The 62,513-nt window shown below is 40.0% G+C and overlaps 2 protein-coding genes across 5 annotated transcripts; one reads left to right on the top strand and one right to left on the bottom strand.

Moving 5' to 3' along the window:
- The first annotated feature begins 1,836 nt into the window (after positions 1–1,836).
- On the top strand, positions 1,837–22,366 carry fam13c (family with sequence similarity 13 member C). 3 transcript variants are annotated; one of them, XM_072667010.1, is made up of 14 exons: positions 1,837–1,922; positions 2,965–3,074; positions 4,630–4,681; positions 9,509–9,656; positions 14,484–14,673; positions 16,482–16,623; positions 17,193–17,274; positions 17,678–17,877; positions 17,973–18,056; positions 18,598–18,630; positions 18,896–18,991; positions 19,261–19,448; positions 20,189–20,290; positions 20,714–22,366. In XM_072667010.1, exons 2-14 carry the CDS (start codon positions 2,965–2,967, stop codon positions 20,835–20,837), a joined length of 1,551 nt encoding a protein of 516 aa, XP_072523111.1. In that variant the 5' UTR covers positions 1,837–1,922; the 3' UTR covers positions 20,838–22,366. The 3 variants fall into 3 exon arrangements, with proteins under 3 accessions (XP_072523111.1, XP_072523112.1, XP_072523113.1); XM_072667011.1 differs by lacking the exon at positions 18,598–18,630; XM_072667012.1 differs by lacking the exons at positions 1,837–1,922; positions 2,965–3,074; positions 4,630–4,681; positions 18,598–18,630 and having other exon boundaries at positions 8,669–9,656.
- On the bottom strand, positions 20,316–53,689 carry phyhiplb (phytanoyl-CoA 2-hydroxylase interacting protein-like b). 2 transcript variants are annotated; one of them, XM_072667013.1, is made up of 5 exons: positions 53,484–53,689; positions 28,206–28,402; positions 27,083–27,257; positions 26,340–26,457; positions 20,316–24,034 (listed from the first exon to the last, which is right to left on the bottom strand). In XM_072667013.1, exons 1-5 carry the CDS (start codon positions 53,587–53,589, stop codon positions 23,497–23,499), a joined length of 1,134 nt encoding a protein of 377 aa, XP_072523114.1. In that variant the 5' UTR covers positions 53,590–53,689; the 3' UTR covers positions 20,316–23,496. The 2 variants fall into 2 exon arrangements, with proteins under 2 accessions (XP_072523114.1, XP_072523115.1); XM_072667014.1 differs by lacking the exon at positions 53,484–53,689 and adding an exon at positions 35,675–35,818.
- Between the last annotated feature and the right edge of the window lie 8,824 nt (positions 53,690–62,513).

The raw sequence follows: 62,513 nt of genomic DNA on the forward strand, positions 1-62,513 counted from the left end.
TGCTGTCCCTGCTAAAAATCCTGTTAAAACCAACTTTTGCTGATTGCTGGTTTTAGCTGGTCATTAATGGCCAAAGTGGCTGAAAAACTAGTCAACCAGGTGAAAATATAATCTATGATGGTATGATCATGATCATGATCAATTAAATTAAGCTGGTAGACCAGTTTAGCCGGTCAGCTAGCATAGAATATGCTATATCTTGAGTGTGATGGTACGCACACTGCATCTGTCACAGTATAGCTGTGTACCAGCTTAAAAAAAATGGCAAAATTATCAAGCCGGTCATCAACCTGGTCATGCCGATGGACCAGTTTGGTCATGTAAGACCAGCTATATCATCAACCTTAAATGAAAACATACCTTATTCTGGTCAACCAGCTTGTAGCATGTAGTTCAACAAAGCAGATTGTATAGATATCGATACTGGTCAAATGTTTTCCTATGCAGAGTTCTCTGTCAATAAAAAGAAAGCTTTTATCACTAGTCTTTAGTCAAATAGTTCTATTCTTCTTTATAAACAAACTAACAACATTTATAACAATAGTTATCATGGGAGAGCAGCAAGGCAGTAAATACTGCTAATCAAAAAACAAGCCTTTATGTCCCTAAGCCTTCTGGAATATTGGCCTTTTGACAGACTGTTAGGGCTTTCTTTTCATAGTCGCACATCACACCAATATTTAAGCATAGTGTTGGCATAGTGATTTCTGTTCCGTAACAAAGAATTATTTACATCAGGCACCGGACGTTAGTTGTCAGAGGGATGTTGGACGTTGGATAGACATTGAATTTTAGTTGAAAATGAAAATCACTCTAATCCAAATATTTAAATCCAAGTTGGGCCTAAATGAGTAACCCAAACATTGAATTTTTGTTACTTAACACAGTTTGGTTTCTTTAAAACATAACATATACATGTCTAACAATGTCAGCATTTCATGTGTGGAAATGAACATTATGAAGTTTTGCAGATGTTGTGAGTTCACTGTACTAAATGTTGATATTTTACTTCAATATGACACTGGGACGTGATGTTTGGAAGATGTTGGATTTTGGTTAGTCAACACCACAGTTTAAAAGCAACTAAATATCAGTGTCAGCTGTCCTCGCTATTCTATAGCCTATAGCGCAGGCAATTCTACAGCAAACTGATGTTGGCATTAGACCTGATTCTGACATAGAATTTTGGTCACCTGATAAAAGATCAAAACCGAACGGTTAACTGAAATCGTTCCGGCCTTTGATCAAGATTGTTCAAATGTTTTATTAAAACAGTCATCAGAAGAGCTACAAATCTGAGCATTCTCCTCTACAACCAAAACTCTTTTATGGTGGCGTGAGGTCAGGGCGTTCTGTCTCCTGTGTGTTGTTGCTGATGAAGTGCTACTGTAAGTTAGCAGTGTGTGTAATGTAGTCTGCTGAGTGAGTGCTGGTTTGATCTGGTCTGACACCATGCACTCTTTAATGTTTTTGCCCAGAGGGAATCCTGCTAACAGTGGCACTATGCACTGTGGACAGTGCTCTATTGAGTCTAGGGCATGCACACACACATACACTTACACACGCACGTGTCCCACTGGCTTGCAGACTGTCTTCTTCTGCTCCCACAGCCTGCCAACGGGCACAGGTCAGTGGTACTAAATGTGAGCCTCAGTGCACCAAATCTGTCAAGACCTATCACACCAATCACATCAATATTCTCTCTCTCTCTCTCTCTCTCTCTCTCTCTCTCTCTCTCTCTCTCTCTGTCTTTCTCTGTTTTTCTCTCACTTTTCTGTGCATGTGAGACTGCACAGTCTCTTGCCTCAGTAAGCAAAGAAAGATTGAAAGGAATAGAATATTTGGGAATATTCTGCAAGGGTGTGCATATCTGCATGGATTGAGGAAAACTTTGGAGTCTGGATATATCCATCCTGCATAAGGTAAGACACTAACCTTGCACAAAAAAAAAAAAAAATGAACCTGATTGAGAGCTTCCGAGCTACTGATCCTAGTTTTTTTTTATTATTTGCCATTATTCCATTTTATTTCCAGTAGCAATATTTCTTTTTGGGAAATGTAGGTTATCTTAATTGCGGCCATAAGCTGCGTGCCTCAGATTCACTTAATGCCTAAGTGATGGAGGAACAATGGGGTGCTTTATAAAGGTTAAGCTCTGAACAGAATGCTAGCATGCTCTATACAGACTTAGTCAACACAATCTGCCCATGAGCTGCATACTATGCTAGGATGTGTTAAGCAGATGATAAGCAGATTCATACGGCTCAGTGAGCTTCCAGCTTTAAAGTCGGGTTTGCATGGTCCACGCTCATGCATGCATGTTTCAATGTGTGTGTGTGTGTGTGTGTGTGTGTGTGTATGAGATTTAGACATTTGAGTCACAGTATGTAGGAGTGTACCACTTGTTTTTTCTGCTGCCTCTGGTGTTGACATGAAAACATATCAGTGTGTCATGGCCAGATTGGAATTGGATAAATAATAATAAAAGTAATGCTTGCTATGTTCAAATCAATAATTAGTTTGAATAAAAATAAATATAAAAATATTTCAGTACCAGGACCAAAATCAAAGGTATTCAAAATAGTTTATCCTGGTTTTGTTGGAGTAACTGTCTACTTTCTACAGACTTTAGGGGATTGCTGTGAGGATTTGATTGCACTCAGTGACAAGAGTGTTAGTGAGGTCTGAATTTTGGATGATCAACACCCCACCTCATCCCAAACTCATCCCAAAAGTACTGGATTGAGCTCCATCATTTCAGAGAACACAGTTCCACTGCTCCACAGCTCATTGCTGGGGTGCTTTATACCCTTCTAAACTATGCCTGGCATTGTGCCAATAGGGTGCACAATTATAAAGGTTTTGGGTTTTCCAGCTTATAATACAAACATTTACTTACTCTGAACCATAGACCACGTAGTCGGCTTGACTTGACTCATGGTTTGTCTGGTTGTGTCGTGATAGATGGAGTCTGTTCCTGCAGCAAAGAGAGAAATGGAACTGCGCAGGTATATTGGAGCCCTGGAACCATGGAGATTTCACACTTCTCCTCCTCCTCCTCCTCCATGTTTAAGGTAGCACTCTGTCACTGCCAGTGAACAAGACTGAGACTGAAATTACACTCATACAGCCAGTAACAGTGCAGCACCTCGACTCTGGTATGAAGAGCTGAAGCTAAAAGCCAAAGATGGGATGGCTTATTCACTGAGGAGAATAGCAGTGTGTTTTGAGTGAAACAGACGTGCTTCTTCATAGCTAGGGGAACTGCTTTTTTAATCTGAGCAATGACCGAAACAACAAGGAAAGTAGGTTACAGCACAAGTACAGCACGGGAAAGCATTTAGCCAGCGGCTATGGAAGCTATAGACAGACTCAAATGTGAAAAGCCATTTTTCTACTTTCTGAACTGCTGAGTTGTTTTACCTCTGCAGTTCAGAAAGTAGAAAAATGGCTTTTCACATTTGAGTCTGTCTATAGCTTCCATAGCCGCTGGCTAAATGCTTCAATGTTTCAAGAGTCTAATAAAAAGTCTAGTCTGCTGGTCCCTGCATTAATAACCATAGGCTGTTAGTACTGTAATGTTCCTGAAAATAAGCAATACATGCAGTTCCTTGTTTACATGCACTTGTTAATTGAGACTGAATACAGAACACGAAACCTATCAGTCATAACATTAAAACCACCTGCTTAACCACTATTGTGTAGTGGTTAGGTGGTTTAACCCTGTTGCTTCCTGATCTGTTGAGACATAGACACAGACTTCTGAAGGTGTCCTGTCATGTCTGAGAGGTTAGCAGCAGACCCTTAAGTTGTGAGGTGAGGCCTCAAATATGTAACATTCTGGACACCTTTGCCCAAAATCTATTGATAAAAGTCTTCCCTCAGTAAGAGAACGTTTTTGTGCAATATCCCAGGAGTGATAATAACCTTCAATAACAATATTCTTCAGTTGCCTGTAAACTGAATTAAGCTACGCCTAGGCTGCAATCAAAGTAGGCTGCATTTCTCAGTTGCTAAGGCAGGCTGTTCCAAAGTGAAGGACCCTTCGCATACAGCCCAGAAATGCAACCTATGTTCGGAGCCCACTGAGCGAACTGATGTATCCGCCCCAGCCCTTGGTAAACCACAGTTCTCTGTGCACCTACTACCTGGATGAACCGCATGAAAGAGGACCTTTTCATTGATGACACCATGCAGCCTAGATAGACAGTTTCGTTTGTGTGACCAAGCCTACTAGGTAGCAGTTTTCATGGGACATTCCTACCGCATTCCTTTCTACTCCCTACCTTGGCTGCAGCCTAAGCTTTGGAGCGCATTTTATGACTGAGGGGGATATGACCCATTCCATTTATTATTCAGAATCAGCATGTTAAATTCCTTTCTCATCCAGCTTTACTGACATTGGTATTCAGTTTTCCATATTAAGTGTGTTATAAAATAAATAAATAAATAAATAAATAAATAAACACACATTTAAGTGTGTCTTTTTGAAAGGTGATATATTTGAAGCTTAGCGCTGTTTTCCTTATATCAACCTCATTTCTAAACATTTTCAAAAAACATGTTTTGACACAGCTTACTTGTCCTTTTCACCTTTGCTGTTTACGATTATGTATGTCTCCCCTACAGCTTCACATTCTTACTGGCTGAGGACAAAGATGATCCTCAGATACCATGCAAGGTAAAAAGCATACACACATCTCTGTCTTGCTACAATCAAATGTTATTAAACGTTGTTACTTAAATACGCTGATTTTTACTTAAATACGTTTTGCTAGGTCCTCCTCTGGCCTTTATTATGACCACACAAGCGACCTGAGAAAAATAAATAAAATGAACTGCTTTCCACACATTCTTAACTTGCTGTCCACTCACCTCCCATAGCCTCCACAAGCTCTTAACGAGTGGCGTGGCATCTTGCCAGTGCAGGTCACTTAGCCTTTACAGAGCCCTATAAGGAAAACCTGAGTTGCCCCCTGCCCTCCTGACTTAACCATACAGTGCCCTCCATAATGTTTGGGACAAAGATACATTTGTCCTTGATACCCTTCTCTGCTCCAGTTTAAATATGTAAATCAAATGAATCAGACATGATTAAAATACACATTCCAGACTATAATATTAGATGCATACATTCCTGCATACATTTTAGTTTCACTGTGTTAAAATTACAATACTTTTTACACAAACTCCTTCATTTCAAGGCATCAGAATGTTTGGGACAAAGCAATGAAAGCTACATTAAAGCAGTCATGTTTAGTATTCTGTTGCTTATCTCTTGCATGCAATTACTGCTTGTAGTCTGAGATTCATAGACATCACCAGGTGCTGAGTATCTTTTCTGGCTCCAAATCAGGGCCTTGTTCCCTTATGTTTTTTCTTTAGCATATGGATCGCATGCTCCGTTGAATTTGAATCAAATCCATTTATTTTTCTTTGAAAAACACCTGTGTTGCTTTAAAATGAAGCACTGTTACTGTAAAATGAAACAATGGGTCTATAGGCATTTAATGAAACTGGAGCAGATAAGATGTTCCTATACCCCTCAGAATTCATCATGCTAATGTCTTCAGCAATTACAAGTTAACCAGTACCTGTGTGCCCAAGCCATGACACCCCACCACCATGTTTCACCAATGAGGTGGTATGCTTTGGAGTGTGGGCAGTTTCTTTTTTTTGTCTCCACACTTTGCTCTAGCCATCCCTCTGATTCAGTTTAATCCTGATCACATCTGTCCACAAGAATCCTGCTGGCTCTTTAAAGGACTTTTTGTGCAGACTGTAATCTGGCCATTCTAGTTTTGTGGCTAACTGATAATGTGCACCTTGTAGCATCTGAGTGAAAAGAGTGTATATTTCAGAATAAACATCCAGCTGACAGTAATCCTGTGTTCAGGACAGCAATCCTGTGTTACTGAACTTCACTGATGAAGGGCCAGAGGATGGCAGAATTGACAAGGTCACACACACTGCAAAGGCTGTGGTGGAAGAATATTACCCATGTTTATAATATAAAAGTCTTGTAGTGGAAGTGGCATACAATATATGAGGTATAAAAGGTATGGTATAATAAATGTGCACCAACCCTAATTGCTAACTATGATATGATCATGCATTAGGAGAAACTGGGTAATAGTGTATAGCACTGGTTGTTTTTCTGTCATTAAGCTATTAGCTATTAAGGAATTAAGCTATTAGCTGAGCTATTAGACTCTGATTTGGAGCCAAAAAGATACAAAGTTTTGCTTTATTAATTACTATGCCATTACTTTATGACATATATCATTAACATCGCCACCATGTCCTTTCACCTGACCCTCATTTAGAAAAAAAAAGCGTATGGGCTGTATTTAGCACATATGCTAATTTCACATATACTAATACAGAATGCACTCAAAAAATAAATCTGCAATGAACACCAATAAACTGTTCAACAGTTTTGTCGTTTTCATGTGAAAACCTTGTATCTCCATTTTTGCAGTTTTTCATAGTTCCAAAATGTCTTCTACACTTGAATCTTTTACACTACTCCAACATCCCCAACACTCACATTACCTTTCCCTACACACCTACACTTACACTACTTAGACCTACACCCCATACTTAAACTACCTACGTCCCCTATACTTAACCTAACTACACGCCCTACTCTTACACTACCTACACCTCCACCCCACACATAAACTACCCACATTCCCTACAATTAAACTACCTACGTCCCCTATACTTAACCTAACCACACGCCCTACTCTTACACTACCTACACCTCCACCCCACACATAAACTACCCACATTCCCTACAATTAAAATACCTACGTCCCCTATACTTAACCTAACTACACGCCCTACTCTTACACTACCTACACCTCCACCCCACACATAAACTACCCACATCCACTACAATTAAACTACCTACTTCATCTATATTTACACTACCTACACCTCCACCCCACACATAAACTACCCACATTCCCTACAATTAAACTACCTACATCCCCTATACTTAACTTAACTACACACCCTACTCTTACACTACCTTCACCTTCACCCATACACAAAAACTACCCACATCCACTACAATTAAACTACCTACATCATCTATATTTACACTACCTATACCTTCACCCCACACATAAACTACCTACATCCTCTACAATTAAACTACACTTACACTACTTACGTTTACACTGATTAAACACTCCACAACACTTGCGCTGTTTACATTTACATCCTCTACACGTTTATTGACTACCCCTACTCGCTACACACATGCCCTTACCTTCACCTACATCCCCATAGACTCACATTACGTACACCTACACCTAGACTACTTACATTTACTTACGTCTACATCACTATACTCAAACACCTATACCCCTACACATAAACTACCTACATCCCCTACACTTAAACTACACTTACACTACTTACATTTACACTGATTAAACTGTTCCACATTTTGTCACTTTCACACAAAAACATTGTATCTCCATTTTTACAGTTTTTCATAGTTCTTTACATTATGTCAATATAGACCAATAGAAATGCTCCAAAGTGACTTATTTTGCTATTAACGCCCTTTACACTTACACTATCTACATCCCCTACCCTACCTATACCTACATCCCTTACAATTACATTACCTATACCTACACCCCTACACTTACACTACATACAACTACACCCCTATACGTAAACTACCTACACATCCTATACTTACACTACTGATATTTACACTCCCTACACTTTTATTATCTACATCCCCTACTCTTAGGCTACATACAATCTCTTACCTACACCTACATCACCATACACTGACATTAATAACTACACCCCAACACTTATCAATTAAAGGACACTACCTACACCTACATCCCTATACTTACACAACCTACAGCTATACCCCTACACTTATACTATCTACACCTACATCCCCTACTCTTACTCTATGTGCACCCCTACACGTACACTACTTATACCCCTACACTTACATTGCCAATACCCCCTAGACTTAAACTACTTGCACACTCTGTACTTACACTGTTTACATCTCATACACTTACACAATATTTAGTCATTTAGGCATGCAGCTTGAATTACACTTTTTGGTGACGTGGTAGTTATTATTTGTTCACTACATTAGACAGTTACAGTATAAATTAAGGTCAGATACTGGCGTCAAGTGTGTGTTGTGTCATACCTTTCCTAACTTGTGCGTGCACATACTTACCCACATACAAGCGTACACAATACTCTGCTGTAAGGAGCCAATGCTTGCATGTGTGGCAGTGTTGCAGGAGGATGCCTCCTGTGTGCATAAGCATGCACTCTCTACTTCAAAAAGATGGAGACAGATGGGGGGGGGGGGGTGCAGAGTTAAAGAGAAAGAGTAGGGGAGGAAGGAATAGAAAGGAGGATGAGTCATCTTCAGTGAAGCAAACAGAACATCAGCCTACTGCTCCTACAGCAGACCCAGTTAGTCCTAGAGAGAGTGAAAGAGAGAGAAAGTGACGGGTTGGGGGGGGGGGGGGGGAGTAGTTGGGGAATAAAGAGAGGATGACAGAGATACAGAGATGGTGCCAGTGAGAGAATGAGAGAGATAATAGAGATGTTGAGCGATAAAGCGATGAGAAAGAGAGTGAGGGAGAGAGAGAGAGAGAGAGAGAGAGAGAAAGGATCCACTGAAAGAGCAGAGAATTGGATCTGTATCTTACAACAGAACACTTTACAAACACAAAAACGTCTTCTCCATATATATATATATATGTGTGTGTGTGTGTGTGTGTGTGAATCTCTCTCGTCTACTGCAGCTGCTGCTGCTGGCAGCTGTACTGTCCGCCTCCTCCTGTGTTTTATGAATGGATGTGAGGGGAGGGGCATGATGACGTCAACGCGCACTCAGTGAGATTCTTCCCCCCTCCCATACTCCTCTACCCACCCCCGGATGCGGGAAAATCCTGAGAAAGCACCCTCCTTGCCTCCCTCCCTCCTTCCCCATCCTTCTTTACCCCACGCATCCATCCATCTTTCCATCCTCCACGCGCGCGTCCCACCCCGCCCCTTCATCATCCAACCGTCTTGCTGCAGCCAGTCTCAGCCGGCCTTCGCTCTGCTGACGCTTGTAGACACCCCCGCCCTACAACCCCCCGCCCAACACACACACACACACACACCCCTTTCTCTCACACTCTATCCCTCCCTTTTTTCTCTACCGTTTTTCCCACCACTCCAAGAGTGGCATGAATAATCCATGCGCGGGAAGGAGCTGCCGCAGCGAGGCGATCGGCGCACGTACACACACACGCACGCAGCCGCGCACACCCTCTCTCCCGGACGCACGCGCCTGCACGGCCGAAAGGCGCGCGCGTGCTGATCTGCAGCGGCATCCGGCTCTCCATCCGCTGTCCGGGAGACGGTGGTTGCTCGTCTCTCTCTCTCTCTGTCTCTACCTGTGTCTTTCCTTCCCTCTTTCTTGTCGTCTTCTGCCATGTTCTGCTTCTGCCTGCAGAGCTCGCTCCTAAAGCTCCAGGCTCTGGAGGAGGACTCCAGCCCTCCCCTGGGACGCTCGCCCGAAGACAGCCCACCTGGCCTGGGCTTTAGAGAGGAGATCCAGACCTCCTCACGCACCAGCCAGAGAGAGGACATCAGCCCGCAAGGTAACAGCAGCCACACTGTGACCACGGCTCACAGCAGGTGGAAGGCGTGGTGGGTCGCGCGCGTTTTGCACGGGGGGGATATTAAGGCATGCTGTTGCAAGGGTGCGATTAATTCACGTGGGATTCGAAAGCTAAACGTATAACTGCTGCAGTTGTGCATAAGCGAGGATTCACAGTGGTTTCAGTGGCTGAAGGCATGACTGTAACGTACCTTTGACGTCAGTGTGCGCTGATTCATGTGGCAAGCCAGCGTCTGAATGGATAAACGGATGCACAGCCTAACTGTATTTAATGTGTCGATTCATATGAGATTCAATAACCGAATGCATAAGTAAAGGTATATCTGCAGTGTAGCTGAGGATAATACTATGCCCTGGTTTTTATAGAATGGCTTACTGGATAAATGCACGCATACCTGTAACGTATGCGCTGATTCATGTGCGATTCAGTGAGTCGGTTAGCTGGAGCAGGTGAGTGAATGATGGGAGCTGAGAATGGGGTTTGTGGGACGTGGCTGAGACACTGGGGCTGGGTCTGGAGGGAAGGGGGAGGGACCGCTTTGCTTTTGTTTTGCTTGTGCTTTTTTGGCACCTCGCAGGCATCTATTAATAACGCAGGGAGTTTGGATAGAGATGCCCCCTGCCCACACCTCCTCCCAGCACGACTCTATCTCACACCGACACACACTTAGGTTTGTATTGCTGTCTTTGAGGGATGTTTGCACGGGTTATATGGATGACTTTGAGTAAAGACTGCTGTGCTCCACATCACCCAACACAACTTAGGCTTGAAACAAGTGGTAAATTAAAATGGGCATGGCATTTCCACAGGAGCGAAATACACTACAGCAGCACAGTTTACTTAACCTAAACTCAGTGACTTTTATTATATCAGAAGGATTATTATATCAGGCTATTCATAAATTACAGGAGTGAGCAATTAAAGGTGATAAAGTATGTCATTAAAAAGGCTGTTACAAGCCTGTTTACAACCCTGTTACTTACCTCAGAATAAAACATGCTGTGGTCTGCTTTATTTGACTGCTTTACAACACTGTAGGGCTCACAGAAGTCTCAGAATATAGCAAAGTTTTAACACTGTAACAGAAACACTAGCTAATTATTATTATTATTATTATTATTATTAATATTATTACTGCTAATTATTCCCTAGTCTAAGCAAATAGTAATGTTGTAAGCAAGCTGAAGAAATTGTAGCGGGTCAGATTTCAGTCTAACATCAACTCGGTTTCCCGGATTTCACTTTCCTGAGTCTGACCAATAAAAAGAACTGCTACTTTCTCCTCTGGTTCAGATTAGGTAGTCCAGTTTGTTTCTAAGGGAGTTGGTTCCGGACGTTGGAGAGAAGAGAAAATAAAAGGCTAGTATTAGCTTTAGTCTAGTTTTAGTTTAGGCAGATCCCTCTTTGTCTCCATTGCCTAGCTATGTTGCGAGCTGAGTTTAAGCTCACCTTCTGCGTATACTAGCATTGGAAAAGCCACGATCACAAGGCCTGGGTCCCATAGCAACCCGTATTCCTACAACTAGTAGAGTCTTAAGGTGATGTTCTGCTCTCCAGTATCAACAACACCATATTATCCTCGTGATTTGGCTTTACCACTTTGACTAGGGCTTTTGCCAGTATGTTGAGTGTATAACATTTTGGGGTTGTAAATATAGTGAGTCAGGATTGTTACTGAACAGTTTGGGGCTGGTTTTAAGCTCTGTTTTGGTTATCGTGTTTTTGTTTTTTGTAAGAGGAACAACAGTGTTTACATTTCAAAGTTTGTCTCTTCCATTAACTCATTATAAACTGTGCCAGGGTAGATACAGTTTGACATTGTAGGGCCATCCTAAAGTCTGGGTGGCTACTTAAAGGCTACAGGAGGCTTTTTGTCTTTATGTAATATATTTACATTCAGTGCATTACATCATCTCTGAACAAGAAGCACAAACAATTTTAGGTTTTTGATAAAAGTAAATAAATGTGGTGGATCCCCAGTAAGAGCTAAACACGTAGACACACACACCTCTGTGTTCAAACACATCTACATTCTGCTGGCATTTCTTTCTCTCACCTTTCCTGCTGTCTTTCTCTTCACATCAGTTTGAGAGTGAGTGGATGAAAGCTTTATTCGGTATGTTAGTTGTTTTTGCGTCAGACTGACCATGGTCCCCCCTCCCCTCCTCTACACTCCTCTATTTGTAGAACATAAACCAGTCATGGATCGCCCAGAGATTTTGTTTATCTTTTTCGGCAGTGGCAGGCGAGGTCAGCGAGTCTCTGATGACTCATAAGCATCTCTGTATGTGTGTTGTGTGGGAGTATTCATGTACATGTGTGTGTGTGTGTGTGTCATCAGGTAGTTATTATTCTCCACCACTCCACTTCCCCTGGAGCCAATCCCACCTGCTGCTTATCATTAAGCTGCTTCTGTCATTTCATTTGCTCTTGTACCTGCGGTTATGCTCTCAGTCCACTATGAGCCGATATTGGACCTGGCTTTCTTGGCTTCTGTAAAAACCTGTAGCATTTACATTTGAAACCTGACCATGACTGAGTAAATTAAAAGAACACATTCAGTCAGGCACTGTTGCTCATAGGTTTCTGCAATGGCTATCGTAGTGCTGGGAAAACGCATTACAAGACAGACCTCTGCCAGGATAGATCTGGCTATCTTTTCTAATACTGGGCCCATACTGTTTTATTTTTCCCTCTGAAGTCTACCTATGGCATTTTTTGTGCTGTTATATAACAGTCATATTTAAATATTTACATTATCATGTATTAACCTCTCTTTATCCCTTAGAATTAAACAGAATTAAACCTAACAATGTATTACTTATGTCACTTATTAAACAACAGAAGATAAGAAAAGAATAGAAAAAGGTGTTAAAAAGCACATATCAAGCACACGTTGCATGTCGAGCGTGTACATTTTTGAATCTTGAGTACTGTGTTATTCTGCTAAATATTAGCAGTTTGGTGGCAATGGAATGAATCTGTTCATTCATTTTTCCAGGGAGTTGACACTGACACTGTCAGACACACATCAGTGTCAAGTATAGGGAGATGCAGCCCATGTAGGCGATGGCAATGGGATGTACGTACATCATCTTAAGCATGCTTGCTAAATTGCAAACCAAAACTAATCCTTTAAAAATGACAGATACATAAAAATAACAAAAACATCAACCTTGGTTTGGACCCTGCTCTGGACTTTCCAGTGTGAAAAAGGATGTCTGGACACTGTTGCAGAAGACTGCAACAATCCATTGCTTTCTTACAACCAGCAACAGCCTTACCTTGTCCACTCCAGTAACTCAACCAACACTCCTTATCACTTCATTATAGATGGGCAGCTAAAGTGCTGTAGGCTAAAGGGGTAGTCATATGTAAATGTGATAATTATTGTGAGTTTTAATTCTGTACATTTGCATTAGTACAAACGCGCTCTGCTGAACTGCTTGCACATATAAATGTTAAGGGCAGCAAAACAAAAGCCAGACATTCTGTGTCTCTCACGCCACAAAAATGCAGTACGTGTCAATTCGTCCGAACTGCCAATTCTGTTATGTCAGCTAACAGTCGCCCACATTGGCTAACATCATGCTGAATGATTGGGGGGGAGAGGAAGGACCATTCTAACCACCCACAGACTCTTGTCCAAGAGGTGTAGAACTTCCCAAACATGCCAGGCCTAATGAAGGTTTAACGGGACTCTTTTACTAGCTTTTACCAGCTTAGACCAAAGGCAAACTGTTTTTCTGTTCAATTAGATGATGCAGAGTTAAGGTCCAGCTCTAATATGGGAACCTTAAGCAGTTAAAGTGATAATTAAATAGAGGACTGGCAATAGCAATGTCCTAAACTAGGGATGTCTTTTGATTTTCTGCCCCCAATACTTACCTCTTTTAATACTGAGTATCGCCATTGGTATTGGATCTGTATGGATCGGATCTTTGTTTTTCTGTAAATTTTACAGCCAGTTTATGTAAGTTTGGCCTTTAATTAATCCTGAAGTACAATATCTTTGTTTTTAGTAAACAGTTAATATAATGTGACTTCCTGGACTGATTTATTTTGAGTTGAGAAGCTGACGTATTTTTAAAATGACCACTTTATAATAGGTTTTTTTATTTTATAGTAAAGTTTTCCCAGAAAATCTGCTCTAGAATGCCCTACCCCACCTCACCTTTATGCACATATAGAGATAAGAAAGCTAGCATTTTCTCAGTGTTTATCTGTGTCTGCTATAGTTTTGTGGAATATTAATATTGTACGGATAATTAATATTCTAATTCTTTCTTGCATTACTGTTTGTCTTGCAACCCACCTGTATTCCCACCTGTATTCATTAAGTGAAAGAAGACTTAAGTGCATAACATGATACAAGGATGAAACTTGCAAAAGCCTACACTGTTAACTACTTAGGGGTACTCTTTACAATTACTAATAGTAGAATAAGCTAGCACTATAAGTAGGCACTGAAAACCCCACACCAATGTAAAACATATGCATTGATGCAGCTTCCTTACGACCCACTCAGCCCCTCATACTGGGCGACCCACACTCATTTTTAAAGCTAATTGTAGTTTGTTGATGGGAATATCATCTACACATGCAGAGAACTTGAAATGTGAGAACCTGTATTTTTAAGCTGTGATGACACCTGCCAGGGTTTCACACACTCTTCTTGATTTGTGAATGAAGACTGTAAGGCTCAGTCAGTGTGGTGCTCTAATCTTAGTCGAGCAGCGGTAGGTCTTCTCGCTATCACTATGTGACATTCTATATGTGTGTGTGTGTGTGTGTATGTGTGTGTAGACTCCAGGCAGGCCGAAGTGGACTGTATTGAGCCCCAGCAGAGTCCCGGACCCAGTCGACTCATTTACTCCATCACAGACGGGAACAGCCCCCTGCCTTCCCCCCGCTGTGCCAGCCTCAGCCTCAGCCAGAGATTCAACACAGACCCAGAGAGTGCACCATCACCTCCCTGCTTCCAGCAACTTATCATGTATGGTGATGCTCTCTCTCTCTCTCTCTCTTTCACCACACACACACACACACACACTAAGCTGCTGCTTGTGCACTTCTCAGGGATTTTATCAGGTACACCAAAACCATGTAGGTGCACTTTGTAGGTTTACAGTTTCTGACTGTAGCCCATCTGTTGCTGCACAATTTATCTGCCGCCTTCAACTCCCCTATTAATAAAAAGGGACCACCACAGGACCATCACTGACTTGTTTGGCTGGTTGATCATTCTTAGAAACTTGTGACATTGGCGTGGCACTAGGGTATTAGGGTACCACGTACAGCAGTGTATGTAGCAATATACAGTGCTGTGAAATAGTAAATACATCCCATGAAAAGACAGTTTTACATGTGCGGATAGTTGATCTTCATTTCAACAACAAAGAACAAGAGTTTGGACGATCCTTAGAAACTGATCTTTAATAGCCAGCTACTACCATTTACATTTGGGTTGTTAAGGCTGATAATTTTTAGGTAAAAGTAAACCAAAAAAACCCAGAAAATAAAGTATTTTACCTTGCACCCTGCACCTTTTAGTGGTTCCCTGCTCGAACTAGCTGAATCAGAATTTGGATTTTGGGTGGTTTTGAATTTTGGACCAATTACAGGAAAGTTCTTGTCACCTATTAAACAATAGAAGAAAGAAAAGAAGTAAAAATGAGCGACGGGAGCTGTTATAGTTGCTGCATGATAGTTGCTTTAATTTGAACGAAACAAAATGTAACAAAAACATGAAACTTGGTTTGGACCCTGCTCAGGACTTTCAGGTGTGTTCTGGAGTGTTGTACACTACGGTAACTCTGCTATACCCTCTCTGCAGTACCAGCACTAGCTGAATCAGGTGTGTTGGGAGCAGGGTAGACATTAAAATACGCAGGACAGGAGGTCCTTTGGAACCCAGTAGTGGGAATCACTACTTTATTGTTTCTGACGGCACTAACATTAGAATAATGTTACCATCCAATACCTAGTTTTATTAAATCAGTCCTTAATTAAAGTAAAACAGGTGAGCTGCCGGTGGAACTGGACAAATCCATTCAGAGGCTGATGTTCACTGAGAAAATACCAACCAAACGTGTTCTTCTAACCAACATGAGAACAACACATTATTTTGTCCTGTATTTGTCTTTACTTGGATTTTTCCTCATGTTATATAGTGTTTAAAGGACCCATTAACTGCTAAGATAAATATAAACAATTTTCATGGCTACCTAAGGCAAACGCACAGTCTGCACAGTAGTCTGATAATGAGATCTGTTACAAAAATTCATCCAAATATTTAGTTTTTATAGAAATGATCTCTAGATAGGATCTTTAGATCTTTAGATGCCTTCTACAGAAGCAAAAGCCAATTATGGATAACAATGGTTGCAATGCACTGAATGAAGAGTCAGAAAAGTAAGACTTGCCTTAGGATCGACCATTTGTCTGCTGTAAACCCCTCAGGTTTATTAACAGATCTGCAACTATGCTTTTGGTCTGGTTTGGATTTGTGGGATGCCTATACTGTAGAATAATATACACAACAAACACCCAACAAAACTGTAACACTGACCTAGAATCCTCTGAAACACACACACACACACACACACACACATGCTCTTACCTTGTGTTTCTCTGTGACCTACTTTAAAAAAGGCTATTCTTTTTCTTGGTAACTGACATTAGTTCCTCTGTTAGCTGACAAGTCTCAAACAGCTTTGAACCTCCATGGACTTTTTGTACTTTTATTAATTAAATGTATGTGTGTTTATGTGTACAGTAAGTGTTTTTTTCTCTCTCTCTCAGGCCTCGTGCTGTGGTCAGACCTGTGGCTGCTGACGATGCTAAAGAGGTGCTGTCTATTCCGCTACTCACCAAACACATCCAAACCCTCAAGAGGAAAATACGCAAGTTTGAAGAACGCTTCGAGCAAGAGATGAACTACAAGGTAATACAGAGCTGCTTTATATAAACTCATTCACATGAGTATAACCAGTGTGGATTCATTACTGTGGATTCATTAGTGTAATAAGAATAACTTTCTGCAATTCACAGAAACAAAGTACTGTACACAGTACAACCCCAGCAAGATCTTGAGCAAAATTGAACTGTGGGTTGTTTTGGTCAGACCCTCAGTATTGTTTAGTTTTGCAGAAGATATAACTTAAAAACAGCCTAACTTCAGGTGAAATGAACTTAACCTGAATGTTGGTCAGTCCATGTGCAGCAGCTTCCAGCATGTAAATTCCTCTCCTTGTCTTACTGCCCCCTCTGCTGGTCAGTACAATTACTGCACCTACATTGAATGCTGACCTTAAAATAATTGTGCATCAGTTGCATCAAAATATTACAGTGTTCACAAACCTTAAACGGCCTCATTCACTGCCTTATATAAGAAACCATTTTTAATAATATATATATATATATATATATATATATATATATATATATATATATATATATATATATATATATAATAGGTTTGTTTCTCAATGCTTTTTATTTTCTCTACTCCAGCCCTCCCACAATGACAAGTCAGCAAATCCAGAAATATTCAAGCTCATGAGTGAACTGGCCAGGTCTCGCAAGCAGCTCAAAGGTGGGTCTTTATATTGAAGCTATTCTGATGACATGCTGATCTACTGAGGGTGGAACATTTGCCATCAGCTCCTTTTAACAGTATTTTAAAGCCACAACTAGTTTATTGCCATTTTGTTGTGAGGGATGTCTAGAGAATGGTCTAGTGTGCGTATCTACAAAATGCACAAATACATGCCTGAACAACTGTCACATCAGTGTATGCGCACTGTCCAAAATAGACTGTGTGCTCCTTTTGTGTGTCATTTTCCCCAGCCCTGGTCCTAGAAGCCCAATGCTCTACACGTTTTTGCTGTTTTCCGAGCTCCCAACATGCATGATCCAACTAATCAGTGCAGGACTGTGGGCCAGAACTAGGAAACACTGTCCTAGATAAACGTCTTGTTTTATAACCTTGTTTTCAGATCTGAAACTGAAGCAGTCTGTTGAGGAGTCTCGAGGGCAGGAGAATGACGAGCCCACCGATGTATGCAGGTACTCTAATGGGCTGCAGGAGGCGACAGAGCTACAGCAGCACAAGCCCTCACTGGAGGAGACTGTGGACCTGCTGCTGAAGAGGCTGAGGGAGAAACGCCAAGCCCTGGGCCTACCAGACAACATGAAGGTGAGGCCATCTGTGGTTCCATGCTGTTTGTGCTGCCCAAACCAGAGGGGCCCATGGTATGTGAGATGATTAACCGTGACTTCTTCACTCCTCAGGAGATGACCCACAGGCAGATGGCCCTGGAGAAGCTCACGCTGCAGAAATGCCTCCTTTATTTTGAGAGCCTTCACGGACGCCCAGTAAGAGCTTGTTTACTATTTAAACGACTTGTTTTAGTAGTCTTTTCAATCCAACACCAAGTAATACCAAGGATAGTATACTGACTCTAGTTCCAGTACTGATCACTTTAAAAGGCTTGTTGTGCATGTAAAATAAAAAATATATTTTCATACAGTCATCAGAGAGTGACTTGAATGGAGCTATAATCTTATACAGAGGGGAACAAACAATTTGGTAGCAAGCCATAACAGTGTAGCTATACACACTCATCAACACACATCAATTACCCTAATCAAAAATTAACAAATAAAAAAACTAGAAATAAACTGTTACCATTAAGTAGCATTGAGATTAGCGTTGAAGTAATGGCCTTCTGTGTCATTGTTGCTTGTCTTATCATGCTGCCACGTCTCATTTTGTTTTTAGTGTCCATTTCATCAGCTTAGCTTTCCTCATCCTCTCCATTTTTCACTTTGTTTGTGGTCAGTTTCTTTGTGTAATTATTTCTCTCTGCCCTCATTTTTATTGTTGCTTTTCTTATGTTGTCACTCCTTTGTGAAGAAGCCGAAGGTACTGGTCGAATCAAATAACAAAGTGAGTCATTATGAGAGCCTGTTGTCATTAATATGCACCAGAATTTTATTTATTTATTTATTTATTGTTTGTTTGTTTGTTTGTTTGTCATGTCTGTGGGCCCCCTCAAAAGGAAAGACTCAATTTTGAAAAGGAAACAACTGGACCAGACATATTTATACTCTGGCACTGATCTTCCCATACCTATACAAAACAGCTAAAAGATTACTTGGTCCACGGCTCTTCTGGTGTGCTGATTTCTTGTACTGTGACTTTGCTATTGCAGGGCACCAAGCAGGAGAGGAACCTGGTGAAACCGCTATATGACCGATACCAGATGGTCAAGCACCTACTGTGTGCCATTCCTACAATTACCACTATAGTAAGTTCAACATTGACTGTGTTGTACTAGAGCAGTAATGCAAGAAACATCAATTATGCCTCTACAGCCCTGATTCACTACAGTCACTGTGACTAGTAGGCTAGTTAAGTGCTGCAACAATGAATCATTTTAATCAAGAGTGATCCTTAACAAGCATCTTATCTAACTCAAAGTCAAATAATAAAGATGCCAAGCATGTTAGCATCTTGGCCTGCTAATGAAGAGGTAAATGCAGTACAGCCTCTTGTTTCTTTATTTTTTGGGTTAAGGAGGAAGAGGAAGGGTCTGATGAAGACTACGTGCAACATACACCACCCCCACGGCAGCCCACACCAGAGTCAATGGATGAGGAGGATGACGAAGAGGACAGTGACCCGGCCTTCGTGTCCCCGCTGGATGAAGTGAAAGCAGTGCGGCACCCAGGCATCACAATGTCTAACCTCCACGCGGCTTCCAAGTAAGCCCCTACCTTGACCCCATTTAAGATGTGGTCGACTTATTATTTCTTATACCATAAGATAGAAGAAATAGAAGCCATACCTAGGAAACTGGTCAGGGCTGGTTTTACCATGGAAGAGTAGGCATTGAACACTCCCTCTACCAAGTAAGATCTTAATACTCCAAAGCATTTCCAAAGGAAAACTGAGCCCAGGGTGATTACTGCATGTGCCATTAGCTATCATAACAGAACACTGTCCCACCAATAAAGTTCTTAGAAGCTTGAAGAATGTTTTTAAACACGTTTGTTAGCACATGCAAGTCTTCAAAAAAGTATGGCTGTACATCACTCAATTAGGATAACCATCATTTTTCACATTTCATTGATCTGTTTGGGTTGTATTTACAGTTGTAAGTGTACATACTTTGTAGCTCTGTTACTGCTGGGTTTTATGAATGAGGCCCTGTATGTCATTCAGTTTTAGAAATACTATTTTAGATTACTGAACAATTACAGTTAGAGGATTTAGGAATACACTTTGCAAGATTTGTTGGATATAAGCCTTATGAGCCGTAATGAGACTTGTTTTTGCCAAGCCATCTCTTTAACACAAGACTGGGAATCTTTCCACTTATTGTTTAAATCCTGGGTCATTTCAGGCACCAAGGTCAAGTGCCGATTATAATCTGAGCAGTACTAATGGGAGATAAGGGGTTTACTGAGCCGTGTGGTTTAAATGGAGCTAAAATGTATTCCAGGTCTGAGCTGCTGGAGTGTCTACGAGAAACTCGAGCTGAAAAGAAGAGGCGACGGAAAGCTATCAGGGAGTTTGAGGAGCAGTTCTTCAGACAGATGGGCAGGTAGCACTCGAGTGACACACTGTACTGGAGTTAAACATGTTTTAATGAACACTCATGTTACGTTTGGCTTTTAAAACATGAACAAGAAGTGAAATGAAAAGAGACAAACATCCACAAGGAGATTCAGTACAGTTAGCTTAATGCACACCTAATCTGCAGTACACAAAAGAAACAGACAGGGAAAGAGTGAGAGAAGAAAAACCCTTAAATCACAAAAAATACAGTGATTCTGTACACGGCATTTTCATATGAATCGCAGAAAATAAAATACACTTCTCTTCTGTGTAGCTGATATCCACTGATGTACAAAACTAGTTTGATAAGGCAACACAAGGATTAATCTCACTGCTGAACTGGGCTCACATGGTCTCTATTAATCTTCCTCTCTTTTTCTGTTTTTTTTTTTTCATTAATTCACATAAGGACTGCACAAAAGGATGACCGGATTCCAATGGCGGAGGAATACCAAGAGTACAAAAGCCTCAAAGCCAAACTGCGATTGCTGGAGGTTCTGCTTAGCAAACAGGAAACCACAAAGACTATGTAAAATGTGCATTATATGTATATTTATATATATATATATATATATATATATATATATATATATATATATATATATATTACACACAGAGGACAGTATATATATATATATCTCCCTGTTTGCCTTTCAGTACAAACCCTGATGTTTGGACCAAAACATATAGTTTTTTTTTCATACATTTTACATGCTCGTGCCATAATAACACTACAATGCACTTTAATATTGATTCTATTTGAAGCTGCCCATACTTCCCAGACATAAATCGGAATTTACAAAAAAGCCTGCATGACATACCATGTAAATACAGGTGTCTGTTCTGTATTGTGCTGATACTTCATTCCAATCTCAGTGGATACTGACAGATAGAGAAAACTGAAAAAAGTTGTTTATCGAGGCTATGCTTACGAAAAATGGCACTTTACAGCATTTTTGAAGAGATTTTATTCTGTTGATTACCAAAGCCTGAATCAATATGCAAATCTTTTTCTTGGTTTCTTGTTCTGATCTGAGTTTGTGTCGTTCTGAGCTGATTAGCGACATGGCGGTCAGCATCTGATCCTCAGGGGGTCTGTGATGAGTGGCTTTAACTAAGTCTAATGCCCAAATTTCTCATGCTAAATGTGGAATCAAAATCCAGAGCACTTAGAATTACAATCATATGCAAACTCAGTAGCTCCCTGAAACAAACAGCGATATCAGTGGCGACCGATGTAGAACATGAACGGTACAGAATGTATCTGCACAATTTGCTGTCATGATAAAATAAAGAAGCAGGAATGAAAATGGCACGTAAAGAGAGATGAGTACCTTCTAGCATCCTTCTGATGGACAAGCTCAATTGTGAAGAAAGTGGAAGCTAATAGACAGAAGCAGGATTTTAACAAACAATTTGTTTCAGAAGATATAGAAGAGTTGTATGATGGCAGGACTCTACTCTACCATGAAGCACAATGGACCTCTTTTGTACGGCCCAATACCACAACAACACACAGGAACAAAAAGAAAAGCCTGTTGAAAGCTACCTGATCTGCCCCACCTGAACCTATGTAACAGTACTTATGCTAGAAGCAGGAGATATGCTCAATGTGGCAGAAATGGCACGTTCTGTAACATTACGTGCAGTTCTGCTCACTCTGAATGAAACTATCGACACGGCTCTCTCCTCCTCCACCGTTACAGTCGTGTTTAGTGTCTCTGCATGCCAGTCAACTTAAAAAGACAAAAAAAAAGAAGTTGTTGAACTGTTCTGCAGTCACATGTGGTTTGTTCTGTGTCATATTTGCTATGTTCCAGATTGGATTTGATGTACACAGCCACGATGATCAACTACTCTATTTGAATGTTAGCTTTTAGTGCACGTTCCTTTCTGCATTGGTTTATGCAGCAGATTTGTGTGAGTTTTTATTTATTTATTTATTTATTTATTTTGCTATACTGTGAATCCACACCTTGCCACAGAAATCCTCGGTATTGTGCACTTCTGGTTCCGTCCATTTTCTATACACCAGTAAAAAATAAATATTTTTCTATGTATACTCCTCTGCATTTTTATTTCACGTGTTAAACACAGCAAGTAGTGGTTTTTGGTTGGAATAAATAACATGAAACACTGCAGAACAGCGACTACGGAAGTGCTAACGTCTTTTCAGTATTAGTGCCATGCTGCGAGAAAGTCTGCCATACTGATTAGAATGATCCCGTAAGTGTGTATCATTAAAACACATCTATAATGCCTCGTTAAACTTGGCTACAATTGGTTGACTACAGCAGCTTGACCTTGTGGGCTACGTTACGTTGTCACCTTTGGCAAAAAAAAAAAAAGTTACATTGCAGCTTTATAACGTGAAGGAACCTCTGTTTGATGCGTCACAGCCAGTGGGGGAGTTTAAGGGATCGAAGGTCACATTTTAACTGACAATTTCATCTCACCTCCCAACAAACATTAAAATTAGGGAAGCAATATATTGAACCCAAAAAAGAAAAGAAACTGTGAGACGCATGTTTTAGTGCAGTGCTTTAAATTCCAGGTCCTGGAGTAACCCTGTCCTGCATATATTAACATTTTCCTTTATCCAACATATAGTTTTGGAAGTAGAGCGGGTGTTGTATGAGGGACCATAATGCAGTTGATCTATAGAGGGAGGACACTGAATTTAGACTGTAGAGGAAAATACATCTTTCCTGTAGTAGCATTTAGCTATCCAGTAATGGGGCATGTGTTCTCAGAATTTGTTACTAGTCTGATTATGGAAATGAATGCGAGGTAACCATGGAAATAGATGGCTGTAGTCCACTAATCCATACAACAGTAGTGTAGTCTGCTTCAGGCTATGCTATTTTTTTGTCATTTAGACTATGACAGTTGGACAGTAAGAGTAGACCAACCCTAATGTCTAATTCTGAGAGCATGTTGGAGTAAAAAGTGAATTTGAGATGTGACCCCCCCTTCCCCCAGTGGAAATTACACCTCTTGTCACAACAAAATGTACCTGGCAGGTATACTCCAGGACCAGGGTTTAGAATCACTGCTGAGGAGGAGCCTTCAGGCCAAAAAAAAAAAGAAGTTGGAGAAGAGACTGGAGGGAAAAAGAAGTAAGATGGGGGATGCAACATGTCAAACCACACACATCATTGGGAGCTGGAGGTCAAAGGTGAAGCAGGTTGGCTAGCGGCCCACACTGATGTTGCAGGTTTTGCAGCTGGGGTCCTTCTTGGCATTGACTGTGGACATACTCATGAGCTGGTGGCCACTGATCTCAGCCTCTGTGCCCAGACTCAGGTCCACTGGGTCTGTGTAGATGACCTCCAGGATGAGGTCCTGCGCATGCCGGAAGGTCAGGCGCCCATCCTCGTCCTGCACACATGTCAGGAAGGGGTTGTCAGCGATGTCCAGCAGGGGGAGCCTCTGCTTGCAGAACTCGTCTCCTGGCGAGCCACGCGGCGCAAGCACCAGGATGACGTAGTGGTAGGCCGTGTACATGCAGTAGAAGTCGGCGAAGTATAGGTTGGTGCCAGGGTTGAAGAGCACCTCGGCGGGCACCTGAAAGCGGTAGCGGCCGTACGGAGAGTCCTGTGGTGGCTTGCCTGTGTTGAATTCAGTGTTGCAGCTAAAAAAGATGCCCTCCAGCTTCCCACTGATGGGTGAGCCATGGCTTCCACTGTTGTCCTTCACTGATGGCAACATCTTGTTGTTTTGGGCCTCCCTGAAACAACAAGGAAACATATCCTATAATTATAAGTAACCCAAACTTAGCTTTTTTATTGCTTCAGCTGAAGGATCAGCTTTTAGCATCTTTCTTACACTGAGACCTGCCTTTTTATATTCTAGTGGCTAAAAGATTCCTCTAGTTCTATTAATGTGAAGATGCTTCCAAGAATCCTGTTTTTGCTTTAAATTGGACTATATTCATAAGTTCTAAATGTATATGTGCACTGAAAATTTGTGCAGATGCTTCCAGGTGATTCCATACATTCTTACTCACTTTGCCTATGTTGTCCCTTTCATATTGCTGAATACCCAATCTTGACCACCAGTCACCACTGATCTCCAGCCTTCTCAGAATTGTTAGTTCAGCAGATAACACATATAAATCATACACTGTAAGTCTGTCGTTTGCGATGTGAAGACTTTCGTCCTGTGGGATGATCATGTTTCACACCTTTAATTAAGAATACTAGTGTTTAATAACCGCCATAACTGAAAAGTCTCTGAATTACAGCCAGAGAACCAAGAGTCAAGAAACAGCTGTAGTCTTCCAATATTCAGCAAGTTCTTCAGATCCGCCCTGTCAGAAACCCTTCACTCACACTGGGAGCATCTAATTAGGTGCTGCCCAAAGATAATTAATTATTCGAATGTGTACAGGCGCTGAAAGCAATATTGATGTGTTCAGGCGCTGTGGTGTCAAACAGCATCTGATAAGTGAATAAAGCCAAGCTATAAATAGCAAAAATCTAAGTGAAAGATGATGAAGCATAGGATGATCAGTGAGTGGAGCTTAAGCTTGTGATGAAGAGATAGAAGCGAGGAAACGCAAGTGGGAAGGAAAAGAATGCAAACAGCCTATTCAAACATCTCTCTGTAGGGTTTGTTCTTGCCAACTGCCACTCACAGATCTCAGCAGGCATATGGGGCTCTCTCTCAAGGAAGGCAAATGGAGCTAATTGGATTCCAAGGTGCTTCTCCCATTTCATTTCGTCTCCATTTTACTTTTGTGGCTGATTTAATAGAGCTCTTTTGTCGGCTCCATTAACTTCAACTGCAGACGCAACTGCCCCCACAGATCTTTTCACTGATGGCTGTGTTCATGCAAGCGTATGAGAATAAGGATCCAGCAACCAATGGAAAGTCATTTGCCTTCATCTGCTGTGTGCAGTTTCATCGCCTGTCGAAAGTGAGCTTCTCATTTAATAGATGGCACAGTGCTTTACAGTGGAAGGGCATTAGGACTATGCAGGCTAGGCTGGGTGAGGAAGGGCATTAGGACTATGCAGGATAGGCTGGGTGTTTTCCAGATCAGTGGAATTACTGGTTATGCCACAAGGATTTAAGAAGGCCAACAGTTGTTGTACTCTGTCATTAATAATATATGGTGAGAGTTGTGGAGGGTCCTATGTAAAATTATGGGAAATTAAATAGGTACACCTTTTCTCTTTGCACAAATGTAGTTAATCAGCAAGGCTAACATCCTACTTATGTTTCTCACTGGAGTTAGAAGGCTAATTTATTTTAAGAGCTAGCGTGTGACAATCCCAGCCTGTGTTTTGGCCATGAAGTGTATAGACAGCTAACTGGTGCAGCATAATCCTTTACAGCAATGTGCAGCGACACTTGATAGCTTTTGTATACATATATTATATTTTACAATGCCCAATGTAAATGAAGCCTTCCAGCAGTAAATAGTCTCTCAGCTTCAACTAAACAATTCTTCCAGTGCACAGGTATGTAGCTGTGTAATGTTCAATAACTGGTAAGCTAACTCTTATATATATACACAAGCTGAAAAAGGCAGCTGTTCTTTATGCACCAGCAAACCAGACCAGCATAAAGCAGTTTAGACCAGTTCAGATGAACATGGAATTCATGCTAGTCTAAGCTGTTTGTTTCGGCCAGATGTTTGAATATTTCATGATGAATGGACCTATATAAATCTTCCAAATTACTTGAAATAAAATCCTTTCACTTTTGAAAAGACAAGGTTTTGCTCCAACTGCAATGGTATATGTAATGTAGTAGACAGAGGATTTGCCTCATGAGGACATGAAACAGTTTGGTGTTGACATGTCTATAATGCTGGTCCTTAAACATGTTTCATGACAAAAGGAAACCTAAGCTAAAGGGCCCCCTATTCAATCATATCTTGGTTCTATAAAAGTACTATAAAAGCTCCACCAGCACCCTTATCACAACAGTTATTACAATGATGAATCAATACATCACAATACACTGTAAACAGTCGGGTAGAAAAAGTTTCGTTGTGATGTGGTAAAAGCAGTGTAAGTACATGCCTTGTATGATCAAAGTACTCTTTGTGCTGGTTTCGGTAGAACACGGAGAAGTAGAGCATTCTGCCTGCGATGGCCTCCGCTTTTTCGAGCAGCTGCGTGAGATGGACTGTGGAGTAATCTGAACGGGGAAAGACAAAGAAAACGAGTAGAAGCACCACAATCAGCCTTAGATTGTGATACCACAGATCAGAGTGATGGTTACTACTCATTCTAAAGATAGCATTGTCAGTATGAAATTTTTATATGTGATTTTACATTTAAGGAAAAGATTTAAAAAGATTTTAAAATGTGGACTACAATCGAAATGTTTAGAATGATTTTCAATTATAAAACAACAAAAATGTATAAAACCAAAAAATGTAAACTACAGAGAATTACAGTACAATATTTATCATGTATTTACATTCTTGTTGTTTCAATATGCTCAAAATATTCAGTAAAATAGCTGCAATGACCATTTTATGTAGTCTGGTAATAAACCTATATTTCTTAAGTGTAAATACATTTTTAAAATGTATTAATTGGACAAGTGCTTCCTATCTTTTGAACAGTAGTGTGTGGTTTTAATTGTCAACAGTTTGTAGTAACTTAGCAACCAGCAGTCAGTCTAATATGGAAAGTCAGATAAGAAATACTGTGTTATTAGCAGATCCAGCAAAACAACAACTTAAGCAGCATACTAACCAATCAGATTCTGCAGCAGGAACCAAATGTTGTTTAACTACCAGAGAAAGGGGTCTTACCAGCCGTGCAGAACTCCACTATCTCACTCCACTCAGAGACGGCGTAGTCCCCGTCACCCTGTTTGGACGCGGTCTGCACTGCTACAGTGTATTCTGTGCGGGGGCTAAGGAACCAGTGTCCCCTCACTGTCATGGGCAGAGGCACAGCCTTCGCTACCAGCTTAGTGGGCACATCCTGGGGGAGCAGACAAGAGAACAGATGCACACTCTCAGTGCTTCTTACCAGTAGTGAGCAGTTGGCTGGTTTTCGCATAGTTCACCTGAGCAGGAAGCTTGCCAAACTGCACTGGACTTTAGGCCTTCAAGACTGGAATATTGTTGTGTTTTCCAGAGATGGGTTATCCGTCGTTACATTTAGTCAGTTACATTTAGTCAGTTACATTTAGTCAGTTACATTTCCATATTTAGAGCCTTATCATTTATTTGAGTCTAATTGATCATCAAAAAGTACATTTCTGTTTCTGTACTGATAGACTCTGGATAGACTTAGATGTTTCACTTAGAGTTAGAGTTGCTTTTTAGCTAAGCAGCTGATGGTTCATTTTTGAAAAGGAGCATCCATAAATGAGAGGTTCTTTGTAGGTTCTCTAGTAAAGACCTAGTCTGTATAAAGGGTTTGTATAAAACCATGACAATTCGAATACCTATTTCAATGTATAAATGGTTCTTCTCTTCTTTAAAAACCTTTACAAATGGTCCATGTATCATCAAAGAACCCTTCTCAGCACTAAATGGAATTGGAAATGGAAATTATTTTTAGAGTATTTTACTGTTAGTTCAGTCATTTGATCGGTAAAGTAGCGATATTTTTACTTCAACATGTAAAACCTTCAAGTCAGGTAAAAATAAAATTATACTAATTACAATCATTTTGAATCTTACAGCCAATTATATGATATATGCAACATCAAGATAAGTCAACATGAAGATATAACACATTATATTTGTGTGCATTTACTTGTTATGATTTAATCATGAAAATTCAATATGCCACGTTTAATCGCACCAGGTCCACACAAGGCCGTGAATCAGACTTTTCTAAACTTTTTACCCTAGTCCAAGTTGGTCTTAAGGTATCCCAAAGTGGAACATAGCACATGGAGTGAGGTAAATTTGTACACACCTTGTGTTTGAATTTGTTGGCGTTCTTGTTCTCTTTCTTGTTGAGGTCGATAAAGTAGTGTGTGATGCGCTCCTTTACCCTGGAGTCCATGTCCCAACAGATTTTGAAAGAATCGCATGTGATGTTACTGATTTTGATGTGCTGTGGAACAGGAAGCTCCTCCATCTCTGCGATTCCACTGTCCTGTGACTTATTTCCTGAGAGACCAGGAAAGAGAAAGAGAAAGAGAAAGAGAAAGAGAAAGAGAAAGTGAGAGAGAGACAGAGAGAGAGAGGCAGAGAGAGAGAGAGAGAGAAAGAGAGAGAAAGAGAGAGAGAGTAAACGGAGTGAGCTTCAGAATCATCTTTGTGGAGGATTCTGGGTAACATCAGTTAGTCAACATCCCAAATCCTGCAACAGCAAGCTGGGGCTTGAATATATCCTATTTGGCAGAGGGGGAACCTCAAGGCCTTCTAGACCTTATGAGAAGGCTGAAAGATTTCTAGTAACTAAAACGTATGCCTGTAGAGTTCTGGTAGTTTATCTCTTTAAATGTTGCAGTCATATTCTAATCAGGATATGTTCCTAGTACAATACAGTACAATACATACAGTGGCTTGCAAAAGTATTCACACAAAAAAGTATGAATTTTTTCACGTCACCTTACAACCGCAAACTTAAATGTATTTTACTGAGATTTTAAGGGATAGACCAGCACTTAGTAGCACATAATTGTGAAGTGGAATGACAATGTTACTCTGATACCCCTAAATAAAATCCAGTGCAATCAATTGCCTTCAGAAGCCATTTATTTAGTTCAGCTAGTTAATAGAGTCCAGCTGTGTGTAATTTGGTCTCAGGAAAAATACACCTGTTCTGTGAAGGCATTACTGGTTTGTTACAGAACACTAGTGAACAAACAGCACCATGAAGTCCAAAGAACACAGACAGGTCAAATGTCAATAAAATACATTTAAGGTTGTGGTTGTAAGGTGACAATGTGAGAATTTCAAGGGGTACGAATACTTTTCAAAGCCACTGTATACAGGTTAAATCCTGCCAAGCATGCCCCCCATTGGTTAAGAAGTCAGGACTGAAGTTCGGACTAATTTCAGTCAAATTCCAGGAAAATACAACACTGGCTGTAAAGACAAGAAGTAATTTAACCAGGTTTCAGAAAATTGTTAGAAATGGAAATAATTTCTATTTTTTTGTTTAAAGAGTAGCCCTAAAACTATAAACCATATATGTTGATCTCTGTTGCAAGCATTTATTTAATCTAGAAAAAAACATTATTCAACATTATCTGACTACCAGTAGGGACACTGACAGAAAATTCTATTATCTTAGAGGGTTTTTTGTGTCTGTTTTTTTTTTTTTTTTTGATTGTCCTTGTTTGCCACTTTTCTTTGACTTCCTCTGATTTTAGAGCTATACAATATAATTACACACACACACACACACACACACACACACACACACACACCTAGAAAAACATGTATCTGTCGTTAAAGTTGCACAAACACCTTGCATCTCCATTTTAATTTTTTTTTTACTTTTTGAATCTTCTTTTTATTGTAAGTACATGGACTACCTATAAAGGTTAAGAAGGGTTTTTCTTCTCCTGTAAATTTATGAAGATACTAAATTTATGAAGATGACATAAGCTTTTGTCCATAAGACTGCTTGAAGATAAACTAGGGCTCTTTTTGACCCTACGTGGTTCAGATTTATTGTATGATAATGGATCCATGACCATCATTGATGGATCGTATATTCATACAAACACTGTAATGGCCATGGAAATGTTTGTTTCCTCTATATAAAACTGGTTGCAGTTCATTCAGGAAACCCATTGCTTAAGCTGTTAATGAATCCACAGGAAAGGTCAGACTGATAAAGCTGTCAAAAGAATGAGTCTGTGTAAGAGAAAGCCTTTTATATAGGTCATCACGGTCACAAACGCAGACACTGCAGGATTTCAGGAAGCTGCAGCGATGGGGTCTGCTAATGTCAGTGATGCGTGAAAATGCTGGCCACTGTTCAACAGGATGTGGAGAGTTTAAGAGTATCAAAGACATATCCAGAGAACCAGGTCATCTTTAACACTTCTGTGTGGATGTATGGATTCTCTAGTGCTCAAACACTACCATGTATAATCAGATACAGCTTCTATTTTATCATTTGTCCACTTCTCATTTAAATGCCTGATCTTTTTAAAATTGTAGCTCCAGACCCAGCACTGCCTGTCGAATGTTCTGGAGTGATAAAGGTCCATCCACTGCAATAAGGACAAGTGATAGTGGTGTTTATGATCTAGACCTGATCATCCAACATCAGTACTAATGCTATCCTGGCTAAATGCAATCCAATGTCCCAACATCTAGTCTTTAGGCCTTACCAGAAGAGTAGAGGCTGTCATTGAAGCAAAGGTGATGGCCTATTAGTACCCTTGATTTATAACTAAATGAGCTTGTGTCTACATCATTTTGGACATGTAGTTGTTGTAAAGACTGTATGTAAAGATTTCTGTGAATATCCCGTTCAAAACTGATCATTCTTAAAGATGCAGATACACTGACTTAACCACATCCAAAGAGTTTAGCTACCTTTAGCACACCACACCACTCCACACTACTGTAGAGACACAGCCCTATTTCAACAGCTTAGTACAGTAATGAATGAGTGGACCTGAAAGAGACTGGCATCCTGGGGAACTCTCCACAAGTGTGCTAACTGCACAATCAGCTAAAATCAGCCAACACATACACACACACACACACACACACAGTTGAAAAGAAAGGAGTCCATTCAGAAGTGAGAAAAGCACAAGAAACATTCACCCAGGCTCAGCATATACACACAATCACGTCCGAAGTTCTTTGACTTGTGATAATAGAGGAGCCTTTTTAAAGGCTTAATACAAAGAACCATCTACAAGAAGTTTTCTTTGTAAACGAGGAACCATACATCCAGGCAAAGAATCATTTGAGATATTCAAATGGTTCTTTGAGTTCTTATGGTTCTATATAGAACATGCCCGTTAAAGAACCCTTGAACGACCTCCCTGAGTTTTTAATAATATTTTATATTAACTTTAAAAAATACCAGCTGGCTCCCATGAATTTAGAGGAGTCTGTCAGTCTGAGGTGGCTTTTAAGGATATATTGGCACCAAGACATTAGCAGCAGATCCTTTAAGTCCTGTAAGTTGTAAGATATCAGTTGTCCTTTCTTAAACCACAATCACTGACCACTGCATACTGGAACACTCCACTAGACCTTCTTGATATTTTGGAGGTGTTCTGACCCAATTGTTTAGCCATCACAGTTTAGTTCAGATCCTTATGCTTGCCCATTTTTCCTGCTTTTAACACATCACCTTCAAGAACGGACCTTCAAGAATGTTATGGCTGATTGGTATATATCACTGCTGCCATGCAAAACCCTTGTGTCTCCAAAATGGCAAAGAAAACAACCCTTAATGTCAATGTAAAAAGATTTTTTGGAGCATTTCAATGTAAAGAACAACTGGTTTCAACTGAATCAAATAATGCATAACGTGATAAGCAGCAATAAGGAGATATAAGGTTTTTGCATGCCAAAGATTTGTGGACACCTGCTTATCTAATGTTTCGTACAAAATGAAGGGTATTAAAAGGTTTTGCTGCAGTAATAATCTCTAAGTATTATTTCTGGATCACAAATGCCACTCCAAGTCATAGCAAATGTACTGGAGCTCCATTACTTCAAATAAGCTGTATACCCCCTTTAAAGGGCTGTACACTCCTCTGGCTCACATTTGGCATTGGGCGTGGTAACCTTTGCGCTCATGTGCTTTTGAACATGCTGGCAATTTCTACAGAGGTAATACAAACTGTATTTTTGAACCGGATGGTGTCCAAATGGAGTACAACCTTGTGTATTATGTGCAGTGTATATGAACTGAGCCATTCTAGAAAAACGATGAGGAGTATGAGACTATGAGTTATCTCTCAGTACTGTAGTGAGCCAGCCTAGTGGAGAACAACTGTTCTGCTGAACATCACCATAATGATCCACATTCTTACTCCATATTCTTACAGAACTAAAAACTAGCAAAGATCCCACACAAACTCTTTAAGATTACTCATTAAGTGCTGATTACTTTCAACACAAACTCCATGATGAAGATAAGTGTGGGCTTTTGGAAAATCTCTTTCTTCCTCTCTCTGTTTCTCTCTGTCTCTCTCTCTGTCTGTCTCTCTCTCTTTCTCTCGCTCTTTCTCTCTCTGTGTGTAATTACAGCTCAGTGGGTTGACCTGTCACTAGAAGGTCTAAAAAGCACCAAAGCTAAAATTAATTGCTGGTCTCATCTCAACACACACACCAGAGCAGAGTGAGCAGAGTAAAGTCAGCGTAAACACTGAGTTGACAAAGCCAGCAGCGCAGTGTGTGAAGTGAAAGAGCTCACTGAGGCTAGTTTCCATAGTAATGAAGAAGAACACATGGTTAAAAAAAGCCACCACTATAAAGTTGAGCCTGTTTGTATGTGTGTGTATTTTTGGTAAATGAGTGTGCAGGACCTTTTAGCACAATGGGCTTTGCTCAACAATGTCTTCCTAAGAATTTTTGTCCATTTGTTCTTGAAAAAAGTCCAAACAAATAGTCTACGCTGATTCATGATGTTTTAATACCACAGAATTCTTCCCAGCTTTGATCTTTTAATGACGGATTCCAACATCCTTATAAACAAATTAAACAAATCCCAAATAATTAAGCACTGGTGAATGTGAGAAATCTGTGGAAGCTGGTTTTAAGAAGACATTTCTTCTTAAGAACGGTTGTTGAATACAGCCTATTGTTTCTCTGCCAAAAGAATAATAATAAAAATTAAAAAAAAGGAACCCTTAACTTTAAGAGTGAGAATGGAAGAGTAACGGAATGTAAAGTATAGTGAAATGTCTAAAACAGGATCAACAGCATCATTTTTCTCTGAAATAAAAAAATCTGAGTAATCTGAGGCTTAATACACAAATGGATGTGATTACAGCAATCCTGTGAGCTTAACTAAGCTCCATTTGTAATGGAAGGCAGTGGAGCTGCAGGCTGCTGCAACTTCAGTTTCCTCGTCTGAAGGAAAATGACATTCATCTACAGCGACGAGTCAGAGCCTAATGCTTACTGCATAACATGAAGCTGATCTGTGTAGCACAAATCCCATAAAACTGTAACCAGCAATCCATGCAACACTGCAACATGTAGCTATACTTTAAAGAATTACCACCACTGTCTGTCACAGACTGACGGCTTGTTCTTTCTCTGAAGTGCCCATATCCTATACATTTATATTTAACCTTGTATCCCCAAAACATTAACTTTACAGATGGAGAAAACTGTATTAACATTTTTATGGAAGTCAAAGCACAAATATTTTGCTCATTTCAGAGCATTTCTAATGGTCCGTTCATCATGAAATATTGACACAATGTACAGAACAACTGTCAGATTCACCAAAAATGGAGATACATGGTATATTTGTGTGACAGCAGCAATTTTAAATGGGGCATTTGCATGCATGTATACATTTTGATACAGGCATGGGTCACGGCAGTTTGTGTAGCATAATAGATAATGCCGCCCTTTCCAATGCAGACTAGGATGCTGCACCATGCTACACCAACCTGCATCTACTACATCCACCTACCTGCATAACATACATCAAATGTAAATTGCTCTGGACAAGCCAAATGCCATAAATGTAACTATACCAAAAGCAGTTGTTTTTGGTTATTTGTAACATGACTTTTTTCTAACCTCTCTTTATTCCTTAAAAGGACACATAATTGCAATTTCTGACTGATACATGCAAAGGACATGCGAAGGACTTTTGTTCTGAGTAGCTGTCATGAATTGTTCGTCACATAAAAACTGCGCTAAAACATTGTTTCTTACTTCAGTGCGAGTAGGCGGGGCTAACCTGCTGTAGGCTGAATAGCTGTATATACTGTGTGTAAATGCAATGATTTGTGGACACTGGTATCAAAACTGGTTCCCATCACTCAGTTCCCATATATGGACTAGATGGACAGAGAGTGAACGGATTTGAAACTTGCATACTACATCAAACTCTTTAAAGTCTGCAGCTGTATCGCCCAGGGAATAAAGACTCAAACTAAATTTGGACTCTTCTCCATGTAAGGACATATGAACTATAACCAAGAGAACAACAAGGACGGATTTGTGGTTAAGGACACAGTCGTGGGATTATTAAGAATGTCCATCTGTGGTTATGACTAGTGCAGTTGTCCCGCAACTGTGTGACATATTCTGCAGTATCCAGGATGCTACAATTAATCTAAGCATATGAAGTGTTAAAAACATACATTGTTTGCGAGATCCTTTCCTCATAATTACTGTTGCACACATAAATATGCCTTGGTTCTTGATCTCTCTTCAGTTTTTCCTAGTGCAGATAAATTCTCCAAAGACTGCAGTTCTCTAAGGATGCTTTAAATAGAGTCTGGAGCTCATTTTCACACGCTTCTAATATCAGCTCGATTCATAGCCTGATTCTCAGCCTCGACTTGACTTCACAAAAGTCTGCATGACCTGGCAAAGCATGCAGAGCAAGAATTAGGAAACATGAATGTTAAAGAATGTTAAGACTTTTTTTACATTGCAAAGGTTCTTTTTCATATGGCATCATTGGTTTAATTAATATATGTCTTTATTTTTGGATCTATGCACTGATATGGGGATTGTGGGCTGAACAGAGAATACTGAAGCTTTAATTTACATGAACTCTATTAGTTATTATTATTATTATTGCTATTATTATTACTATTACTGCTAAGCATATCAGTGATTATATCAGTACATATATGAATAATGTGATGTTAAGGTGACTTTTAACCATTAGTAAGTAGTTTTGACCAGAGTGTTTGACAAGAGTCTCAATTCCTTCTAATGTGTCTTCATCCAGCTTATTTTCAGAGTTCTGCCATATGATAACATGGATACGATATAAAGTACAAATCCAGTACAAATCAATACAAATTGGGACAACAGAGAAATGCAGAGAAATGCTAGGTAAAGGTAAAGGGCAACAGCAATCTTTATAGTGGTATAAAATATTTACTCTTCATGATGAATGGACCAATCAAAATAACCCCAAAATAAACTCATGGTTACATGAAGTTACCATTCCGGACATATGGTGTGTTATGACCGTGATGGTACATTTTCTTAGCATCTGTTCCACTGGCACAACCTGCCGTTCTAAAAGCTGGAATACAGACTGTTGTATGCTACAGCCCTCACTGTATGCTACAGTGGTCAGTGCCTGAGGAAGAGAATGTGAATTCTTAGTATCTCCTCCATCTTTCTCACCTTGGTCACTCTCCTTTTTCACCCTGTGTAATCTTTGCCCCGCAAGAAACAAGCAGTGATGCAACAAGGCTAAGCCCAGGGCAGATTAGAACCCAACAAAAATAAGCCTGTTTCACCTACCAGCTCCACAATGCTTTCCTCTCATAGATCCACTATAAAGGTCCATCCTTGTGCAGTTTGAGTAGAGTCCACAACGGTCATGACCGAGTGTCCGGCTCCAACACTGACCCAACTGACCAGCGTGCAAGCCACAGGCGACTGGCTTAGAGAGGGCTTAGAGTTTGTTTGACAAGCCTGGCACTGTCCCATGGGGAGGAGCACGGATTATGTCATCAGTGAGAGAGAGACAGATGAGGCAGTGAGAGAGAGAAAGGGTGAGAGGGATAGAGAGAGAGAGAGAGAGAAAGGGATAGATGGAATAGAATTACTTTTTTTTTTTTTCAAAATGATAAGCTCCCGGCTACAAAATCCAAAAACAGCCTCCATTAGGAAAAGAAGACTTGTCATTCTGTATGCAGTTTTAACCCCCCCCCCCCAAGTTCTCCTCTTCTGCACGATCTGTCACTCTTTTGTGAAAGATTGCAACCAGTTTTACTCTTTTGGTTTTGCAGTTATTTATTTATTTATTTATTTATTCCTTTATTTGTCCTGCTGTCAAGGAAAAGAATAAAGACATCGCCTGCATGCCACAAATGTGCCAAATTCAAAGTATTTGTCAATTTGTCTATTTGTGCAGGTGTTACTGCACTGTAGAATACTGCACCGGCACTCCAGAATCCTCTAGATCTTGATTCTAGATCTTGATTTGCTTTTCTAGCAAATCCAAATCCAAATCCAAATCCAAAGGGTTTCTTCCTGATGTTTTGATCCATTGTTCCTGTTTATGAACCGAGGAAACAGCTACCTGGAATGCTCATCAGTTACCAGTTATTTTAATTTTCAGAGTGTTATGCAGCTGCTTAATGGAGCTCATGGTTGCTGATTAATGGAACAGTATTAAAGGAGTCAGAGTATTTATAAAGTTTTGAAATTTGCATTACCTGATCTTTCCTAATGATAACTGTGCAAGTGCCATAACCCTACAAAGCTCACTAAGGTCTGAGACCTTGGTAAAAGTTACCTGAGAGCTCCAGTCTCTTTTGTGTGCTCTATAGTTTGAAAGCACTCTAAAATTGTACAAAACAAAAATAATACATACAATCTTGCTTAAAATGTTAAAAAAGAATATTTCAACTTTTTTTTCCGAGATCTGTTTATCTTCTACTCATTTAACTATTTACACTAACACAAATTTGATTAAGGATGCCCACACTGTACGAGTGCTACATGTGCTTAGTATGTGGCACTATATACAGTACTACAGGGTCACATAGCCACCAGGTGGTTATGTCTATAAATATGTGCATGAAATTACTCGTTTATTTCATGTTGTGTGATGCAGTTTATTACGTAATTACGTAAATATTATTATGTAAAATATCCTGGATTTTGCATAAATTTAACATCAGTGTTTGTTTCTGTATTCTGTGCACAAGTGTTTACAGCTTTAAACATGTCTCTTTAAGTCCTGCCTTCTTGCCCGCCAAAGGATGGGTCAGTATATAAGCTTAAAACAAAAGGAAGCAAGTAGGAATGCCTTTCCACATAGTACATGGATTCTCTACAGATTTCTCATGTGACCACATCACAATAAACAACCAGAGCGCCTGAGGCCACTGACAAAGCCTGTCTTCATTCCCCTTCACTCTGTATGGGCCACTCCACTAAACTCTACAAGGCCCCTATTCAGTGTGGGCCTTCCCTCCAGTGAACTGCATCACGCCCTTCTCCACCCTGGTGCACTGGTGTGGGGGGGAAGGCCATGTTATTGTCCCATTCATCTGGGAGAGTAATTAACACATAACGTGACAAAGAGGGAGGCTTATACTGCAGGAGATGCTTAACAAAGCAAGAGCCCCACTGTCTATTACAATCCAGGCAATTCTTAACATGCCTTTATGTGGATGGACTGCCAATGCAGTGTCGTAAAGCAGCTCACTCGAACATCAGCAGCTTTTCAGAGGGTGACAAGATAGTACAAATGAGCTGAAGTCATCAAAGGGAATCTCTAGTTGTCAGGCAGCAATGACTTATGCTTAACTTATTTAACTGTCCAGTGTTCGTGAGCTTGTGCACACTCAGCTTTCTGTTCCTGGCTGACAGAAGTGGATCCTAACCTGGTCTTCTGCTCTTGTAGCCCAGCCATCCCAAGGTACAATGTGTGCATTCTGAGATGCTTTTCTGTTCACCACAGTTGTACAGTACAGTACAGTGAAGTTGTTATCAGTGAAGGAATTACCATAGCCTTTCAGTCAGCTTGAACTCAGTCTGACCATTCTTATTAGCAAGAACTGTGGCACAGAACTGCCACTTACTGGATTTAGCTTTTTTATTGCACCATTCTGAGTAAATTCTGTGCTCTAACTACTGTTGTGCCTGAAAATCCCAGGAGACCAGCAGTTCTACAAATATTTTAAGCAGCCCAACAATCATGCCACGCTCCAAATCAGTGAGATCACATTTTCCTGCTGGCCCGTAGCCGCATGATTTTTTGCACTGCACTGCTGCCACATAATTAAATAATTGCATTAATGAGTAGGTGTATAGGTGTTCCTAAAAAATAGTTTGACACAAGTGTCACAAACCACATAAGCAAAGCTATTTGAAATCGCTTACCAACTCAATGTGGTTTAAGGGGTAATAATGAATTAGGCAAGCAGTTTGAACATTTCTTAATGACACATAACCTTCCATTACTTGTTAGCAACAGTAGATTTGTAGTTCCAGTGCTAAACTAACAAATCAAACCTCAGACACTATTCATGTCTTGACTCTTTGGCTACATTTGGTATGAGGGAAACATGAGGGAAACACGCAGAACTACTCCTTTGAGCACTATCACTTGGATGATGCAGGGATTTGTGGGCTCAGCAGACCAAAAATGCACCGTACGTCTCCAGGGAGCCAGTGATGACACAGTCTGGTGGCAAGGGGGTTTGGCCTCCTCCCTGACTCATAAATCATTCATGCATCTGCTCCTTTGAACGACACGGCCACCCTTGTTTATGGAATGTCTCTCTACTGTGGGCTCCTGCTGAACGGGTAGAATAGCACTGGGCTTTTGCAGAGCACTCCGGTGCCTACAGCAGCACATGAAAGTTTCATCAGCCTCCAGTCCCTCAGCCCTATAAATAACACACGCTTCATTCTTTAATGTGCGGAATCAGTGGGAAAGGATGTTGAGAAGAATGTGATCCGCCTTCTTGGTGGATTCGGTGGGAAACGCGGCAGCAAGAACTGATCTTAAGAGGGGAATTACAGCAGGGTGATTCATAGAATGGGATTCACCCAAAGGAACAGTGAGCCCGATCACACACTCCTACACTATATTAGAGAACACAGTGCAGCACTGCAATTAATACTTATATGTTGGAAATCTTTGCAGAAACTTTGACTGTGAAGTCCTATTAGCCCCTATATGATGTTTAAAACTAATAAAATGTATTTGTACAAACTAAGCATAACACTTTATTTATGGTTAAACAAACAAAATCCATCTACTAGTAGGCTGTCATGTTTTCCCATGTTAAATGGCTGGATGCTTAATCATTGGCTTTTATTTTTATATATATATTACATAATTCAGTGGATGGGTAAACTTGTGAACTCATGATTAAATCGAGAATATCACAGTTATAGAAACTAATCTTTTCACTTATTGTGTTGAGGTGCTGCCTTGCCTAAGTACGTCACTGACAGTGAGTGATAGTGAGTGTAATCTGAACCAGGCAAACTCAAATGGTTTCAATAAAATCAATCAGTTTATGTTGAAAATGCAGGAAAGAATCATTACTTTCCTGCACAAACAAAGTCCAGGACAATCCAGGAAGGTGGGGGCACAGGGCACACACATTTACACATTTCATGTTAATATTGTTTGAAATAAATGTCATTCATTTATTATTTAATGACATATGTTTACATTAACTGAAGCAATTACATGTCACTGTATATACAAAATATATTTATATTGTTATTCATATACATCACATTATTAATTATTAATTATTATTATAAACTAACTATTTAAATAGGAATTATATAATTTACGGTCTAATAATTCTCATTATATTAATAATTCTGTATGACCGTGTATTTGGCTGGAGCTTTTGTTGTCTGATGTTGTGATATAACCATAACAGGAGAGCAGCTGTTCACCTTGGACAGAACAGGATATGAGCACATTACAAAAGCTGAAATTATGACTCCAGCTGCCCTTGAATTTAAACAGCAAAGTCACTACTTTTTTTGGTCAATGCAACACTGATTCTAGAGATGTGGAGCAGCTGTAATTAACACCTTCCTTAACGACTGCTTCAAATGCTCTTGAATATCATTACCATTATCATTGCTTTTGCATGCCCCAGAGACCCGGCTCATCCCGCCAAACAGCTGAGCCCGTCTGCTTCATTCTTCTGTCTCTTTAGACCCCCAGCACAATTGGGATTTGCTGAAGGTACAGGAAAATTTGCATTCTTTGTTGGCTTTTTCAAGCAGATGTTTTCCGTTTGATGTTAGCACCTCCTGAATAATAACAATAATAATAACACACAGTGATCATGATGGAGGGCTCTTACCCAGCAATATTACTGTTAAAAGAACATTACATAAGCCAGCCAGGAAATCATTCACATCCAGTTCCAGTAGTAAGGGTGGGGCTATAATCTAGAAACAGCAGTACTTTGAAATGAGGCATCTTAGCAATGGCTAGTGAAAATAAAAGTTGGCAGACAAATGTGGACCGGCCTGTCCGACTGTGTCATCCCGCCAAAAGGTTTTGAGAAGAGGCCAAAGACTGCAGGACTAGGACTGCAGGAGCATATGGCTAACACAGCAGGGCTGTCTCCCCAACCTGACATGGCCTACAAAGCACCTCACCACCTTACCTTCCAAACACTGAAATGTGGTGGTGAAAGGGTGAATGCGTTAACAGTATCTAATCTACTCACTCACCAAGTGGAAGTCATCAAATCAGAAGATAAAGCTCATCTAATAGAGATGTAGTATAGCAGTTGCAGCAGTTTGTAAGGCCTTGACCCCAGCACACAGAACTCACAATACTCAACCAACACATACATACACTCTAATGCTGCCATATCCAGAGATAGAACTGACCAGCCAATGAGTCAGTGAGAGCGAAGACAAGGTTCGAGAACAGAATGAGTGGAGAGGAAGATTCAACAGTATGAATAACTGAGAACATAGACTAGTGTGAAAGGGTTTGATCTAGAGCAGTATGAATAGGGGAAAATATTCTAAACCAGAATGGATGAAAGAGAACCATATAGATTAATGTGAAACATAAGGACATTTAGAACAGTTTATGTAATAACAGTATAACAGTATAAGTAATCTCCAGAACATGAATCGGAATTGGAGAGTACATTCTAGATTAGTGTGGAAGGATTCTCCTTGTTCTACAACAGTAGAAATATAATATAATATTGGAATCTATAATGTCCTAAGATTAGCAGCATATATATATATATATATATATATATATATATATATATATGTGGTAGGCCAAAAAATACACAGCACTTCTAGAGCATTCTAGAATAGTGTGAAAAAGGTGCATTTTAGAACAGCTTGAATGGAGAGAACATTGTGGAGCCACATGAATGGGGAAGAATATTCTAGATAATTGTAACACTGTAAGAACTACTAGTAATTCCCAACAATATTATAAAATATGGAACTTCAAACAAACATTTGGGACTGCTGTTGTTAGTTATTATTATTATAATGATAATTATTCTAATAACAACAACAATAATAATAATAATCCTTTATTATTATTATTATTAATAATAATAAATAATAACAATAACAATAATGTATACAATAATACAATAATAATAATTATTATTACAATACTACTACTACTAATAATGATAATAATAATAATAATAATAATAATAATAATAATAATATTTTTTTAGCACCTTTCATGTATAAACAGTTTGTATTCTGCTATATCTGAAGATGTTAACTTTTCAATACAGTAATATTATCTTGTTGAATAACTCTAGTCCGGTGTTTTAGGCTTTAGAACTACACCAACAGTATACAATTTTATTATTTAATCAGAACACACTTTTATCCAAAGCAACTTACAGTACAAAATGGACAAAAGTACTGGGACACCAGCTAAGTCATTATTTTGTTCAAAATCAAGGGTATTTAAAAGGGTCTATCCAGCTTATGTTGGAGTAAATGTCTGTAAATGTCAAATTATATTGGCTGATCACCACCCTGATCAACTCATCCCAAAAGTACTGGACGGAGCACCATTATTCCAGAGAACACAGTTTTACTGCTCCGCAGCTCGATGCTGGGGGGTTTTATACCTCTCTAGCCCACGCCTGGCATTATTCATGTTTATCTGCTCCAGATAGCAATATTTCTCTACAGGGTGTAGCAAAGTTGTGTGTGCACTTAAAGCAGCTGAATGTATTTATTAGAAGGGATGTCCACAAACATTTGGACATATAGTGCATAGAGGTGGTAAATAGCTATGAAATGGTTAGCTACAGTATCTAGTATCACAAACATCTACATGGTCACACATAGACCTTTTACATTATGTAGTACTGTCTACTCTAAAGCAAACAGTAATGCAGTGTCAGTAATGTACTTATTCAGCATCAACTTTCAGTATAAGATTACAAAAAACATTTAATAAAAGCTAAAGCTATATTCAAAGATATATTTTGAGCATGCTTCTCAAGCCAGACTGGTGGCTAGAATTGGGAAATATGAGCCGCTTTCCATGGATTCTTTGCTATAATTGTATGGCATTGCACAAGGTTAACCAGCATCGACAAAAATATCTGTTTTCAAAGGACATATTTATCAATGGTTTGTACTGAATGTCCTCGAGATTCCAGTGCACAGAACACTGCTTTCCCTGTTGTCTGCTGTGTTAGCTTTGTTTGTGTGCTACTCAGACGATACCAGGTGGGTAACTAGTAAATATGACTTACTGAAAGACACACCCACAACTGCATTTTTATTTTCTATATTAAAATCACAGAGATCGCATCAGGAATATTTTTGTTTAACTTTTGTGACAAACTTGAAGGTTAAAGATCACATTATAGCCTGAAATCATTCATGTGGAAAGCGATTAGTGCGGCAGAGCACTTACACACTGGGAAATGCTCCTGACCAGTGTTAGAAAATGCTCTCATGCGCTCAAAATTCCTTATGCAATACTATAACCTGAACTTTTTCTGGCCTCTTTCCCTCGGCTTGCACATGTCTGTCACATAAATATGCAGGGGCGTCAGCAGAAATACCTTTTCGGAAGGGCCTTTAAAAAAGTGAGTGGGCCATCTAGGTAGATGTTTTACAGACATGGCATCACTGCACTCCTTTTGGAAAATGCAGAACTTCCCAGATTTTATTTGCAGTTACAAATGCTTTGGTATTCCCATGTTTTGGTTGGTATTCACAAAAAGCAGAGAAAAAAAAATAATGGGCAAAATTATTGGCACCTTTTCAAAATGGCAAGAAATAACTAAACTGCCAAATATTTTGAGAGCAGGGTGTAGTAGGGTGCTGTGTCAGAAAACTTGGTCCCTGTCAGAGGTCGTGAGTCAGCAGAACAATGACCCAAAGCATACTTCAAAAAGCACCCAGAAATGGTTTAAGACAAAGCACTGGAGAGTTCTATACCACTCCTGACCTGCGGTGACACAAAACAACAGTAAAACTGTGAACATCTGTTTACATCAACATGAACCCAACCAGCAGTGTAACACTTCTCACTATAAGCACGAGTTGGCTCACAACAGGTACAACTTTGGCCAATGAAGACCACTACTCTGTATATATGACTGCGCAATGTGAGTCATATTTGTGTAACTAGAGTAATATGACTCTACATAGTGTGTGGTGCTGGTACGAGAGTAAGTCTACATGCTTCTTTCAGTTTAAAGAAATACCAATTCATGCATTTATGTGGCTTTAACCCAAAACCATCAGGAATCCTAGCTAAAACAGCTACCGCAAACGGTTATGGCCCTTTAAAACCAGGCAACTACAGTTGAAACCAGAAGTTTACATGCACTATATAAAAAGACACATGTGCATTTTTTTTTCACTGCCTGACATGAAACCATTTTAGGTCAATCAGGAATACCAAAATTATTTCTATTTGCTGAATGCCAGAATAAAGAGAGAGGGATTTTTTTTAGAGCAATTTATTATTTAAAATTATTAATCTATTACTTTCTTCAAAGTCTAAAGTTTACATACATTTCAGTATTTGGTATCATTCCCCTTAAACTGTATGACTTGGGTCAAACGTTTTAAATATCTTTCCACAAGCTTCTCACAATAGTTGGCAGGAATTTTGGCCCATTCCTCCTGACAGAACTGGTGTAACTGAGCCATGTTTGTAGGCCGCCTTGCTTGCACATGTCTTTTCAGCTTCGCCCATAGATTTTTTTTTATTAGGATTGAGATCAGGGCTTTGTGATGGCCACTCCAAAACATTGACTTTATCCTTAAGCCACTTTGTAACCAGTTTGGCAGTATCCTTCCGGTCATTGTCCATTTTGGAAGACCCTTTTGCGCCCAAGCTTTAAATTCCTGGCTGATGTCTTGAGATGTTGCTTCAGTATTTCCACATAATGTTCTTATCTTATGTATCTCATCTATTTTGTGAAGTGCACCAGTTCCTCCTGCAGCAAAACAACCCCATGATGCTGCCACCCCTGTGTTTCACAGTTGGGATGATGTACTTGCAAGCCAACCCCTTTTTCCTCCAAACATAACGATGGTCATTATGGCCAAACAGTTCACTTAGTTAGTTTAGACCACAGGACATGGCTCCAAAAAGTAAGGTCTTTGTCTCTGTGTGCATTTGCAAACATTAGTTTCAGCCCATGTCGATACAGTACTTGTTTCACTGTGGATAATAACACACTCTTACCAGCTTCAGCCTGCATCTTCACAAGGTCTTTTGCTTTTGTTCTCGGGTTGATTTGGACCAAAGCACGTTCATCTCTGGGACACAGAACCTGTCTCCTTCCTGAGCAGTATGATGGCTGGACATTCCATCTTGTTAGTACTTGCGTATAATTGTTTGTACAGATGAACGAGGCATCTTCAGTGGCTTGAAATTGCAACCAAGGATGAGCCAGACTTGTGCAAGTCCTCTCTCAATGATTTTTTGGCTGTTTTCTTTCGACTTTACCATGATGTTACACAAAGAATCAGTGTGTTTCAGGTTTGTCTTAAAATACATCCACAGGTGTATCTCTAATTAACTCAGATGTTGCCAATAAACCAGAAGCTTCAAAAGACATGATATACCAAATAGTTTAAAGACATAGTATCTTAGTATATTTAAACTTTTGACTTTGAAGAAAGTAATAAAAAGGGCCTTAAACAATTTCCTCTCTTGTTATTCTTCCATTTCACAAATAGAAATAATTTTAGTAATCCTAATTGACCTAAAACAGGGACAGTTTATTCTAAATTCATGTCAGACAGTAAGAAAGAAAAAAATATATATAGTGTATGTAAACTTCTGTTTTCAACTGTATGTTAAGGAATAATAATACATAAATACTTATTCTTTTACCAACACCAATAAATAGCATTCAAAATACAAAAGCACAAAAGCACTGGGCACTGTTCAGTCCCGCTGGTGTGTTTGACAGGCTATAACTGTGTGTGTGATTGATTTAAAACACAGTGCTTTTGAACCTTTTAGAATATTTGGTTGCACTTGGTTGCACTTGTTTTCTGGAACTGATTTGTGTTTATTTATCGCTTTCAGGCTTTCTTGCTTTCAGGCTTTTCTAGGATGTGGTCAATCAGTTGTGGTGGAGAGTATTTTGACCAATGGCTGCCTGTGGATGCAGGTATGTGTATACCAGTTGTAGTGGCGAGAAAGCGAGACTTAAAAAGACGTGTTTAAAGCTGGCATAAAATGAATGCAAAATCTATACACAATTTAGAAATCCCAAATTTAGATCCCACAAAGTGGAAAAAAAGAGGATCTATGGTCACCCTTACATTGCAGACTTCCAAAAATTTATTTTTTACATTTTTTGTTTTTAAATGACGAGTCTGTAGTTAGCTAGCAGCTTTTTTCTTGTAACTCCTGTAACTGATGCACTATTTAATGTGGAATGCAAAATTCTAAATTCTAAATGTGGAACTAACTGCAGATTAAACAGAGAAAAACATACGCTTCTCTATGGACAAAGTGCTTTCATATTAACAGCATCTTTCAATCAGTTTGAGTTTCCAATGTAAACTGCAGTGCACTAATACATAACTGAGAGCTTGAGCAAATGGTGCCTAGCAACAGTTACCAAGCAGTGATTACAATGTAGAGAAAATACGACCTGGGATTGGACAATTGACAATAACTGATACATTCAGGAATACAAGTAATGATTTGATTTGCTATAATACACTAGCTACACTACAATAGCAACTCAAATATCTTTCTCTTCAGACTCCCTGTTTCATTGGGTTGGCCTGTGGCAAATCTAGCTCACTCTAGACAGGTGACAACATAAAAACATTGGCTTTCTTTATCTACAGTGGCATCTGTCAAGGGGTGGAATACATTAAGCAGTGGAGAGTCTGTTTTGAAGGTAATGTGTTAAAAGCAGGAAAATGGTCAAGCACATGAATCTGAAACACTTTGACAAGGGTCAAACTATGATGGCTAGCTCACAGGGTCAGAGCATCTCCAAAACATCAGGGAAGTCCTGTGTTGTTCTTGCATGCAGTGGTCAGTACCTACCAAAAGTGGTCTAAGAAAAGTCAACCGGATGGTACTAATGTTATGGCTGATCAGTGTATGTCTAAATATTTGAATTTGTCAACCTTTGTAAATGTATCCTCTAGTATCCAGTATAGTATCTAGTATATTTACAAGTAGGATGTTTTCCAGTTTCAATCACCAGCATTAATCAGCATCTTAGCAATGTGTCATCCCTTGATCACCCTTTGCTATTTCTACTGAAGTATCCTGTTCCTAATCTTGCCTTATGATGTCGATGTTCTTTGATGAAGGTACTCCCTACCTGCCATTCTACCTCACTCTATTGCTCATACTTGTACAGCAATGAGTAATGCTAGTGTTAAGTTTTTGTAACTGAGTGTCTTGCTATCCCTTTCTGCTGTGACACTGAGAATTTCCCCACTGTGGGACTAATAAAGGATTATCTTATCTTATCTTATCTTATCTTATCTAATGAATAAAGCAAAAAGCTACTAATTAGCACTTAGAATAGAATATGATCATGCTAACTAGTGGCTTACATTCACTTTCAGCAACATGTATATACACTGCTCAAAAAAATAAAAGGAACACTCAAATAACACATCCTAGATCTGAATGAATGAAATATTCTCATTGAATACTTTGTTCTGTACAAAGTTGAATGTGCTGACAACAAAATCACACAAAAATCATCAATGAAAATCAAATTTATTAACCAATGGAGGCCTGAATTTGGAGTAACACACAAAAGTAAAGTGGAAAAACACACTACAGGCTGATCCAACTTGATGTAATGTCCTTAAAACAAGTCAAAATTAGGTATTGTGTGTGGCCTCCACGTGCCTACAATGCCTGGGCATGCTCCTGATGAGGTGGCGGATGTTCTCCTGAGGGATCTCCTCCCAGACCTGGACTAAAGCACGTTGGTGGATGGAGCGAGACATGATGTCCCAGATGTGCTCAATCGGATTCAGGTCTGGGGAACGGGCGGCCAGTCCATAGCTTCAATGCCTTCATCTTGCAGGAACTGCTGACACACTCCAGCCACATGAGGTCTAGCATTGTCCTGCATTAGGTCTTACAAGGGGTCTGAGGATCCCATCTCGGTACCTGATGGCAGTCAGGCTACCTCTGGCGTGCACATGGAGGGCTGTGCGGCCCTCCAAAGAAATGCCACCCCACACCATTACTGACCCACTGCCAAACCGGTCATGCTGAAGGATGTTACAGGCAGCAGATCGCTCTCCACGGCGTCTCCAGACTCTGTCACATCTGTCACATGTGCTCAGTGTGAACCTGCTTTCATCTGTGAAGAGCACAGGGTGCCAGTGGCGAATTTGCCAATCCTGGTGTTCTCTGGCAAATGCCAAGCGTCCTGCACGGTGTTGGGCTGTGAGCACAACCCCCATCTGTGGATGTCGGGCCCTCATACCATCCTAATAGAGTCGGTTTCTAACCATTTGTGCAGACACATGCACATTTGTGGCCTGCTGGAAGTCATTTTGCAGGGCTCTGGCAGTGCTCTTCCTGTTCCTCCTTGCACAAAGGCGGAGGTAGCGGTCCTGCTGCTGGGTTGTTGCCCTCCTACGGCCTCCACCACGTCTCCTGGTGTACTGGCCTGTCTCCTGGTAGTGCCTCCAGCCTCCGCATTGATGTGCCATCCTGGATGAGCTGCACTACCAGAGCCACTTGTGTGGGTTGTAGAGTCTCATGCTACGACGAGTGTAAAAGCACCACCAACATTCAAAAGTGATCAAAACATCAGCCAGAAAGAAAAGGTATTGAGAAGTGGTCTGTGGTCCCCACCTGCCGAACCACTTCTTTATTGAGTGTGTCTTGCTAATTGCCAATAATTTCCACCTGTTGTCTATTCCATTTGCACAACAGCATGTGAAATTGATTGTCAATCAGTGTTGCTTCCTAAGTGGACAGTTTGGTTTTACAGAAGTTTGATATACTTGGAGTTATATTGTGTTGTTTAAGTGTTCCCTTTATTTTTTTGAGCAGTGTATAAGAATGTATATATAGTTAAGCTGTACTTTAAACCAGTCTGTTAAGCTGTACTTTTTTTTACCAGTCTTTAAACTATACAATGAAATGAGAGCTACAGCATGAACATTATGCTACAAAATTGTACAGCGGTTCTGATACACCTTTTTGATACACATTTTCTTTCTGCTTCAATTCTTATCCTCCTCCAAGGCATGTCTTGCTTACATGCAATTGTAATTGTATTAGCATGGTAAAATAAGAGGTTAAATAAGGTCAAGTAAGGACAATGGGGCTACCATGTGAATAGTGGAGTTTATTTCAGTAGCAGCAAGCTGGGTTGTCACTCTACCTGACACCAATACCAAGTGTACTATCACAATACTCAATTCTGAATGATATTATGGTAAAAAAGGGAACACTCATCACTGTCCAAACACAGAGGGCCAGATAACTGGACACTGATTCAACCTGGTCGCTAATTTGCAGTGTCAGCAGTGAATCACCACTAGAAATGATGGTAGTCTAGGCTTGGCCTAGTCATACACAGTTTGTGTTAGCATATATTTCCATCTGTTCATCTGGCAAAGAATACCATTGTGAAGTTGGAAGAGCAATAGATTATGTATATTGGAGTTGAATGTCTGCTAAGCACCCCATAACAGCACAACTATGTGAGATGCAACTGTTTTCTGGCCAGGCTTGGTGTGAACACCTCATACTGTGTGAGAAATAGAACTGTCAGCGATGGCACACCACTTGCGATGCGTTTTGCAAGGAGAGCGTCTCATATGGTAGCTGGAAATTTGATTTGATTGTGCTTGACAGTATGAAACATATGCAGTGGGATCATCAGAGTGCAGTTAACACCTACAGTGTTCTTTTAAATCTAACTGGACACAAATGAACACTATATGAGCTAATCTAGTGCTGCCATGCAGAAACTTGAGAAATGCAATACAAGACTCACATTCATAGGCCCTAAAATAGAACCCTGAGGGACAAATTATACTAAAACCAAACAGATACCAAATAATTTACAATAGTTTCTGCATTAAAATTATGAACTCAATATTAAACCTAGGCTTCAATGAGTTAAACCACGAAACCATAACACTACTACCAACTCTCTGCTCCAAATTCTGTTGGATTGAAAGTTTCATCCTTCTTTTTAGAAACTATACTGCGCTCATCCAAACCCAGCAGCGTCATTAGCCTGGAGTCATCCAAGCAGGGATCTTCCTCCCACACTAAGCATGAATGGGCTAATAACGATGAATCAACTCTATTCTTTCTGCCCGATCGGTACCCAGTTTGCCATGTTTGTCTTTTCTGGAGGGCACGAGCTGGGTGGACACAATTAGTAAATTGATGGCCTGTGCTAAATTGCTCCATTCATTTGGCAGCGAGGCAGGCAGCCGTGCGGGTTTGGCAGATGGTAGCCCCTGTCATGGCCTCCATCTTCACCCACACAGCTGGGGCCAGTGACTGAGAACCTGCACCGTCAGCCTTCGACTAACCCACGCACAAAGAACTACCTCAGCTGGGGTTCTTGCGGCTTCTCCCAAAGGAGAGAACTACCCACCCCCTTTGAGCATCATAGATCACTTAGCTGTATTTTTTAGAGAAATAGTCTGGAGAAAACCAAACCATCTCATTACTGTCCATGTTTACAGATACAGTTTTAGACATCACATCTCTAAATAAATCTCTCTCCTAGCAAGAACGGTTCTATGCAGGACTGAAAAAGGAGTTCTTTGACTCTCAACACAATAGTGGACCTCCTTATGGTGCAATATAGAACCATTTTAAAGGGTTCTCAAAAAAAAAAACATATACAGCTCTGTACTCACTGCCTTTACTAAATACTCTACTTTAAAGGGTGTGTTGGCATCAGAAAAGACTAGATGTTTCAGCAATACTGCACTATAAGTAAAAGGGTTCTTGGACTCACACGATCATAGAGGAACCCTATTTGGTGCTATATAGAACCATTTTTAAAAGCACTAATTATTATTAAATTATTATTAAATAATTTCCCCTAATATTAAAAAAGTTTCCCCTAATAAAGATGAAGAACCATTTATTTTATCATGCAAGGAACCGTCAAACCATTCACATCTCTATGCAGAGACACTGTCTTTACTAAAGAACCTCTGAAGAAGCATTGTTAAAGTGAGTATTCGTATCAGATTCAGTTTCAGATTCACAAAACAATAGTGGACCTTGGTGTGAGACAGAATCACTTTTAAAAGGGGTCTTTCAGGAACCATATATACAAGTTTTTCCATCACACATAACCAGGTGTTAAGCATTCAAATGGTTCCTTGTGTCATCATGGTTCCATACCATTGTCATTTACTAAAGAACCCCTGAAAAAACCCTTTTCATAAGGACACACATCAGCCATGAAACTTCAGTGGAAAACAACCAGAGCCGACTTTAGACACAGTCACGTCTGTCTGATGTAAATTAGATTTTTCACTGAAGTGTCAGTAGGCTCATGGGGGGAGGTGGGATTAAATGAATTTGCTGATAGATAACAGTTTGTCACTACTGAGGTGGAACGGAATGTATGAGAGTGCAGAAAGAGTCTGTACAGGGCAGTAAATGGCACACGCTGGGAGACAGAAAGCACAGGGAACAGTTGGGATTGAACAGAATGTTCCAGCATGACTCAGCTGCGTTGATCATGTTTGCATCATGCTCCCTGACGTGCCACACCGGACCTGACTAAGTGCAAATAAAAGAAGAGGGTCCGTTCTGATTTCAGTACAGTGACCCATAAGTCCCATGGGTTCTTTGGTTGAGATGCAATAGAAGAACCAGGTTTGGTTCCCTAAAGTGTGCAGTGACTTACAGATGGTTCCTGCACAAAGACAAAGTACTAGTTAGCATTAATTGTGGGTTTTACAGACATTTGGCTGGAAGTTTTAATAAAAACAAGAATTAAATTCCTATCTCAGAAGAATAACTCAATATCTTAAAATAATGACTTCAGTATCTCAAAGTAGTGACTATATATATGTCAAAATAATGACATTCTGTATTACAGATGGAATGGACCTCAATAGGGAATTTGCCAAATTGGCAAGATTTTAAGGAGAAATCTCTACATGATAATGGAACAAGTAAAAAGTATGTTTTCCTCTTGGAAATGTTATTGTGAAAAGTACAAGTATTCTGTTTAGACAAAATGATATAGGTAACACCATTCCTATTTACTATGTGCTTCCTTTACTCATTACCTTGGTGTTGCCAGAACCATACTCTATCAGCTGAGCTTGGATAGAGCCACATCAGACCAGATTGTCATGTGCGCAAATGAGAGAGAAAGATCTATTAGGCCATTAGGGTCTGACTGCTGTATGGTGATCTGTTGGGCACATATGGGAACATGTGTTACATTACACTCTCAAAAATAAAGCTACCAAAAAGAATTCCGTATAGAAACCCCAAAGAAGCACCACATTTGGTTCTGGAATTAACCTTTTAATTTGATGGTGCATTAAAAATATCATCCAATGAGAGTTTTTTTAGGGAGCCACAAGCAGTGAACTCCTTTTGGCACCTTAAATTTCACCTTAATATTAAAATACTTTATGTATTATTAAAACCAAATCCTTCTTCCAAAAAATAAACATATTTATCCTTCAAAAAACTAAAACCAAACAATGGCAACAATCACAGTTCCTTTTAAAGAACCTGCCAACAATTAATGGCATAAGCTGAATTCATCTGCTATTGGAAAACTCCATGTTTCATGAACAGAAGGAGTAATAGGTTCCTTGGGGCAAATGCAAATGCCAAGCATGTATTCTATAGAAGCCAGTGTACATGAACAGCCATCACACAACACAAGAACTGGCACACTCTGCTTCTGTTTTTCTGCACAGGCGATGTCAGCAAGAACACACACTCCTTGTCCCCCCTACCCCTCTCTTCAGCAAAGCTTGCACCTACCCCCCCCCCCCCCCCCCCTCTTCAGCAAAGCTGAAGGGACTCCAGGTTCCACTAACAGAGCGGTGGTGCTGGTGTGGAATATAAAGCAGGCATCTTAAGCAATGCACCTCAGCATACAGACTAGCTGTGTCCTTCACAACTCCAGGACTAAAGCCATAACCAACAGAAATAAAGGACAGGAACTTGAGTACATTATGCAACATCACACACGCATATATGTGTGTGTGTGTGTGTGTGAAAGGATGAAAGAAGAAAAGAAATGCCAAAGTCCTCCTTGCCAACAAAAAGTATACCCCAGTGAGGAGCAAAGTATACACATTTATCATTGCATAATGGCTGTGCAGCAGGGGGGTCTTCTGAATATCATCACTGCCATAGATGACAACAGAGAGTTTAGCCTGCCTATGGCAGACCAGGCTGAAGTGCATTTGGGGTGAGGGGGATATCAAGATAATATGATATAAAACAGCTTGGTTTCTTAAATGTTCCTCTCATCAGAAGGTTGACTTGAGGTATTGCCAGGACAGGGGCTCATAAGTGACCTTGTTTCAACCACTGGGAACAGAACACCAGGCTACTTTTGATGAGATGAATCAGCAGAATGTGCATTTAAAGTGATGCCTGCATGGTGGACGAATGAACCACTTCACTGAGAACTGGAGAGTGGTGTAAATGATGCACTTTAGACTTTGTGCTAGAAATACTACCTATCATGTGATATTTCCCCCCAAACTGAGCCCTGATGTGAAGTCGGTGTCCATGGTGCTGAAACGCTGAGCACCAAACCCAACCAGTGATGCCTGTATCTCCCTCCTGCTCAGTGCACGTGCATCCTTGAATGCTATCTGAACGACTACTTACTTACTGACCAAAACCACTGAACTTCTCTACCTGAATCTGACTGGCCACGTCAGATGACCCAGTGAGTCTAATTCTTCTGGATAGTAAATCAGCAAATCCACTCAGGCTGTAACGTTTCCCAAAACCAGACACAGATGACTTTACTGAACAGTGCAAATCGCCGTCATGCAGAATTTAAACACCAACCCTACGCCCCCCACTCTCCCCACCCCTACCCCGCCACCTCACACACAAACACACACCTCCATCCCCTTTCTTTACCTTCTCGATCACAAAGCTGGATCGCGTCCAGGCTCAGATTCTTCAACATGTCTTCGCATGGGCTGGTGGGGCTGCTCACGCTGTGAACCACACGTGGAACCTCCATTCTCTTGCCCTCTTCTCGCGCTAAATAGCCCCCCAAATGCTTGTTAGGACTGAAGCTGCCCGTGCCGCAGGACGGGTCTTGTGGAGGGAGGGAGGGAGGGAGGCTGGATGTGCCCTCTCTCTCTCTCTCTCTCTCTCTCTCTTTCGACCAGAGTTGGGGGAGGGAGAGAGGGAGGGTGTGGCGTCAGCAAAACGTCACACCAGTTGGTCTTCTCCAGGCACTGGGAGGTGAGGGGAATGATGACCAGTGGTCTCAAAAAGGCAGCACTTATCCACGAGGCCACTCTTCTCTGGATCACTAGTGCAAGCACACGAGTACACTCTCAAAAAGCTACAAGTGTTCATTCATCTCCTGGACAACTGGAACACGCGCTGACGGATTAGTCGCGAGCGGAAAGTGAATTGAATTGCTCCTTATGTAACGGGATTAGCAGCCCATATGGCTGGTGCGCAAGGTTCACTTGTAACACTGGCACGATTTGTTAAGCAAATGAATTTCACTGTTATAAAGAGGAGCACAGTACAGGTCAGTTCTGTCATTGGTTAATTACACGACGACTGCAATTGCAAGTGCAATAATTTGAACTGTGTTGTTGTCTTTGTGGGGTGTTTCCACTGATTTCTGTTGCTAAACCATTAAGAACGAAATATTTCTTTAAATTCTTTTGTTTTGTGCTGAATAAAAGTGATATGTTTAAATATGGTGGCATTTAAATGTGAAAAAAAGACCTGGTTCTGTGAAGAGTTAAATGAGTAGAAGATCACCTGATCTCCAAAGACACAAAATTAAAGGTAGAATATTCTTTTTAACATTTTAAGATCAAGTTATTTGCCCCATCGCAACAGATAAGAACAAAAGCTATCTTTTCTGACATAACAAATAAATCCTTTTAACTGTTGTTTTGTGTACCGTAAGGCTCTGAACAAATGTCACGTTTGAGAGGTAGGCAGGGATAAGGAGGATGTATTTGTAGGCTAGTAGTTTTTAATAAAGACAGCCACATACAAAACTAAATCAGGAAACAACCAAAGAAAAAACTGGAACAAACAGAGAAAGCAAACAGGCTAAACTAAACCAAAACAAGCAAGAGATACTTCACAAACTGGAGACCGAACATGAAGGCAGTGAGAAACACAAAAGACATGCACTTACACTATAACCAACAAGAACCACAGGTAATAAAGATACTACATATCGTTGCTGTACACAGAAAAACAAGTATCTCCAAAACAACAGCTTTACAGGAGAAGGAAAAAACCTTCTTAACTTTCAATGAAAGTCAATGTGAAGCTTTTCTATTGGCCCATTTATCCAGAATTATTAACACAGGGTCGGAACATCCCGAATGATTGGTGGATTATTTTGTTTTTGCACAATTATTTAGTGAGAAAAATGGAAAGGAGCACTATGCAAAGGTTTGACAACCCTAAGATATTTTATTTTTACCGATCAGTTTTACTAACTTTTAGGGCTATGGCTTGTTCACACTCAGCATTAATATAAAACATTATATATAATATTATGTAAAATATTAAATAATTGATGTCCACAAATCAGGAGAAGGCTATACAAATAATTTTAGGTAGCTGGTAGCCATGGGCTCGTCTAGGCAGCAGTTTGGAAAAAAAGGGTGCAGAATTAAATGAAAATAAATTCTCTCCAACTGTCAAGCATAGGGGTAGATCGGTCATGCTTTGGGCTTGTGTTATAGCCAGTGGCATGTGGAACATTTAACTGGTAGAGGGAAGAACAGATCCATTTAAATACCAAAACATTCTTTTCACTGAAGCAAAACTTGAAGCAAACATCACATCTGCAAAAAAAAAGCTGAAGATGAAACGTAGATGGCTTTGACAGCAGACAAATGATCCTAAACACACCACGAAATCTACAATGAACTACCACAAGTGGTGTAAACTACAGGTTTTGCCATGGCCCACACAGTCCCTTGACCCAAACATTATCAAAACTCTGTGGGTGGACCTTAAAAAAGCAGTGGATGCAAGACAGCCCAAGAATCTCACAGAGCTAAAAGCCAAATAACGGGAAAAAAAGACTTTTGGAAGCTACAAAATGTTTACAAGCTGTGATTCTTTCCAAATCTTTTACATCAACTTCAAGTAAAAACTATTTTGGCCACAAAAAATGTGAGGTTTCATGGAATAAGAAGGGGAAAATGGACTTGCCTTCATCCTCCCAGTATTGGCAGAATGTCTGGGCAGTATGTGTATTAATCCATTCATCCTTTCATCCACTTTATCCTAGTCAGGGTCGCTTTGGGTCTGGAGACTACCAAGAATCACTGGGCACTAGGCAGAAATACCACCTGGAGAGGGCTCTAGCCCATTGCATGGGACCACACACAAGCATAGCCAATTCACCTACCATGTGTATTCATGAAAGGTGGAAGGAAACCAGAGTACCCAGAGAAAACCTGTTCAGACAACTCCTCAACACTAATATTGTGACATATTAATAACTAATATAAACTACAATAGCAAAATGTACCTAAATGAAGAATGAATGGCTTCCACTTAAAGCAACATTATGCAAGAACTGGTATTTCTTGCTCCTGGGCTCCCCCTACAGTCGAGAAGTGCAATGAAAAAAGCCACATTCATTTCTGTTCAAGCGTAGAGATATTCTCAAACTGGTAAACATGCTCCATACTGTTTCTTTAAGTTACTTTTCATATAATAAAATCTGAATATCCAATGATAACAAAAGGACAAAAGTATTGGGACAACTGTTTCTTCTATTTTCAAGGATATATAATAAGAGGTTATCCTGGTCTTGTTGGAGTAACAGTCTGGGCACTTTTAATGTGGGCAAGTGTTTATGATAAAAACTACACTGAGCCACTCCACTGGACTGGCAGTCTGGCTGCTATTGGAACTGACAACAATTATTAACATTATTGGGAATTATTAAGGTTATTAGGAATTAGGGAGGTTATTAGGTATTAGGAAGCTCACGTTTATGAATTTGGTCTTCCGAAGCTGAATGTAAAGATTTGTTACATTTTATGGGTTTGGTTTTAACTCTTGGCACAGTCTGCTCTGCTGCGTGTCTAGTGGTGTCTCTCCTTGACCTTGACTGCTATGATATCCATTTTATTACATAAAGCTAATACATTATATACGCCCCTACGATGGGCCAGATCCAGTCAGCGTGCTGACCTTGCTCAGAGTGGATGTTGGCTAGGGAAATTTAGGCTTGAGGTTTGAGGGGAATGTGTTTAATTTTTTAAACACTTCTTCTGGAGCCTGGACCCAGCATTCCTGTGGTGAAATGGTCAGGCTGGAAGGGTGTCACTCCATTCCTAGGGAAGTCAAGTTCAGCTGCTATAATAACCACATGTAACTGAATACTATGTTCTAAATCAGTGGTTAATCCAGAAGCAGGCCTACACTGAGAAAAAAAGGCAGGTTAACTTATAGTTTACAAAGAAAGCTTTGTGTTTTCTTAGCTCATGTTGCTTAGAAGTGTGTCTCACTCAAAGAGTATAATTCAATCAGTCAGTGAGCTTAAAGTTTTGCCATATTTTAATTTAGTTTCCATTTCACCCAATTAGTCACTGCTAATTCCCACCCACAGGCTTTTCCCACTACATCTACAATACTCATAACCCAGGAGGGGACTCTTGAGAGTCTCGATGTTTCTCATGGACAGACAGGTAGACAGCTCTAACACACATGGTCCATGTAACTACAGAAAAAACAATGAAAATATATCAAAATATCTGAGTTCTAGTGTAAAATACAAACAATGATACCAACATTGACTATTATTTTATACATCCAGCAACGTTTGGGAGAAACAAAAGAAAATAGATCCTTAAAACAGAACACTGGGTGTGTTCATATTATAATTAGAACTCTTAAAGAAGGTAAGGCTCTTATTCACTTTTACTGCTGTATGTAAAAGTGGTGGATGAATAAAGCAAAGAGAGAGGAAGAGAGAGTGAGATTAGCTAGCTTGTTAGCATTTGTTGAGCGTTTCTGTGACTCGACGGAAGTGAAATGGTGAGGAATATATAGTTTCCTTAAAGCTGTGTGGGCAGAACAAACATCAGCTTTGTGATTGGTAAAGGTACAGCTTATACTATTATCCAAAACTGTGACCTCTTTGGAGTAGGGAATGTTTTCTTGGCACACTTTGGGCCTTTTAATGCAAATCAGTCATTGCATGAACGCCAATGAATTGAAACAGGTCAACATGGCCAATATAAATTTAATACAAAATCCCACTTTTAATGACTGCTGCAGTTTCAGAATTGTTCACCCCCTTAACAGAACCCCTCAGGTGTCTCAAGCACACCTGATGCACACCTGTCCTCTTTAAACTCAGGGCACAGTCTACTCTGCTGCATTATCAGCTGTCATTCTTCTCAACCTGGACTGGGACAGTATGCACTTTATTTGATTAGGCTAATGCATCGAATATATGCAGAAAATATGTGTTATGTGTGCCTGTTATTGGTTGATGCCACCAGTGGCACTCTTACCAGTTTGTAGATAAGGATGATCTACACTCATGTTCAAACTCATGTTTGAACAAATGTCCCTTAAAGAACCACATACAGTAGTTTCTCCATCATAGAAAAGAACATTTAAACATTGAATGGTTATTTGAGTTGTTGTGGTTCTATATATAACCACTGCATCTACAAGAACCTTGCAGAACCTGCTTTTGTGAAGATGTATATGAGGTAGCTAAACTGATGAGCAGCAAAGAAATGCTCTTCACATTCATTTATCCATCTTTCCATCTGCTTCTTCCTGGTCAGGGTTGTGATAAGTCTAGAGCCTACCTGGAATCATTGAATAAAGGCAGGAATACCCCTGGACAGAGTGCCAGTCCATTTCAGATGTACCTAATAAAGTACAAATAAGATATTTCAATGCATTTATAAACATTAATATTAATAGCCACCAAAAATCTAAAGGATTGCTGTCAGATGGGTCAACACCATATACACATATATGTACTTGCACCGACACTCTTCCATGTCCTTTGTAAGGCAGTAGTTCTATATAGAACCATGACAACACAAAGAACTATCATAGAACTGGAATAAAACTGTTCTTTGGCTGGTAAAAACGTATTTTGCCACAATGAGAATCAATAATGGAACTCTAAAACGAATAGTTTTAAATATTATAGTATTATATTATAAAAGTATAGTATTATAGTCATTTATATTTATTATAGTACCAGTAAGGTTTTGGTAAAATTGTGTCAAAGAAACCTTTAGGAACCAAATGTAAATAGGAAATGCAATGTTAGATTAAGTTAAAAAATGAATGTATACTTTTAAAAAGCGCCTTTCCACTGCCACACAAGGACAAGGTCAAGATTGTGGTTGTTGAACAAATATCTTACAGACCATTGGTGTGGCTCAAGGCCAGCATGGTAGGAGATCTTCCATGGTGGTCTTTAGCCTACTGCAGAGCTTGGTGTTCAGTGCTGTGTTGTATTGGTGGTTGTTGGGGGGTGGGGGCATGTGTGTTCCCCGTAGGTAGACAGAGGCAGCAGTAATCCAGCACGCCAAGCCTACAGATTAATAACAGGGATATACCACTCCTAGAGCAGCAGCACTGAAGCCTTTCCCAACCCCCCACATCTCTATTTTCTCCCCATCTCTTTCTGCTTCTATTCTTCCACCAAAACCCTCTAGTTTCATTCAGCAGTCATACCCAGGCCTAACTTACCATACTACTTGTATGTGCTAATCGGTAACATTTTGTTTCCATCTGTTATCAAAGAGACAGGAGCATGGCAGATGGGAAGAGGCTTCACCAGAGAGAAGAGAAGGAGGATGAAGAGCAATGGATGCTGATATACACTAACTGAATACACCAACCCATAGATACACACATACAGGAGGACAGACACATATTATGATCAAGGGAGATGATTGTGGGGCAGTGGTATAAATGTTAATCTGCTGTTGCAAAATGGGGGTTGGTGCTGCAGGCCAACCTCTGCTCCACCCCCTAGCATGGACACTCACACACCACATTAATGCATGCTCTGACCTCTTCTCTCTGACTATGCAGTGCACAGCAGTCCAACATGCCTTTATAGTATCACCAGTGGTATTCTATTAGACTGATGATTATGCTTTTAAACAATCAGTCAATATTTTATGCAAACAGCAATAAGAGCACATGGCACTGCATTAAAGATTACTGTAACACAGTGATGATGCTATGGGGTTCAGATTTGTCATGGTGTAGTAAGCTACAGTACTATTCAAATCAGAGGGCACTTATTTATTTATTCGTACATGGGTTAAAACATCCACCAAGCACAAGTGTCTTCATTTTTCATGAAACATTTCAGAAAACATTAGACATAAGCTATTCCACATATCATTGCTGCCATGCCAAAACCTTGTATCTCCACTTTTGCAGTTTTTAATTTTTTGACATAATTTAAATTGGGCAGTTGTTCTTTGTATTGTGTAGAAATGTCTTGATGGCCCAATAGAAATGCTCCAAAATGACTTTGGAATAAAATCGTTTTACAATTCTTTATCCACTGAAAGCTCAGAAGGTTATGGAGATACAAGGTTTTGTGTGACAGCAACAACAAGGAACAGGAAAGAGGGAAAAAACTGTGAAACTCTGGCTCCTGGTAAGCTCCACTTTTACTTCAGATCTGAGAACATCCACAGAGGTTTCTGTCCATCCTTACATCCTTAAACTGTTACATTTGCTGCAACCACCCCAGAGTCCAGACCTCAATATCATTGAATGGGAATTCACGTTGTAATAAAGGCTAAATATTGAAACATCTGATACATGCATTTAGTTGTTGAGGCTTCTGTGTAATTTTCTGTTAAATGTAAAGTATTGTGTAATGTAAAGTGATCACCACCCCACCTTATTCACAACTTCCCAACTCCTCCCAAAAGTATTGGATAGAACATCATCATTCCAGACAACATAGTTCCACTTCTCCATAGCTCAGTGCTGGGGGTCTTTATACCCTGCAAGCCCACCTCGCATTAGGCATGGTGCAATATGTTCATGTTTGTCTGCTCCAGAGAGTCCTATTCTATTGCAAATACTTTAGTTCAGTGACTAGACCAGTTGTATGTGTGTGTGTGTATTTGCACAACTGTGCCAGAAATGGGTGCAACTTGAAGTGTGCATTCATTAGAATGGACATTGACATATAATGGACATATAATGGACATATAATAAATGTTTTCTGCACTTTTTCTTGACACTGGGAAATTATAAAAATGTACAGGAAGGGAAATCTATCTATCTTCCATAATTGTTTAGTAGAGCTGCATGGTAGCGGATCTCTGGGGTTCTCTGATAGTATGTTGCTATCACATTGCAGTCAATGGACTCCAGTACAATCTGTACTTATTGTATCAAGATCATAAAAAGGATTAACAAGATCCAGAGTTCATATGAAGAGCAAAAAACTCATTACGAGCCAAAGATTGATGCTTTGAGACTCATCAACCCAAGCCTTTCTGTTCCACCCTCTGTATCCCCACTAGCAGCAGGGAGGCTCTAAATCCACACACATGGATGCAGACGGTCGAGGGAACGGCCTAGAGACGGACGGTTGGGGGCCGTTACGTAACCGGGAACAAAATCTCCCACTGTCTGGGACTCCTGAAGTGCTGCTTTGATCACACGTTCTCATCAGTGGATCAGATTATCTCCTCATAAGGCCTGGCTTATGTAAGCCCTTAAGAGGCCGTTGTGTCAGAGAGGAAAGAAAACACCCAAACTGTTGAGGACGAAGGCCAGAGCTGAAAGGTGAGGGCTGGCAAAGGAAGTGCCGCTTTAACTTCTTTTGAATCTCAAGTAGGTGCAGAAGCTCGCCGAATACAAAGTGGAAGCTGAGAGGAAGGGTCCAAAAATACTCTATCTAGTTACTTGGTATGCCTTCCATGGTAGTTTTGCTATTTTTTTCTAAGGTCATCAGACTGAAAGTTTGTGATTTGAAGCACTGAGAGCTGCATGAGAGTATGGTGTTGCACTGATTGGCTGTGCATAATGACTGCAATGAGGCAGGCAAAGACAGAAATGTAAAGTTTTATTCATTAATGCCAAATAAGACTCTAACAAGAAAGATCTACTCATCATTGTTCATGTTTTTTTTCTTATGCTAAAATTCCGCAAAGCTTCAATCTAGAGTCAAATAACAGTTCAAACAAAGGCAAGTCCATCACCATGGGGCTAAAGTGCAGCTTAGGTCAGTCCAACAGTGGCAGGCAAAAAAGGAAGAAACTGAGAGGAACCCAGAACCTAGTCTTCTCTTTGCTGAACCAGATACTAGAATCCAATGAGGATACAAGCCAACTACAACCAACAATTCCCCAGAACATTTGGAAATTCATGGAAATTCATGGATTCATGTTACTGTAAATTGTTAAGTAAGCAGAAGACAAACTGATTTCCAAAAGGCATAAATCAGAATCAGATTTATTGGCCAAGTATGTTCACAGAGAATTTGTTTCGGCTGTTAGTGACTCTCTAGTGTTAACAATATACAGCTACATATAATTTACAGACCATACACAATACAATATACAGAGAACAATAGTATACACAGTATACAAAAACTATATGATGACATTTAAATACAGTGTGCTTTCCAGCGTTATTCACAGAATAGCAGTATACAACACTACACAGATTAAATATTGTGTAACCACAGCAGTGTACACATGAAATGAGTAATGGTGCAGTAATGCAGTAACTGTAAGATTTAAAAAGATGTCAAATTTATCAGTAGTATCTATGGCCTGTAGCTGATGATGGTGATCAGCTGTTGATGAGGGGTAAATTTTCTTTTAAACATTTAAAGCAAGGTTAGTGGATTAGTTTTGTCTTGTTCAGTCTTACAGTGAAAAAAGGAGCACCAAAAAATGTTTGGGCACTCAATGA

This window comes from Salminus brasiliensis, chromosome 22 (assembly GCF_030463535.1).
Source record: "Salminus brasiliensis chromosome 22, fSalBra1.hap2, whole genome shotgun sequence".
Lineage (NCBI taxonomy): Eukaryota > Metazoa > Chordata > Actinopteri > Characiformes > Bryconidae > Salminus > Salminus brasiliensis.

What these genes read in the sequence shown, in the direction of transcription:
- fam13c (XM_072667010.1), top strand. Translation starts at nt 2,965, where the DNA reads ATGGAGTCTGTTCCTGCAGCAAAGAGAGAAATGGAACTGCGCAGGTAT. An exon ending in ATCCTCAGATACCATGCAAG is followed by an intron (nt 4,682 to 9,508) that starts GTAAAAAGCATA and finishes TTCTGCCTGCAG; the next exon opens with AGCTCGCTCCTAAAGCTCCA. An exon ending in AGCAAGAGATGAACTACAAG is followed by an intron (nt 16,624 to 17,192) that starts GTAATACAGAGC and finishes TCTCTACTCCAG; the next exon opens with CCCTCCCACAATGACAAGTC.
- phyhiplb (XM_072667013.1), bottom strand. Translation starts at nt 53,589, where the DNA reads ATGGAGGTTCCACGTGTGGTTCACAGCGTGAGCAGCCCCACCAGCCCA. An exon ending in CCAGCTTTGTGATCGAGAAG is followed by an intron (nt 28,403 to 53,483) that starts GTAAAGAAAGGG and finishes CTGGTCTCTCAG; the next exon opens with GAAATAAGTCACAGGACAGT. An exon ending in AGTGGAGTTCTGCACGGCTG is followed by an intron (nt 26,458 to 27,082) that starts GTAAGACCCCTT and finishes TTCCCCGTTCAG; the next exon opens with ATTACTCCACAGTCCATCTC.